This window comes from Athene noctua, chromosome 8, assembly GCF_965140245.1.
Source record: "Athene noctua chromosome 8, bAthNoc1.hap1.1, whole genome shotgun sequence".
NCBI classification, from domain to species: domain Eukaryota; kingdom Metazoa; phylum Chordata; class Aves; order Strigiformes; family Strigidae; genus Athene; species Athene noctua.
In genome coordinates, this window is record NC_134044.1 from 18,142,830 (window position 1) to 18,208,862 (window position 66,033).

Genomic DNA, 66,033 nt, shown 5'->3' on the forward strand with positions numbered 1-66,033 from the left:
CTCAACTTTCCCAAGGGATCAGTCCATCTGAAATATGATGTGCCCACAGCCATGCTGGGCTACGGGACTTGTGAGCACTCCTGGCTTAAGCTCAGCCAGCTGAGTGGCCTAGGAGCACTCACATGGACCGTCCCCTGTGCCCAGCACCAAGACATGGCAATGGGTAGCCATGGACAGCTACTGGGACTGATTGCATGCTGGTCAGTGACAGGATTTGGACTAAAAAATAGTACCCTTTTTCCAGAGGGCTTTTAGCCTGATCCAGATAATTTCCTGGTGCTGGTTTAGTGGAAATACCCACACACACCTGTACTGGTATGAAGGAGGGGCAACAATAGCAGGCAGGAGATGCAAAGTGCCCCTGGAGTGGGTCTGCAGACAGATACTTGACAAGGTGGAGCAGCACCCCATACCACTGTTTTCACAGCTTTCCCAGCAAGGTCCAGGCCAAGCCCCAAGGAAGACAGGGTAGATGTTAAGGCTAGAGCATCCTTTACATAGCTCTGGGATGTTATTTTGTCAGCACATTTGGACAGCAAAGAAAAAATCCATTCAGGAAGCTAAGGAGCAAATTCACCTCTAGGATTACCGAGGTAGTAGGTACTAGTGCAAATCAGAGGGTCTTCCCCAAGAAGTACAGTGCTATTGATTCGAGGGGGAGCGAGGGATGCCCATAGGGCTGTCTTCAAACTGGGGTCCCCGCTGGCAGCTGCTCTTGCACACACACTGCAGAGATCCTGGATTAAGAAGCACTGGGAAACAGCCGGAGGAGGAAGGAGCTGCATTTAACAGTCAGATCTTTGTAGCGGGGCTCCACTCCGGGCTGCCCAAATCCCCCAGCGCAGTCTCAATGCTGCTCTCACAAAGTGCTCCTCTGAGAGCGAGGAGGACGGCACAATGCATCAATCACCCCGGGCATTCATCCCACCTGGGCCTCTCAGCGCGATGTGGGGAGCAGCGCTTTCAATCAGGCAACATTAAAAATAAGAGAGATTCACTTTTCCATTGGCATCAGCAAAAAAGGAAGAAGAAGAAGACGCCAATTGAGCCCAAGGGGCTTAATAGAGTCTTTCACTCGGTTTTCTATGGGCTCCCAAAACTATGGGAGAAAATTGAAATCTGTTTCTTTCTGTCTCCTTTTCTTTCTTTTTTTTTTTTTAATAATTCCTGGTATGCAAGGTCTTGAGCCGAGGCTGGTATTGTGGGTGATGAATCCTGAGTCAGGCGGCGGGGAGGTTTGTGTCCTATCAGCGTGTGCTTGCCGTGGTTTGGGATAATGTGCCTGCCGGCTTGTCAGGTGCTGATGGGGAGCAGGAGGGGTGGGGGGGCTGAATGCATTTTTGATTGCTATAATTGCCACAGATTGGATGCTTGAGAGGAGCTAATTAACAAGGAGGCTATGGGCGGATTATACTTGCAGAACAGAATCCCATGCAGATCCTTTCCCTTTGTGTCACATGTATGAGATCATTGGTAGGTGATTATGGCTGTGAATACGGTGCTAATTTACTTTGCACGTCTGACGAAAATCCTGTACATAATAAACCGCGGAGGCAACTGAAAGTGGCCCAGTTCAGAGGGGAAGGACAGTCATGCTGCTAAAGCACTGAACCCAGAACTAAGCTCCCAAGGCCTCCTACTTTCCCTGAGTAAGGCTGAGTGACAGCTCTTCCCCCTGCCTCAGTTTCCCACCCTACCAAAGGAACAAGGCAAGCTCGTAGCCATGGATATTTTCAGGGTGCCATGCGCTCTGTCAGGGAAGATGCTGCAAAGGAAAGAACAGGAATATCATCATGCCACGGGATCAGACAGCACAGCAAAAATAGCAACCAGAAAGCTGTGCTCTTGAAAAAAATACACATATTTGTGAGCACTCTTATTCTCAGAAGAAAGGAGTGTAAACAGCAGCCCCAGCTGTTCCTGCAGCTTCAGGATTACAGAGAATTAACAGGCAGGATTTGCTCTGCCATCCTGGTCCTACTTTGTCTCACCAACATATCTCCTACATTCTCACAGGCTTACCTCCAGATCCTTGGCTCCTGAGCAGGAGAGGAGCAAAGGCTTCTCCTTAAATGTAGCCCTTATCCTGCTGGAGATGCTTGGGCTGGGGTCTAACCCAGGCACTGATTTCAGGGCAAGACTACAACTTGTTTTTCCCTCTGACTGCTGTGCACCTCTGGTGACTCAAAATGAGGAGCTATCCCATAGGTGCTGTGCTATATACAGCTGGAAGATCACCCACCAGTCAGGGAAAGAATTACCAGTCACAGAGGCTGAGCATCCATCCATCCATCCATCCATCCATCCATCCATCCATCCACCCACCAATCCTTCCCTCCACCCCTGAGGGTTTTAGGAACAGGTTAGACTATGCAATACCTGTGTCTCAATTTGGAGAGCTAGACAAGGGTTTGCCCAGGGTCCTTTCACTGCCGTCTGTGCCAGTGGGAGTTAGGCTGGGCAAGTCTGGAGGGCTTTGGCTTTTCCAAGCACAGCAAAAGTTTCCCAGCGGAAATGGTTTTCTGGGAGTTTTCTGGGATTAAGAACTGGTAGACTCTTTCAAAAAGTTGCAGTATTCCTCACAAATAAATCACATCTTTCCATTCAGAAATGGAAGTGACATTTACAGGTTTGGTCAGACCTTTTATAGAACTGGGTAATTTTCACTCAAAATGTTTTCTGCACTGTTCAACAGAATTTTTCTTGGGGGGCTGGGTGGAGGGGGTGTTTCATTAAAGTCAGCATTTCCAGAGGAAAAGAAACAAAACCATTTTCCAAGGTTTTTTTTCTTTAACTAAGTCAGCATTTTGAACTCCAAATTATATACAGGAGTTGATATGTGGAAGGAAAAGGTCTATTTTACCACAGTCATTTTTTTATGAAGGTTACTGTTTCAATAATAATGGCTCCCCGTTGATACCAAAATGAAAATATCATTAGAGGATCCCTAATAAGAATACACTGTTTCATAATACTTCCTCAATTTTATTCCATTTTATGCTTATTTATTATGCTCTGTGTGATGGTTCCTAGAAAACAAAGCTCCACAGCCAGCCTTGTCCTGCAACGAAACTCACCTAAACTTTCAGTTTAAATTAATCAAGCCCAAAGAGAGAAAGAGATCTGTCTGCACATTTAAAAACAGGACTCGTTTCAACAACATGAAAAGGTTTTCTTCTAGAAAAAACAAAAGGTGTAAAAATGGATTTCCACTTCTTTAGTGACCAAATTTAAGGAGAACAATGGATTGTTCTGCTGAGGGAACAGGTTGTTGCCAATTAGCAATCTGGGCTGCTGGAGTCCAGGGAGATAACTAGAGAGGAAATATTTCATTTATTGAAAGGCAGGATTGACTATCTGCGAATGCTTTTAGACAAGATAAAGATTGAACCTGGCCTCTGCACAACTCTCCTCTCTTCCTACAGGGATGAGGGCAGAGCATCTGTGGACTGTCACTGCAGAAAGGAAAAGTATCCTAAGACATAAAACAATAAAGAGAAAGGAAAAGGCAGTCAAGATAATCCCTGTTCTTAGAAAGAACCAGGGCTTAAGTTTTGAATAAAACACAGACAACTGATGGGGCCAGGGCTCAGTGTGTTGCGAGGGAACAGACCTACCTATCACTGGGCACCTGGATCCTTCATGAAGGGAGGATGGCTGTAGCCAGCACCCTGGTCCCAACCAACTCCAGCTCATTGCCACAGAAACCATTTCTGACCCTTTGGTCCAGGTGCCAGTTTTGATGCTGGCCATTTTATGATAATGTCCCAACCTCAATTTTTACTTTGGACCATTTTAAACAATGTCCTCCTCATGGTGAAGTTTATCTTTTTGAATAAACCCTCTATTCTTTTTGCTCTCTCCTTGGCAAAATGTTTTCCATCCCTCCACATCAAACTCCAGAAATTTCTCTTTGGAAAGTTGGAGACTGGACAGGGTGGAAGGTGGGGATCAAACCCAAAAATGTGGAGTCACCTCCAAACACATTGTGATGGTAAGCTTGGGAGTGGGGAGGGGAAGAGAGAAAGAGGACAAGTAAGAAGATGTCATAAGGAGGTTGGCCTTTTTTAGTCATTCACATTGAAACATTGGCGTGATTTGCCCTAATTTCTAAGCAAAATATGTATCTCTGGTGCTGAGGAGAGACAGGTTGTCACAGATGTGGAACAAGTGGAGCAGATACTGGCAGTGCACATTGCTAAAGGAGCTGCATTAGCATATTGGCATTTGGGCTGGTGCCTTATCTCAGGCTGACTTCTGAATTAAAAGTAATTCCAGGTACTCTCCTTCTGGAGCAGTTTGTTACTTGATTATTAGGATTGATTTTTGTCCTGTTGAGCTCTGTCTTGCCCTGCCAAGCATCCAGAGAGGCCAGGTCCTGCCCTGTGGAGAGGAGAGGGCGGTCATGAAGGCACAGCCTTGTCTCCTGAAAGCACCCATGGGGAAGGAGGTGCGGGGCTGGCTGATAAGGGACAGGAGGGGAGCAGAAGAAAGGCCCGATGACGAACCTGGCCCAGACAATGAATCGCTATCCGGGCACGCAGGCTGGCAGCCTTTGGAGTGCACAGCCCAGATAACGAAGTGCCACATGCATGCACAGTGCACCCACCTCCCATGCAGTGTTAGGATGCTGCTGTCCCCGCCGTCGCTTCCCAGCATCCCCATTCACAACCATGGCTGCTGGGGGATGCCAAAATGCCACTCCAGCTCCTGGTTGCACTCTCCAGGTCCCCTGTGATGTGCAGATAGCATTCCTTCCTCCCCATGCCAGCTCTGGGACCCTGCTTCTACAAAGAGCTCTTGTCCTTCTCATCTTTAAAAAAATAAGAGTCCCTTTAAATACGATAAGGCATTTATTGGACAATGGGTAAAATGAACAGGTTTCTTTATGACTGCAATGATCATTAATGAAACTTTAGGGTCCCTGTAGGGACCATGGAGCAGAGTAAATGACCTCTTGCTAGTCATTGTCTCCTGGTTTCTAGGACTCTGCACCAGAAATGATCCAACTTCATTTAAGGAAAATCAGATTAAAAACAGATTAAAGTAAAAGCACCTCATGCCCCTGTTTTGATTTAACTGTGATGAAAAACAGACCATGAAGTAACTTTATAATGGGAGGAAGCTCATTTAAATATTCCCCTCCCAATAGAAAGAGATTTAAGAATTAAATGAATGAGGAGATTTTCCTTTTAATGAGATTAGCCTTTTATAATTGCTCATTATGGGCCACTCAAGAGATTTGGAGGAAAAAAAGTTATACAACATACCTGGGAAACACTGCATTAGAAACCAGCAAACCCTGCCCCTTCAACATCAGTTCCAAAAAGTGAAATTCAGACTAGTTTCTACTTACAAATCACTCATCTAAAGTGGCTGCAACTCCTCCAGATCCTCTCTGCAATTACATGACTTTGTAAAGAAAGCGAAACAGAGACTTGAGATTTGCAAACCTTAATACATTTGCTAAAAATTCTCCCCTTTCCCCATGGAAACACAGATTTTATTTTGAGAGCCAGCTGTCTGGCAAGGCCATGTGATTTCATTTCATGTTTCCAAATTTCAGCCCTACCAAAAATAAAGACTGGACAGAGCTGTCCCTCCTGGTTTTGAAATGCCAGCTCAATTCAGAAGCATTATGGTGAGATTAGACTAGAAGTTTTGTGTCTGAACTTGAAGCATTTGGCTCCAAAGTCCCAGCTTTGGCATGTATAATAATACCACAGTAAGGGCACATACACATGTATTGTTCCATCCCTCTCTGACTGTGATTTATATTTATTGTCAGGCTCTTTGGGATGAGCTGAAACTAATATACAGAGCAGGCTTTTCTTACAAAGTGGGATTGAGCAGTTGCCTTCCCCATTCCAGTTGATGGGAGCAGTGAATAAATGAGATCAATAGCACTCTTTGTTAGCAAGCGGTTTGTCGTGTGCTGGGATTGCAACGATCGCCTTGTTCCTTTTCTTTACCTCTTCACCTGCAGCGGTTGCTATGAGCCAGCATTCAGCAGCCGGCAGTACCGGTATGCCAGCATCTTTCAGCCCTGTGCTGCAGGATGGATCTTGAACCTTTCACACTGAGATCCCTAGATCCCTATCCCAGACATTCTCTTGGGGTACACAAAAGCTACCAAATTCAGGGAGAGAGCCCGCTCCCTGAATATCTGGCTGCCTTGGAATTGAGCATGCCACCTATATGAGCTGTCCTGTCTTCCCTGCAGTCAGAGGGGAGAGAGGCGTTTCCAGAGGATGCTCTGCTTGGCTACAGGAAGGGGCTGTGAGGCAGGTGGAACAGTGACTGTGCTGAGACCACTTTCTCCCATCAACACCTGCAGGACCAGTTCAGATCAGACTCCGCACAGTCAGGGGCTGAGGTCAAGAGAGCTGGACCCAGATCAGGATTCACTGGGTTTTGCTAAGGCACAGCTCAGTGCAGCTATGCTGAATACTGGCAAGCCCTGCTAGCTGTGACACTGGGGGTCAGGCTGGGTGACCACAGCCATGCCCCGGGCAGCTGGCGCTCACAGGGAATGACCAAAACAGCTCATCAGGGCCATTCGACGCGAGGCAGCGGTCAACATGTCAGCAGCTGCTTACCTGGCTGCTAGAACTGCTCAGCCCTTTTCTGTCAAACCATTTGGCTATGAAGACAATTTTTTCTTCCAGTTTGATTTTGTTGTCTGAAGTCAAGTCCATTTCTACAGATGTTAGGATTGGTTTACATTGATTTATACTTCCTTTCTGTATTTGCAAAGGCAAACAAACACTGTTTTCCAAGCATCTCCACTACCCACTGACTACATTCCCATGTAAATCTGTGCTGGAATCAGAACCAGGGCAAGAAGTGAAAAGTGCCATTAATTAATCCAACATTTCATCCCCATCCACCCACCATCTGATGCTGTATACACCCCCCTGAGCTCACCAGGGTTTGGGAGATGCTCTTAGTCCTGCATCAGATAAGAGGAACTCAGCTTAACCGTTCTCAGCCTTGAATGCATACAAATAGGCTTTATGTTAATATTTGCAAATAGCTTCTCAGAGGAGAACGCTTCTTGTCTTCTGGGGTTCTCTGGGAGCTGGAAGAGGACAGACGCAGCCATCAGCTGTTAGCACAGCCCTGGAAAGAGGGCAGAGGCAGATTCACAAACATTCAGTTTAATTCACCAGGCTGATGGGGAAGCCAGCAGCTCTGTGAGGTCCTGACACCCCAGAGCACCCAGAGAGCACCCTGTGGGTGGTCTTCTGAGTGGAGCTGGGCAACATTTTTTTCAGTGAATCGAGAGGGATGTTTTTGCTGAAAACCAGATTTTCAGGAGGGCTGGAGCTGTTTGAGAATTCAGGTCAAATACAGCAAGTAGTCTTGGTGGAGACGAAAGGAGGGCGTTTTGAGAGAGAATGTCAAAACATTTTCTCTCTTTTTTTCCCCCTGTTACAAAGTTTGTTTTTTTTTTTCATCAAAAATTGCCCTGATTTTCTGAAGACACTAAAACAAAACACAGACAAACAAACCCATCTGCACAGGATTGAGCAGAAGACTGGGACTGACTGGAAACCACATTTTCCTATCGTTGTTTTCACTTGGGGAGCACAGGGGACTTGAGGAGAGGGGGCTGCTCTCATAAAGAGGAAAAAACCCCCCTTTTTAGCTCACCCAAATCATTCTCCACAGCCAGACACTGACATTACCACTCTGTTAGAAGATAGGATAGAGTAGCTGGAACAATGTCCTATTAAAGATTCCTATTACTAGGACTCCGGGGTGTTTGTACAAGCAAATTTTGGAGTCGTCAGTTCATTAGTTTTTCAGGAAAAGAGAAGAAATTGACACGTTTATTGCTGGGGTGGCAGTGCCCTACTCCCCACCATCCCTGCTGAGCCGGCTGCCTGGGGAGTGATGCCTCCGCTGTCCCCATTCCCTCAGCATGGCAAGAGAGAGGCTTTCATTCCTCCCTTGCTGTCCCCTCAGCACCATCTACCCCTGCTAGAGACTTGGAAATTAAAATAATAAACAAAGCAAGCAACACTGTGTGCGGAGGCTAATGTACCATAATGCTCTGAAACACAGGCAGCCACTGTCTCACGCTGAGCAGAGAGAATGTGTTTGAAAAATGTATCTTCTTCTGACAGCAGTTATTTCAACATTATCTTTCTTTTTTTTACTTCAAATAAGGCTTTTACTTTCCCCCAGCTCATAATCTCCTTACAGAGAAGAGCAGAGGGCTGTGGGGAAAGGCAGAACAATTATACTTTTTAACACAGTCAAGGTTGGTGGGATTTAAATCATGGGAAAACAAACAGAATTTAACTGCCTGGCTGAAGTCACATTCATGTCGTGGGTATTTATGGCAAACATCACTAACAACAGATTAGATGTTGCTGAGAGCTTGGGTGCCAGCTGGGGAGCAGGGACTGACTCTGCCCCTGTGATCTTTAAAGCAAGGATCGGGGGGTGTGCATGTGCACACACCTCCCTGCGTGTGCCCAAGTTGCTGCATGGTTGTGCTTGGTCCATGTATTTGGTGACTATCTCTAAAAGACATTTGAGGGACTACAGGGGAGCCCCCCCTTTAGCAACCACCCCATGAGTCAGGTGAGCACACAGCATCCCTCGACGTGATTCTGTATGCACACTCAGTCTGACATGGGTCAAGACCCAGCTTACCCTTTCCCTGCAGTGTAGATTTGCTAAGGGACACCTGAGTGAACCCACTTCTGTAAAGCAGCAGCCTGGGCACCTTTCCATGCAGTTTGGACAGAGTGAGTATGGCTGGGACCAGGGACACAGCAGCCTCTAAATACCAGCTACTGGTATTCTACTTCCCTGAGCATCTCCCCTCAGCCAGCCGAGCAGAGTCCTAATGGGTCAGTTCCCTAGCAAAGCCATCTTATCTCCTCTCTGGGAAAATAAACTCCATACAGCCAGAACCACTGAGTTGTTTCAAAGGATAAAATCCACTTAGAAATCCCCCTTTTCCAATTCCCAAACAAACATGGACGCGTTAATAAAGTGAAGTGCTCTCACCCAGAACACCTCCGGCAGGGGAAAGGGTTTTAATGCACTGAGCAGGAGGGAAAATCGATTTGCAAGAAAAAGAGCTCTGGCTGGGTCCCCTGGGCCTGGGCTGGGGCACGGTTTAGAAACCTGTTTTAATCAAATTGCTCTTAAAAAGCAGAAAGGGAAAAGCTCTCTGAGAAGTCTGACCCTTGGGCACCTCAAAGATGAGGGCACAAACTGTGTGATATACTGACTCAGAGGAAAGAAAAGGGAGGTGGAAATAGACTGAGTCTCATTTTGGAGGTGGAAAGTAAAGGAGGGAAGAGGACAGATCATCTGCTGCCTGGTAGAGTTGGATTCAAACCCATCTCAAGGCATGATGGCTCCAAATGGGAGCTGTAAGTCATCCCCAGTGGAAGCAGCTTTCAGCAGGACCTCAGCATCCCCTTAGCCAGCTCCCTGCTGTGATCATACTCCGTGCTTGGGCTTATTTGTGTTGGAGTCTCTACAAGGAAGAACAAACATGAGAACTCACTGCACCTGAGGAACCAGACAAAATAATTAGCAACAACAACAGAGAAAATAAATTAAACATGCACCAAAAGAATGGGAAATCTCCATTCCCCACTGGACAACACTCTGCAATGGAGATGCTGGAGACAAAGGCTAATGTAAAACTACCTGTTGCAATGTGAATATTGAAATTCCAGAGGCACCAAGCACATCTGCACAGATGGGAAAATTATAGTTACCACACTTGGGTGGTATGACAAGCAATTTTTTTGCACCCCGAAAAACAACTCAATTGTGGGAGGAATGTGTCAACTGCAATTTTGAAACTTAATTAAATAAATCAACCAGATGGAAAGAAGAGATGAAGATGAGCCCACACAGTCTCGTGGGAACACAAAGGCCACATGAAACCAGCTGCCAGGAAGCCAAAATCTTGTCTGGAAGGCTTCGGAGCCACCCTTGGGGTGATGACAACAGATTCTCCAAGTGAGGAAGTGTCTTTGAACTTTCTCCAGACTCTGGGGCTGAGGTTTCAGGAATGCATGGCCACTGAGCTACAAAAAGGCAACTTCTTGCTCAGCTCAGCAGCAATCTCAGGGGACTCTGGATGGAGTCCTTCTCCTCCTGACCTGCTAGGATGCTGCTGTCTCTTAAGGGGAGCAAAATCTGAAAACCTAGGAGGCTGTAGGATGAGAAGAGAGCAGCAGCAAGAGTCAGAGCCATGCAGAAAGGCTGCAAAGATGAGGAGACACTGCCAGCACTCATCCAAGTCCAAGCAGACTGAGTAAATCTAGAGCAAAAGTCGGAGACAGGCTTGGCAAACCCTGCACCGCACCCTTGTCATGTAAAGGAGGCATAAAATGTATGGCAGGTAAACAGCGGAAGCCCAAGACAGCACATCCTTTAGCCAAGGATATGTAATGCTGCCTGCCTAAAATAACCCCCAAAGGCCCACAGCACCCAACTCTCCAGAAAAGAGATTTTACAGCAGGAAATTGATTTCCAGAGACTCCCTCATTAATTTTCACAGCACCCACAGTGTGGTTTTAGAACAAGCAGAATTATTAATGTTCAAAGTTACCCGAGCACTGTTAGGAACACAAGGCCCTCAGAGTCAAAGGGGGGCTGACAAATTGGGGAAGAAAAAGCCAGAACTGAGTGGGTGCACCCTTCAGGGCTCAGACGGGCTTGTCCTCAGAGGCAGGCAGAGGGAGAAAAGCAGAAACCTTGGAGAAAAGGTCTTGTGCCCTCTCAATGGCTCTGCTGTTCAGAAGGGAAAAAAATGGCATAGACATTTAGCTTTTATAAATGGAAAAAACTGTCTAATCGCACTAGTTTTGGGCTTCCCTGCTTCTGAGCCACCCCAGGCTTCCAAGGAGTGGGGCAGCAGGCAATTAGGAAGGGCTAAATATTCACAAGGGATAGAGCTTGCCACTGGCTGGCAACACTGCTCTTGCCCTTGAAATCACATCTGAGCTTTGGTGACATCTCAGCTAATTAATGAGAAAACCAGCTCAACTCTCCCAAATTGAAGTATTAGTTCTGGTCAGGCAGAAACCAGTATCCCCAAACCATCCTGATTTATCTCCTGGCTAACACAGGAGGGAGGATAGGAGCCTAATAGCTGCAAAGGCATCTCTGTCCATCTCTCCTCCATCTGTCTTTGCACAAACTGCCTCCATCCCAAGCACCTCGGTGCTTTGGGCTGCCCTACACCTGCAGCCCACTCCTGCCTGCCCCCCTAATGCCAGCCACTTCCTTGCGTCTCCAAACACAAGATCCAGCCCTGGCGAGCTGGAGGATTTTGCTGTGCCAGGGGATATTCGTTGGCTGGCACCGTACCGCCTGTGATCTTGCCCCATTGGAGCAAGAGAAAATAAGTACCATTTGTTAATATGCCAATCGTTCTTTACAGTGGCTGATTAAAAAATAATTACCCGCAGCCATTATTGAGCACTCTTGCAAATGAGCTGTGGGAAGCTGTGACCATGCGCTTAGCACACAGTGTGTCTTGCTTGTTTCAATATTATTTTAATTAAGTATCTGGGTAAAAGGCCTTTCTAATGTAACTTTCTTTTCATAAGCAGAGAGCAGGGCTCTGTGCCCGGCTGAGCAGTGCCAGACTGCCAGTATAACTCGGCATTGCTCCAGGCTGTTTCCAGTGTGGTGGCACAGCAGGACCCACTGCCTATCTGAAATCAAGAGGACTAATCTTAGGCAGACCCATGAAGGGAAGAGAACTCATCTGCACCTGGGGGACACGGCCGCAGCAGATAGCTGGAAGGCATCACTGACCTCAGACCAACCAGCTGGGGCCACCAGCTGGGCTGGGATGTGGGCAGGGTGGAGGCAGTGGCCAAGGACATCCCTTATGCCTGGGGGACTTCGGGCTGGCTCCCCTGCAGGTACAGGGGACCAGCACTGCCGAGCCAGGCTGGCCCTCCCGGCCGGGCAAGATGAGAGGACTTCAGAATTGCTCTGGGAGAGCTTCATTCCACCTCAGGACCACAGACCCCCAGCACAGCTTCACTTGTCACGGACTTTTGTTCTCTCCACAAAACACTTTGCAAAAGAAAAAACAGAAGAGGTAGATGAAAACCCACGTGTGCCTGTTGCCTGTCCACCTCCTGCAGCTGCCTTTGTGCATGACTCAAAGCAGCCACATCAGGCAATTCCACCTCCTTAGCTACATGTTTTTCACCTTTCTGCATCCCAGCCAGGTTTGTATTTAGAAGAGCAGCCACCATCCTTTATTTTGGGGAGGTGTTTGTCCTTCCACATGTGCTTACATTCTCTCAAGTAACATTTAAGCTTCAGCATTGGTTTCAATTATCTCTTGTTTGCAAGCAAATTAACTCGGCAAACACATTTCAGATCCTCAGACAGTATAAAACTAACATTGCACTGGAGAAATCAAATTACCACACAGGATCAAGCAGCACAAAACGGGCCCAGAGTTTACAACTCTTATCAGTGAAAATTCCCTCTCTAGTTATTTCTGTCAGGATAAAAAGAAGCCCCTGAGCAGACAGACCCTGAAGTCCCTTTCAGACCTGGCAACAGGGAATTGCAGTCAGGCTGGGGGTTGATGCTGAGCCCTGGCCCAGGTCCCTGCCACAGGCTCTGTTTTGGGGAGGAACAAGATTATTGGACACAAGAAAAAAATTTTTCAGAGTGAGAGCCACTAGAATAATCTTCCCAAGGAAGTGGTGGATTCCCCAACACCAGACACTTGTAAGATTGAGCTGGACATGGTGCTGGGCCATCTTGTCTAGACCGTGCTTTTGCCAAGAAAGGTTGGACCAGATGATCCTTAAATTCCCCTCCAACCCAGTATTCTATGATTCTGTGAAGATGGCAAGAGAGGTGCAGCCATAACCAGCCATCATCACACAAAGATCTTGCAGCAGGGTGAATGAATGATCTCCGACAGTTTCTTTGACAGAGTCAAACTAGTCATGCTCTGCTCCTGAAGAAGCACAGAAATGGCAAAGCTTTTTGATCAAATGGACACTTACATTTCCCCAGACAGTTGAGAAATACACTTATTCCAACAGATGCTTCAGAAACCTGAAACCCTGAGCTCCAAACTTTGAATAGACAAAAATAAATAAAAATCAGAGGGGTTTTCCCTTGCTTCAACAAAAACATATGTTCTCACCAGACTTTTTCTGACAGAAAAAAAATAACACATTTCCCAAACAGCTCTAGTTACTGCAGACAACTTCATTTCCCATCTCAGACACTACAGTGGCAGGAACATAGAAAGCAGAATTGATTGGATCAGATTAGGTTAGCTAGGGAGTCTGGTGATGAAAAGCTGCTGCCACTTTCTCTGTGCCCATTCAGGGCCATTAGCACCCTCCTCCTCTTCACCCGGGGATGCTGCCTCACTGTTGAATTCTCCTCTAGGTAGCCGCACCACGTCTTTCAATTTCTTCCTGCAGCCTTGGTTTTTCAAGCACATTTTGCCCCCGTGTGTACTTCCCCCACCAGAGGTGGGGCTCCAGAAAAAGAGAAGGGAATTGCTGTATACATAGCTTGGCAACACACTTTGGGATCCCTTGGGATAAAGCTTACTGGATCGGTGCACTTTACTATTATGAGGATGCTGATGACTATCTTAATCTCCCCTGAAAGCCAGGCTAGCAACCTCCAAAGCCTTTTTTTGTTTGTTTTTTAATGCAATAACACTTCCTTGTAGCTTCCCCCAGGTAATTGCTGTTTCCAGTGTGTAACTTCACACTAGGTCACCCAGATAACCTGGTAAGAGCTATTTGCCAGCACCTCCTGTCTTCAACATAAAAACTACTATATCTTATTTGCCACCACATTAAGCTGACTGAGAGGGGAGCGGGGTTGTAGATGCAGTGCAGTTTGCTGTAACAGCCTCTTTTTTTTTTTTTTTTTCCTTTCCTTGATAATTTCATGGTCCGTTAGTTTCCTGCAGCTGCTCCCAGCAAACACACACACACCTCACCATGGTGTATGAGCTTCCCTCTTGCTAGCACAGGCACTGGGCTGACTACACATGTAGAGGTCACGGTTGCTCTGGGGGTGCGGGAAGAGCGGCTCACCCCTGTCCAGGGCAGTGCAGAGCAGGATCCCCAGGAATGCTGATGTTCACTGCAGTTGGTACGTGCTAAATGCAGTCACACAAGTGCTGAGCTGAACCAGTGGGTGAGGACTGGTGCAGATTGCCAATGCCCTGGCACAGGGAGAGTTGCATGACACCCATCTGGCAGAAGCACTGCATAGAAAATACAGCTGGGAGAGCACGGCAGAAGGGGTTTCCCGACCAGCCAGCCCAGCAGTTAGAGAGGGAGCCGGAGCAACCCATCAGACTCCCCAGGCAGAGCAACTTCTGGACTGCCCCAGCTCTCAGCAGCTCACCCAGAGCAATCAACAGGTCGGTCACAGTGCTCGCAGCATCCTGCCCTTGCAGAGAGCAGATGAAGCCTCGTATGAGATCCCTTCACTGGGATGGAAGATGCAATCTGCCCTTATTTTTAAATCACCTGGAGGAAAAAAAAAATCTACATATGAGGATTTTGCAGCTGTATTATAGTGGTCAGTTCTGAAACTAGCACAACTGGGGAGCCACTTCCCAGCAGCAGAGTCTGTGCCCAGAAGATGCAACGCTGAATTTGCAGGAGAGACTGTCCTGTCCCTCACAGAGAGGCTGGGGAGAGCGGGATGGGCAGCCCCTCTGGATGTGCACGATGTGGGTGGAGGGGACTGATAAGACTCATGTCTCTCTAAAATGACAGCTTTTACTTGGAGTTTGCTTTCTCTCTGACAATTGAACTTTGAAAAAAAGAGCCAAAGCAGAATGTGAATACTGTCTGGAAAGAAAAAAAACCCAACCAACCACCCCAACAAAAACCCAGCAAAACAATGGGAGGGGGGGAAATTTGGTGGAGCTAAAACACAAAGAAATGTTATTCATAGGCATTATTGATTAAGTTTTCCTCACCAACACATACGTAAATACTTATCTCTCAAATGAATAAGAGGCTTTGTAAATGCCGGAGGGAAGAAGGGAAAAGATTATTGAAAACATGAGGGTCAGAGAAGCATCCGGCTGCAACGGATGCATTGAGAAGATAAACTAAGACATCTTTGTCAACACATCGGTCTGCCAAAGACCAAGTGTGATAGAAGGCAGCGATTTTCAGGCACTAGAAGCAATGCTTGGGCTTTGATAACAATGAAATAGACATTATGGAGCTGATCCTCACCTGGGCTAATTCAGTGCCAGAGCCCTGATCACAGGGCAGCTACACTGATTTACATCATCCAAGGATCGTGCTCACTCTGGACAAAGCAGCCCATTAGCAAAAGGGCAGAGGTGGAGATTTATGACAACCTCTCTAGGGCAGGGAGAAAAGGAGAGAGTGGCAATTAGCGGGATCAAAGGAGAAACAGAGGAGAAATGGAGGGCTCTGACCAATGAGCACCACCAAAGCTGCCTGAACCCCTGGGTACTACCCCATCCCTACCGCTGCCTTGCCCGCTGTCATGAGGTGGAACACGTGGGTCCATGCCTGCGAACAGCTCCTGCTGGGGCTGGCCGGGGCTGGGACATGGAAGAAAGGTGCCGGATCTAATGAGACTTAATCTGGCCCATGAGCCAGACCCAGTGTCTGATGTAGCACCATGCAAAGCAGGTTGGGCAGGCAGAGCTGGGACCCACACACACCCTACAGAAAGGAAGCAGACAGGAAGATTTGGTGCTGAGCATTCGGTGATACCAGCTCAGAAGCACTTGAGCCATCTGAAGGCTGTGAGGGACCATCAGGATAATCTGCTCTGGCATCCAGCATCCCCATGGAATCAGATTGTGCATCCTGCCTGTAATTCATGGCTTCATCACCATGATTTTTTCTCAGGCAGCAGGACTGTCTCAGGGATGTATTCAACCAACTCAGCACAGCTTAGGTCTTACCTTTCTACATCTCTACATCTGCCACCATGCGGGGAACAGATGTTGGGCATCATACAGGCAGGATTTCCATTGAATAGGACATTGCAGCTGGTGTGCTGACAGTGGATGCCCAGTGAGGAGTTAAGAAGAGGCCAAGCTCCCCCCAGCACATGCCAGCATGGGCACTGGACTTGCAGAGCTGTGCAGTCGAGGGTGCATGTGTGCCAAGAGACACTACAGTTCTCCCAAAGCAGCTCTGCTGCTTCAGGCCAGTTACCAGCCATCAGGTCTGCCCAGTTGTATCCAGAATCAGGTCCCTCCAAGTGCTCTCAGCAGGTGTGTGGATTTTGCAGCTATTCCCCACACACGCAGGGTTTGCTCCTTCATGTGGCAGCAGCCAGAGGCAGGTACTGGGCTCTGCCTGTTAACATCCCCCTTGCCCTGAGCTGCAGAGCTGGCTTGCCATCAGCCAGGACAGCCATTCCCAGCTCCTCGGGCTTCTGTTTCTCTGTCTATGGGCAGCGACACTCATCTACATCCCTGAGGGCCCAGGTTTGCTGTGACACCTGCTCAATCCACCCACAGAAGAAATGGAAAAAAATACTTCAGGGCTTTTCCTACCAGTCTTTAGTGCCTAAAACACAGAGCAAAGCTGCTGTCAGCCCTAAGGAGCGAAGGCTCAGGAGCTGGAGCAGGGCAGCCTCTAGTGGCTGCAAGCCAGTAAATACCAGTCCTCAAACCCGTATTTAGGGGATGTTTGTTCTGCAAAAAGCAGCCAGCTTGAATAAGCCACAGCTTGTGCTGCTACATTGCCCCTTAACCCATAAATATTAGTCCTTGGACTCCCCCTCTCTGGTTTACAATCTTTGCCTCCCTGCTGCCACAGCCATCTCTTGCACCTGCTTCCATTCACTCCTCTAAAAGCCTCTGACCTCATGGGCTTCTGCTCTGTCTGTGCAGCCACAGGTACCAAGAGACACGTGTCCCAGACCTCATGGATGTGCCACACAACACATCCTCAGCGCTCGTTAGCATCGCTGGAAATAGCTCCAGCCCCAGCACAGATTTGGCCACGCAGCTGATTGCAGATCTGCAGCACAGTCTCTAATCACTGGAGCTGACTGTTCACAGTGGATTCACCCAAATTCATTAATACCCCATCTGGAGAAGCAACAGACATTTCTGCTGCAGGGTGCTCTGGCCCTAGGGGATGCACAGCGGCTTCCATTGCACAGGGAAGAAGGCTCCCCAAGCCTGTCATGGGAATGGATGGTCAGGAACTGAAAGACTACCCCTACTCCCAACACTGCACCTATGGCCAGAACCACCAAGGCCTCCTTTGTTGTCCTGACCCCCCTGTCAACAAACCTTTGTCTTCTAGGTCAAAGGCTCATGTTCTGCAACTATCCCACAGCTTCGTCACAAGTCTTCAGCTTCCACTCCCACAGGACATAAGAGTAGAACAAGCCAAGTGAGACAAAAATCCTCCTGGCTGCCTCCAAGAGCCGTTTAGCTTCACCTCAGTGCATCCCCTAACTCATCCCAGTTTTACTGGTGATTCAGAACTCTCCAGCTAATGGTTGAGCATCAGGGTGGGGATGAGAAGAAAGGCAGCCAGGGACCAGGCTGTTTATGGGACATTATCAGAGGACAGACACCTAGACAGACAGACATATAAATCAATTAGATAGTGGATAAAGCAGAAGAGGAACTGTACACATCAGTGAGGGATGGGCACTTGCCACAAGTTGGACAGAATGTTTTCCTGCCCCATGTTTCAGGGCGATGACAGGTAACAGTACAGCATCAGCACAACGGGCTGGCTAACCACTGGCTGCCGATTCATCAATTATACAAGCAATTTAAACACCATTTATGTCAATAATTCAGGCAATGGCTTTACTTTTAGAACAGCTTAAAATGAAAAAAGGGTGGGGAGAGAAATCAATCAAAGACATCTCTCCACAGCAAGGAGCCCCATACTTCATCTTAAGTTGCACACACCCAAGGACCCAGCACCCATCTTCCTGCCGTGTTCCTACTGCAGCTGCTGGGAAACCCACATCCACCATCAACCTGCCCCGCTACATTTTTGTTGGAGAGCTCAGGGTGTGGCATACGATTCAGGTACAGGACAAAGGGTACATCCAAAAGTAGAAGCAATGAAATGCCTGAAGGACTGGAAACAGGGCAGATAAATCCCACTCATGAATGCAAGAAAGTTTTCCTCCCCACCTTTGGCTTTGACCATTTCACTAGGAGATGCAGTCTCCTAGCTAAGCAGCACTGACCCACAGGCAGCCATGCAGAGCATTGGAGACTCCCCTGCTGCTCTGGACATCACATGAAAAGAAAGTCCTGAGCTGCAGCAGGACCAGGCAGTGTAACTCCCACTCAGTATTTAGGTTATGGGATTAACAGTTCCCAGTCTACACATTTGTCATTCCCTAACTGCAGAAAAGACCCTTATCTTGCAGGAGAAAGCACAGGGTCCCCTAGTTAGGAACAGAAGTCAGTCAAGTTCAGGTTTGAAATACTGCGAAGAGAACAAAGGTGATTATCAGCTGAAACTGAATTTTTACGGGGCTGAGAGCATCCTCTGTTAGAGGCTTAGAGTCTAGACAGGCTGGACTGCATCTGTGTAATATGAATCACTTGGTCAAAGCCAGCCAGGAAACATGGACATATCAGAGAAATTTTTTATTCTCCCTGCTGAATATCACCTTGTTCCTTTTGACTGTTTGTCCTTTTTGTCTAGACAAAATAGAAGCTGGAATTGTGCCAAAAACCTTGTGGGATTATTTCTTAAAACCCCAGATCCTTTTTCTTGCTACTCTATAACTGTTCTTTCCTGAAATCATTTATGATTTCAAAAGGTATGATGCTTCAGAGTGACAGATTACAGCTGCCCTCCTCAGAACATATATCATAGGCAAGATAAGGCAGGACAATGGTCAAACAAGCTGCTGAACAAGCCAACGGAGTTATATGGGAGAAGAGGAGGACAGGGACAAGATAACCTCTGCATTCACCAAGACATTTGTCCTTTCTTCACTGAAGCAGACCTTCTCTGACCAGCAGCATCCACACCAAACAATCTGAATCCCGCTCTATTGGGATGGTGTGGATGAGAAAGGCAGCTAAGTGGAGGGAGAGGCCGTTCTCAGCCAGACCTCGGCGTTCTGCCACCAGGAACACCTGACATTGCCTGTGCTGACTCTTCGACACCAAGGCAATGGCAAAATTAATGGCTGTGCTTCTGAAAGGGATTTAAACATTAATAATGAAGAGGGGACACAGCTCCACAAGGCACATTAGCAGTCATGCAGGATTTCATTCACCTCAAATGATTACGAAATGGCATGTGTAACGCAAGGGTCCTCTTGTAATAGGGACCCATCTACTGGGAGTGGGATGGAGATGTGAGAGAGCCTGGACTAATCTTACTTTAGCTGTACCCAACTGATCCTGTCTCCTCTTCACTCCCTTTTCCCAAAGCCACAGTTGGTCCAGGTATTCGGTTTCTCAAGAGCATGGAAAGATTTTGCGCTGGATCCACATCTCCCCTGATGTTCCACAGATTACCGGATCTATCCACAGAATTTGCTCTCCTTCCAAGGCTGTGTGCTCAGCTGTTTTCAAAGTACAGAAAAATTTGTCTTGATCAAAACAGGAAAGGGGCCAATGCAGTTTTGTTTCAATCAGAGAGGCTGTCAAAGCTGTTCAGAGGAGGAGCAGGAGCTGCATCCAGCTCACCTCGTTCATCTGACAACAGCATCAGGGCAGAATAAAATCAGAAAGCTGGTGGTCATAGGGACTGTCAGCTCCCACAATGTCCTCCCCTGCCATCAGTACCAACTCCTTTCCCCACTCAGTGAGACAAATCACCCATGCACCCCATTCCCCACTTCCCAGTAGGCTCAACTTGCAGAAATGCTGTAGACAAATGAGCTTCCCAAGAGGCCGATTCTGTCATGATCAACTCTGATATCCAACACCTAAATGTCTCCAGACATCGAGACACAGCATACTTGGCTCGTGTTCATTATCTGTACTGCACTGTGGGCAGAGCCATTCAAAGACAAGATCTCCTGGACTGAATCAGATGAAGTGTGCCCTCTGAGTTCTCCTTACTTACTTTCTCATTGATAAACTTCTGGAGTCGGTCTCAGGACATGATTTTCAAGCTGTTTCTCATGATTATGAAGCATAAAAGATCCTTTTCTTCACTAAAAGCTTAGAGTTGCAAGAATCCATCTGAATCCAGAATCCAAAGCTTTATAACAAATGCCCATTCTTGCAAACATCACAATAAAATTATGTGAGCCAGCGATACTTGAAATAACACCCAATTTGTCTTCCTATTTCCCCTGTATGATTATGTCTTTCATTTCACTAGGGTAGAGAACCTTGAAAACAAATGAGTCAGTTTGATTTTTGTTTCATGGAGAAGTTCATTTCCTGGCTCCTTTGCTTTCTTGCAACATTTGGCTGACAGTCTGCATGTTTTCCAAAAAATTTAAAGACTTTTGAAACTTTGGGCTTTGTGGGCTGAGAGGCCAAGTTCCCAGCACCTTCCTGCTGCCCTCCAATTTTGCAGTGGCATCCCAGTGCCTGTGGTATCTGGAGCACAGGAGTGTTTTCCTGGCCTTCCAGTAGGCTCCCAGCTTTCCTTCTCACTGAACTCAACACATCATATGACTGACAGCCTTAAAGTTTGGCAAGATTTACGCAGTACATTTAAAATGTAAATAGCAAATAAAACACCCTCAGCATCACACAAGCCTGTGCTGTGGTGGTGGGAGCAGAGGCTTGTGAGCCCTTCCTCCTGACGTGTCACCCTGAGCGCTGCCAGGACACAACCACAGAGCAGCATTTACCCCCTGGAAATTAAGGGTGACAGACCTTTCACCCCATCCTGAGCAACAGCCCTGCGTCCTTGATGTCAAGCTCCCTGACTTGTTTTTCAAGGTGGCTCCACCAGGTGATGGAGCGGCCCAAGGAATGTTGAGCCTTTCCTTTCTCCAGACCTTTGGCTGTTTTCCTTCATCCCTCAGGTCTGTCCTGCAGACAGGAGCTCACCACCTTTGCCAGAGGTTAATTGCATCTCAGAGGGCATCCCCAAGACTTGTACTCAGCACCACTCTCCATATCTGTGGGACCAGCTCTGCATCACTCCAGCCAAGGAGGCACTTGAAAATCTGCCTCCTCTCTTACCTCTCCCAAACCCTCAGCACTTCATCTCACCCATGCAGCAGCTACCACACTCTCACACACAGCCTTCTCCAGTCTTGTGAGACGATATGGCCAATTTAGCAGTGTAATGAATGTACATACATAAAAGTTCTGATTCAAACACTTTCATTAGATTTAGTCACTGGCTCCCAATATAAAATGATGGTGACACCAATTCCTCAGCCCGAGTGACTAATTGTGACACAGAGGCAATTAGGCTTGGTTAAATGATCCATGTCCCTTCAAAATAATGGTCTGTCAAACTGCATTCGCTCAAAATAATCCGGGATTGACTTGACAATCAAAATATCTGTTTCTTCAGTGTTAATAAAAACCCAGAGCTCCTTGTTTCTCCGTGGTGCAGCTGCAAAATGAAAGGGCTGCCTCACCGCATGTGGGGGAGGGTGGGCCACCCCGAGGGAGGTGGGAACAGGCTAGATGCTGTTAGAGGCAACAGCTATCACAAACTACTTGCTAGAGGCAGAATACGGCCAAAATAGAGCTGGATAGACTGCTCTGGCCTTTGCAAATCACCCTCCGAAGTCTCCAGCTCAGGCAATAGACAGAACATAGGAAGGCAGGAGAGGAAAGGGTCTCTGGTCACCTGCACCCGGCTGTTACTGAAGGTCTCATCAGAGGCCCCAAGCCACCAACAGGAGCTTTGCTGGTTGCAACCTGAGGGCAATGCTCCATCTTGGGGAGCTTCCCTCTGAAGAAGCCCTGCAAACGGGCATCTGTGGCCTATGAGGTGATCCTGCAAAACCCACAGCCCCATGGGTCCTGGGAAGCTAATGGGCCACCTCGTGGAAACACCTTGCAGAGAACACAGCACTCACAGGGACTGCATGACACTGTCCTCCTTGGGCACAGGGACACTCCGGAGATGGGACCTGAGCTTCTCCAGGGTTCAGACAGCAGATCCCAGAGCACCCTGCACTTCCCGATCCAATATCCTAAACCAGAGATAATAAGGACCAACCCTCAAGTCTGTTACAGTTATCTGCCTCCACAGGGAGCTCCTGCCATTTAAGCACAGTGGGTTAATTGGAAAAACCCACACAGACCTCCCTAAGGAGCAAGCCTCAGGAATGAGCTCCCCCCAGCCCTGCTGCCCCATCCCACCCCATGATCTGCAACCCCCAGAGTGTTCGTTAGCTCTCGCTGCACACCCACTACACTGGAGGGCACCAACTCCATGGGACCCCAGCAAGGATGCCTTGGCAGCTCAGCTAATTTCTACATCACCCCCAAATTGTGCTGATGCAATTTCCATCCACTCTGCACAGCTCACTGCACCCATCTCTGAAAAGGGAATTATCAAGCAATTACCCACATTAATGGAAGCAGATAACTCTGTCCTGCTTGCTTTGCTGCCATCCCTCCACCCCTGACAGCCACTGGCAGGAAGGTGCCATCTAAGCACAGCTTTTGACCTGCCTGCATCTGCATCCCACTTGTTCACACCCATTCCTCCACAGGCAATAGAGCCCATGAAGATGTCTTTTTAGGGACTTTCCTGCATGGATTCTTGCATGTCTGATGCTGATGAGTTCACCTCTTGGAGACACCAATTTAGGTCTTTCTCCTCCCCCTTTCATTGACCTGAAGAGGAGCTTAACATCTTTGACACTCTGCCCCATGACAGCTTTGGCTGAAATGGGGCAATTGGCTCAAGGTGCCTGGTGCTGGGGTAAGAGACAGGCAGCCAAGCTCCTCATCTCATTCCTGGGACATGAAGCTTGAAAATGAGAGATTTCACATCCAGAGCAAATTACCACCTGAGAAACAAGAAGTGTCACTGCTTCATCCCAAAACACTGGTCCATCCCACACAATTTTCTCCTCTGTGCAACTGCTTAAATCAGAGTGGACTAAGAGCAAAGGTCCAGGGGGAGACTAAGCCTCATGTCTGCATGTTAGATGAGCCTTTGCCAGCAGCAGAAGATGGAAGAGGGATCCGTGAAGTCTATGTGATGTTGTGCATGTGACAGAAGGGAGTCAGAGCTGATGACACTGTAGGCCTCTAACCGCTGTGCTCCACAGTGAACTCGGCAGCACAGTCAGTAACAGACAGAAATAGCAATTTACTACTGGGAGAGATTTTTCACCAAACTCATTTCATCTGTGACTGTCAGGGCTGATCCACAAAAAGACAACTGTAAAATATGTTCAAAGAAATACAGGAATAGAAACAGTCCTCCACTGGAAAAATTAAAAATCACTGACCTTTTAAGGGATAGCGGTTTATTCGTGTCAGCAGTTATAGCATGTTATAATCTCTTTAGCACCAGCATCCCCTCCCTCCATGTTGCAAGGAGATTAATTACTTGTATCCCTCATTTTCCAATGGAAAAAACTGGCTTATTGCTTCTGCTCTAGCTAAGCCTCTCTGCTCCACAGGTACCAGTGGCTTTAGCTCTTAGGCTAAATGGATCAACATGCTCACTTAAACTCTGGATGGTTGCTTTCAATTTATTCCTAACTTCAAAGCTTCCTTCCAACACCCAGTGACCCAGCCAAGCTGCCTAGCCCTGGGGCTTCTACATGCCCCCAGGCTCCACCATGGAGAAGAACCACAGCTCTAGGCGTGGCTGGAGGCGGGCAGGAAGGCGTTAAGTCTGGAGATGCACTAGCTCTCCCCCTCCTGCAGTGGGGACTTCATTCTTTATTTATGGGCCAGCCTCCTCCGGATAAGAGACATTTAAATTTTTCAGCAAGGTCTATGTCCCATCACCCAGGGTAGTTTAATTTTTCACTCATTTCATCATGCACAGGCATTCAGCAGGAGGATAGTAATTACAGCAGGAAAAGGATGAAAAAAGGAGTCAGTTCTGCAATGATTATTCCCCATGTAAAATAGAATTATGTATATTTTACAGGATGAAAATGATCAGCCTGTTTCACTACTCAGTCCTACATGAATGTGACAGAACAGACACAAAAGGAGCATTTCATTAAGGTGTTGTCTCAGCCAAAGGACATTGCTGCTGAAAGCAACCACTAAATGTGAGAAAGCCCAATGTAACACCCAGCTGGTTTTGAGCACAATGTGACCAATAACATCTGATTGCTCATCAACAGGCAGCTCAAGAACAGAAAGTTGTTTGGCACAGGAGTCTCCAGAGTTGTAACATGGGATGTTTCCATGTAGGGTGCTAACATCTAACTCTTAAGGGCTCTGATTTTCAAAGACTTGTGAAAACCCAGCTCTGAGACAGCAGGAGAGTCATTACTGTCCACAGGAAGTCCCCAGGCTTGCTGCCTCCTGTCACCAACCACAGCAAGAGCAGGACCCACCGCTGCTCCAGCTGCCAAGAGACATTGATAGGGGAGAGCTCATCTCCTCACCAGACCAGGTTTGATCATCAGGCATTCTCAGTCAGATTTGTTTTATGTGTCAGAGAAGGTTCAGGCTCCCAGCAGAAGCTCCTGGGCAATTTGCACAGCTCAATATAATAATTTGCTCATGGATAATGTTAGGGGAGGGAGAAGCAATGCTGTCTGAGCGCTAAAAAGGAGAGCTGGTCATTGTCTTGCCGTTAAGGCATTACTCTGATCATTTTGCCAGATTTGATTTAAATGGCCAATTACTGCTACGGTAGAAGAGACACTCTGAGCTGCACGAGGGCAGGAAAACCATGTCCAGTCAAAAGGGAGGGCAGGCAGCACATGTGGTCTAATTCCTTCTCATTGCTGGGAGAACTGAGGCATGGAGAGACAGTGACTTATTTACTGTCACACAGGGAGGCTGCTGCAAGGGTAGAAATGGAAATCCCCTTTCACAGCCCCCGACCTGGGAAACCCAACTGCTTTTCCTTCCTTTCCAAGCCACCTTTCTACTCCCATCCTCTGGAGCTGCACATCTGCCTCCTTCTCGCCCCTCCAGGCAACTGCCCCACGTTGGAGCGCTGCAAATGGTCACCAAGTTTTGTGGACTCTGGCTCGTTAAGAGCACAGCAGGGAGGTGGCACAGCCCGAAGGAGTCCTGCACACAAGCTCCCACTCCCAGACCACCACAGCAGAGACAAAGTGGATGCCTCAGGAACCTTGCTTGGCAGTTCTGGAAGGGGAAGCAAAAAGTTTGTTTGTTTTTCTTCCATGCATTGGAAGCTCTCTAATTGCAATAGACTGTTTCCTGGAGAAGGGTGTAATTAAAAGTGAATGGCTCCAATTCTTTTATCATCATGAATATTAAAGAAAGATAAACACTACATCAATATTCATTTAAGCAGAAACAGAAAGTGAGAGGCAGGACTTGATCCCAGCTGACATTTCAGCATTTTATAAATGAAATTACACAGCCAGGGGAAAAAAACAGACAAAAACCCACAAAACAATAATGACCTTGGCATAAAGAAGCTGGGACAGGCTGGAATTGGCAGCCACCCCATGCCATGTCCTTCCTCATCACCCTGTCCCCAAAGTTAGTTGCTTCAGAGGAAGATACAGGATATTCCCAGGTTGACAGTTCCAGCACTGAGTGGCCCAGGAGCTGGGATTCATCTCACCTTTGCTCACAGCGCTGATGCACAAGTGTTTGGTAGAGTCATTCCACAGATGCCTAGTTCAAACTGGATGCTCTAATTGACTACACCAATAGCCCATCATGCTCCAGTGCTGCTGTGGGGATGACTCAAAACCTGCTGAGTGAGCCAACCCCATCATCTCACAGTACCTTAGTATGTTCAACATTTCTTAGAAATGGATCTAAGTCAATTTTCTGCCAACTTCTCCTTCTCTATCCCTGGTTTCACCTTCTGCTTCTCTTTTCCGGCACTGGAGACATGCAATGCTCACCACTAGCAGCTGCTGCAAGCAATAGAGCTGGACAGTCCTTCAGGCTCTTGTTAAGGCTGACAGAGTCCCATCAGTGACCTGTTTGTGCAGGTTTGGTAACTATATCACTGTTCATAGCATGGTAACACACAGCATCTTCACTCACCTACAGTGGCTATAGATACAGCTCATCCCTTACACATTGCACCCTCCAGCCTTCAGCCATCATAGACTAGCTTTCCCCAGGGACCCCAGACTGGGAGCTGAGCAAAGGTTTGTATGTCCCAGCTCAGCACCCCATAAATACCATTAAGAAGAAAACTGACATGGCTGGCTTGCAAAAAAATCCTCCACAGCAAGACAAGCCTACATCCTTCTCCTGGAGGAGGTCACAGGTGTCCCCACCTCCACCAGGCTTTCCCAAGAACCAGGCACACCACACCTCACTAAGACCACATCCCTCTGCTTTCTGAGCAGCTACTCACACTCTTGTGTGTCCTAAAATTGGTGCTAAGGGAAAAAGCAGAGGATCAGGGAGAAAGGAAAGCTTTCCTCCACAGCTCAGTGTAACAACACAAGCCCCAGCTGCTCTGTAGCTATTTATGCAATTTTCAGGCTCCCTCTAACAGGTCCCCAGGCAAATCCAGTGCACCTGAGTCAGACCAGTGAGCAGCGTTAACCTTCGATTTCCAGCCACCCTCAGCACTATGCTCTGAGCAGTCTTGAGCCCTGCCTTGAGGCTGCGGAGCTTTATCTGAGGTGTAAAACTGATGTTTAAATTTCTTCTATCTGTAAGTAAGGGCACAGGTGTGTCTGGGTCACTGCCTGGTGGTGTCCCACACAGACTGGCTTCAGACTTCTCCCTTCACTGGCCTGCCCACGTTTAATTTCTGCACTCATAATGGGCTCCTGGTACCTGTACTCTGCCCCAGAAATGGCCTCATCCTGACAGTGTGTGAAATCACCTGTGTGCGAATTGTTTTGCAATGCTAGAAGTATCAATTTTTGTGCTCAAAGACACCCCTAAAGAGCTCACTCACTCATGAATAATGCAGAAATTGCTCTCCACAAATGCAGCCCAGGGCACCATCCCTCTCTGCCCGCTGCTGCCCTCAGGACTAACAATCTTCTGCTCCTCTCAAACTACAGCTCATCGTCAGATGAGGTTTTGAGTCTTGGAGGGGTTGTTTGGGGCATGAGTAAGAACCAAAACGTGACTTGAATGACATTGTAAATGTGGTTGTGTGTAAAAGCACAAGCCACAGCAGATTTTGAAGATAACTAATAGCCTATTGCTAGGTCTCATAAATGCAGGTGGGTTGTTAAAATCCACCCAGCACTCCTGTCTCCAGCTACGTGATCTATAAACTGTGTTCCCCCTCCAGCCTACAGAACGCGTTATGCATTGCCTGCCATTCACGGGGTTTCTGCACACCTCCTAACGACAGCTGGGCGATGATTAACAGGTTGTTAATGAGAGCAGAGCTGGTGTTTGTCGATAATACTCCACAGCAAGACCCACGCAGCCCACATGAAGAATGACTGCTCCAGGGCTGGTTTGGAGTTATGCACAGCAGCAAGCAAACAGCCTGCAGTCCCCTCCCCACATCCCTCCTTTATGAGTCCTCTCCTACTCCCCTGTCTGTGCATTGCCACAAGCTTCCAGTCTTCAGATTGTTGCTCCAAGGGATAGTCAGTGGAATGGTTAAATGTCCAGACCTTCCTTGGGTGAGGGTGCTCGGAGGGCTGGGACAGCTGGCCCTTCATCTGGCCACATTAAAGGTAGCAGCTCTGGGAATTATATTTATCAGTCAGTGAAGCAGTGACTTCAACATTTGTACTGCCACTATGATTAATGGCTAGGCCCTTCCAATGCCGAAGCATCTCACATGCCTTGACAGTCATTCTCACCGTGAGATAGTGACACTGAGGGGAACTGAGGTAGGGGACATTGGGCCCCCACCATGGATGCCACACTGTGTGTGAGGTGCAGCTTCTCAGTCAAGGCACACATCCAGCTGTGGCTGTGGGGCCCTGGGGGTCTCTTCATCAATAACAGGGTGTGCACTAGCATCAACAGTCAAAGGACTTGTCTGAGACACCTTCCTCTTGCAACATCCCACATACATCTGTATGACCTTCTGGCCTTAGCAGCTCTACAGCAACTCAGCTGTCACATACCACCTCAGAAGTGGCCACATGTCAGAAGCAAGAGGGACAATTCCTGGAGCAACTGAAAGGCACTGCAAATGTGTTTTCCATGCTGGCGGCAGTAGGAGATGTTTCCACTCCTGGCCAGGAGCAAATGTGTCACTTGGCACTGGTGCCTGTATAGGAGGAGCTGCCTCATCACTGAACCAGTCCAGCACCAAGGGTTTGGCATCAGTCTTGGCCTCATCAAGTCCAGAAGTACTGGATGTCACAGTGGCATTTCTCCATACACCAGACCTTCCTTGGGTCCTTTTCTTTCCAGGCCGTGTTGCTTGAGGAAGCCAACATCATAAGGACACCACCACCAGCCTTGAAAATGCTTTCTACCAAGGACACAGACAGGGACCTGAAGCATAAATGCACGTTGGTCATGGCACACGTGGGCAGTGTCCCTAGTGCCAGTGACACACAGCAAATTACCTATTCATCCCAGCTCCACCAAGGACATAATGGCAGCACTAAGAGCCATCGCTCATGGTGAATTGCTTCCTGGTCATCATCATACCTGGTGCCACCATAATCTAGATGCAAGCAAGCAGGCGGATCCAACGCATCCCCTGCAGGGATGGGATTGTTCATCACTGCAAGACCTGCAGGCTTCCATGTCCATTACAGAGTTGCCACCACCAGGTCTAGAAATGATTGCAGCAACCCAGTAGAGAGGGCTTCCCTTTGGGGGAGCTTTGAAGGGTCTACTGGCCCTAAGAGAAAATGGACATCTGTCTTCTCTGGTGGCAGGAAGCTTTGGGCTCCCCAAGCCATTGGTGTTCAAGCTTCCCAAGAAGAGAAAGTGGTTGCATTCAGGGCAGAGAGTTACACACCCAGAACAGGGGCTGCAGGCCCAAATGTTGGGAGCTACAAGCTACGGGGAATTGCAGTGAACCCTGGGCATGTGAGTAGGGGCTGGTGCTATCAGGGCTGGTAATGACTCACATCATGGTTCAACACCCGCCAGCTTCAGCCAAGCCAAGCTTTCAGAAACGAAAAAAGAGCAGGAAACAATGCTCTGAGATTTTTCTGGGGTTTGGTTTTGGTTGTTGGTTTTGTTTTTTGGGTTTTTTTTTTCCCAGGGAAGCAAGGTCCTGAAAACAAACTGTTGATTGAGCACAGTCAGCTCACGTTATCTGTGCTCAGGAGCACAGCACAGCATGCAGTCCCCTCCAATGCCACGGATTTGCTATCATCCCCTGCCACCTGCATAATCACTTCAGTCATGCCACGCTCTGCCCCCACTGCAATTTCACAGCCGCTCTGTCAGGGGAAATCACAGAGATCTGGACTTGTCTGAAAGCATTGCAACTGCACACTGCCTTTTAAAAGGACACTGGTTTGTATGGAGAGGGATTGGCCAGGTGGGACCCTTATAGGGTCCAGAGCTCCCCGTGACTCGCTTGCCACTGGGAAAAGGGCTTGGACAAGCAAAGGGTGCTGGATCTGGGCACTTGCAGATGGAAAACAGAGCCCTTCCCTTGCCAAGAGCTCCCCTGGACTAGGGAGAGCGTGGGGCATCAGGTTGTGAGGCAGGACCATAGGATTCGAAGGCTGTCCCCCAGCTTTCCTCTGCACAGCTCAAAAAAAGTTTCAGAGGTCTTTTTCTCTCAAAGGTGTGCAAAGGATGCTCTACTGCCTGCCTCTGTGGGTATTAAATGCCTAAACCCTTCACAAGTCTTATGTGTGTCCTTCAACAGTGGCGTAGGCACAGCCAAGCCTGTATCCTGTCATGGTGGATGATATCTCAGCACCCCAAATCTCACACTCTCAACAGCATTTAGGGGCTTCTATTCCAGTGAAATGCAGAGAGAACCAATGCCAAAACACTCATCAAAGTCAGGGCCAACACACGTGTTTAAATACCAGCACAAAGCCACAGGTCTGGGAGCTGTCGGGAGCCAGGGATGCAGTGGCTGGGACCCAGCAGTAGGAGAAGGGTATATTTGACTGGGCCAATATATGACACAACATCCTAATTTCCTGGTTTTGTTTCAGTGTTACATGCATTTTTTTATTCTCTGTACCCTTTTAGGCTCCCTCAAGCATCTCCCAGTCTCAGTACAGGAGGGAATGCCAAGTTGCTGAAAGAATTCAGATCATCTCATATCAGTCCTGAACATGCTCTGATAGTCAGGGTGCATCCCATGACCTGTGTCTCAGAGTGTGCATGTAGGGGAAGAGGATGGGGCTGAAAAGGGGAAAAGGAGGGCTCAATATTTCCGTCCACAGCATTATGGATCTGGTTTTCTCTTGCAGCCAAATGAAGCATCAATTTATTGCAAATAGCCACCGGGCTGTGCTGATAGTGCACTAGATTTTATTTTTTTTCAGATACCTTCTAGTCGATGCATGTGCTACCTCAGTTGCCTCTGCAAAGGGCCGAGGCATGAGCCTCGCCGCAGGGCAGGCACCAGAGGAGATCCAGCATGGCCCAGGGGCAGGGAGGGAGAGCTGGGTGCAACCCGTCTATCCCAAAAAGCCATCCCACCTCTAAAACTTCTCCTTATCCAGCCCACCAGGGCAGAATCACCCGTGGGAACTGCCTGCAAGGAGCAGTTTTGAAAGCCCCCCGGAGCCCAGCGCTTCCCGATCTGCCCCGGCGTTCCCGGGGCCCCCCGTGTCTCACCGCACTCGGGCCGCTGTCCCCAAGCAGAGATTCAAGTGCCATCTAGTGGCATGCGGGGCCCCGTGGGACACACGGACGTCCCCACGTCCGGGCTGCAGCAAGCCTTCCCCTGCTCACCGCCTCTGAGCACGCTGCCTCCCAGCTGCAATCCCCTCTTCTCCTCAGAGCCTCCCTCTGCCTCCTCTTCCCACCTCTGTGTATCCTCCCTTCCCCATCTCCATGTCCCTCCTTTTCCCCCATTGTCATATATCCGCCTTTTTCCATGCCCGTACATCTTTACTCCCCATCCCTCCAGGTCTGGGCCATCTCTGCCTGGGACCATCGCAGCAGACTCCAAGGGAAGGGGACAGCAAAGCCTCTGAAGGACTTGTCTCATCCCAAGCTCACAAAGCAGGGAGATGGATTTGCAGTGGGGCTGGTGGCCCTGTTCAGACCCCAGTGTGTCCCTGTCGTCACCTCCGTGCCCTGTCCCCCAGTGACATCCCCACGGTGGGTCCTGCTGCCTCCCTAGCACTGGGGCTGCAGACACCCTGCAGCAAGGTGCTGTGGGCCCCACTGGCAGCTCCCCAAGGGTGGCTTTGGTGGGACCTCGTCAGCGGTAAGAGCCACGAGGGGGCTCCAGGAACCCATCTGAGCCAGAGGAGACATGCCAGGAGCAGAGCTCGCATCTCCTGGGCGGTGGGGTCTCCTCCAGTATCCAGGGTGGGGGAGAGCAGGAGAGATGTCAGAGCTCTGTCGAGGAGCAGGATCTGGAAGAACTTTGTCCCTGTCACATGCATCATGACAAGAAGCAGTGCACATGTCACAATGTGCCCAGTACAGGGCCTGAGAGAGTCTGTGGCATGGGCTGTGCTGGTCTGACCCAGGGGGCACAAGCTCTTGCAGAACACTGGTCTTAAGCATATGATCATTTACACCAGCTGTGGATTCATCCCACAGTCTTATTCCTGCAGGTCCACATTTATCCCTCACAGATGTTTTATCCCTAACTTCACTGAGTGTGAATTTGACACCAGCATTAAAAAAATGCTTTAGATAATATGGCTGAGCTCACTCCCTGGTGAGCATCACAGACATACAGAAGTAACTCCAGGATGATCTTTTCAAGTATGGGAGTTATTGGTGAGAAAGCAGGTCCAAGTCTGTCTGCTGGTTTGTCAGAGTCTAATTCCACTGTCCCATCAACACTGGGGGAAGAAAACACTCCTCATTAAAGACTCAGCATGCCTACTTCTGTTACTGCGTGGTGAGGCCTCAGGTAACATTTTTGCAAGTCCCCCAGTAAGGTGGGGACAAGACTCAACACCCCTGGCATCACTGAGGTAGCTATGTGTTAACTAGATGTTTTAGGCAAAGGGTAGGTAACAGCGTACATGAGACAAGGTGACCTTTGCCTGGCACCCTGCCTGGCCAGCACCAGATCCTCCTCTCAGTGGCCTTTGTTTGCCTTTACTCTCAGTGGACACTTCACACAGCCATGTGAGTGGCCAGGCCTGGCCATGGCAGACTCTACTTTTGGACAGGTGGGGATAACACCAGAGAAGGTAATGCAGCTGGGGTGGAGAATCTGCAGCACTCCCTTTGCAGGACCCTGTCCATCTCCCCACCAGTAGAATCTGCAGCACTGGGTGCAGAGTCCTTTGGGCTGATCTGCTGTAACCGAGGGAGTCAGTGCAATTACCCAAGCCAGCTAATTAGGGCTCTGATAGGACTGATTTGGAGACCTGAGCAACTCAGTAGAGGACTGGGGTACTGCAGGTATTGGGGCTGGGGTTTGGAGTAGGAGAGAATAACTGAGGCTGCAGATAGCTTTAGACACTTGGGGACAGCAGAAATGAGGTTGTGGCCATTCAGCCGCTGCCTCTCAGCCTTATTTAGGAGCCCACACTGTCTTGGGTCAGATTTGCCCAGAAAAACCCTGATCCCTGAACTGGTTCGTGTGAGCCTGCAGGGAGCTATGATTCTGCACACCAAGGGGTTTGGGAGGCTGGTGAATAGAGCAAGGAAACCCCCAGGATATGGCAGTCTGGCAAGGAAATCAGCTCAGAGGGTTGCTGATGGGATCTACAGTGATGTGCTTCTTGGGCATCTTCTCCTGCCCTCCAGAGCCTACAGAGTCAGCATGGATGCTTTAAGTCCATGCTACACCCAGCAACATGGGCCAAAAACATGTGGAGCTTCTCTTGCCACTTCACATATCCCAGTCCATCCTCACAGTGTAAACATCGTCTTTGACCCTCAGTGATCTGACTTGAAAGAGGCATCAGGAGGCAAAGAAAATGTCACTTCAGAATTAAAGTTGCCCCTGAATTGGAGGACCTGTTCCAAAAAGCTATAGAAGGCTGTCATGATGGAAAAATGAGTGTATGAAGGACCCACCCTGTAGAACAGCAGGGAAAAAATAGATCACAATGAATTCAGGGCTCAGACAAGACCACACTTGCCTGCAAAAATAAAGCCTTGCATTTGACACATTGCTTACATATTAATTAGTTTGATCAGCTTGCCTGGGTGTGTTAACATGAGTGAGAGCTCATGTCTGTGCAGCGATGAGCTGTTAAAACTTCCCAAACAGAGCTACAAATAATGGCAGACTGAGATCTTTACTTTGCCCAGAGCCTTTCTGCTATTTTTCTAGTGCTTTTCCACTCATATTTTTCTATTTTACTTGACTGAGTCTCCTAGGTACCATTTCTTCCCCAGCACAGAACCAGAGACCCACAGGAGCAAGAGAAGCAGCTTCTGCATGAGAAGCCAAAGGAACCATCACCCCCCAGAGCACAAAGACAAGATACAGAAAAAGAGGAAAGCTATTTTCTTCACTCTATTCCCTTCCCTCCCAGCTTCTCCGGGATGGTTGGAAGGGCAGCAGCCCCCTCAGAGGCTGGAGTTAACATCGCCCCTTTAACGGCAGCGCCGCAGCCTGACATCAGCGAGCTGGGGAGTCCGGGGAGGGCTGGGAGCTGCTGCTCCAGGAGTGGTGCCAACACATCCCTGTTTCCCTGCCTCTTCCCCGCTCTTGTTTGTGTGTGCCTTTTAACACGCCGCATATGTATCCGTGCCTGCCAGTGGATGTCTGCAGGGTTTACGTTAACCAGCTCAAGCTGAAGTTGGTAAACAGCTATTTAAAGTTTTGCTTTTCATGTCTCCAAGGGTGTCATTTCTGGATGAGGGAGTCACTTGCATCCCTTGCCTTCCTACGGGCTATTCCCTTGTTTGCAGCCCAGATAGATCTTCTTCCCACTTTGCTATGCAGACAAGAGGGGTTTGGGTTGGTTTGTGCCTGGCACGGGGAGGGAAAATTAATCTCCTGTGGCTTAGTGGGGAGTGTTCATGTTTTTACCTGTTTTCTTGACAGGAGGGAGTCAGGCTCAAAACCTGTAACTTCAGTGTTTAAAGTTCTTACTCCCGAGCAGAGTCCACATCTAAAGCTGCTCTTTTGCCCTGGGACCAAATGTTGAACCCAGGAATTCCTCAGTTCTGCAGGAGGCTGCAAACTAGATCTTGATTTTATTCGCACTGTCACAACTCAAAAGTTTCTTGGAAACCAGATTCCCGTCTCAGACACTGCATGGCACTGAGCGAAGAAGCCGAAAGCAAGTCCGGAGCACCGATCCCAGCTGCAGCACCACTACTGAAGTTATTTATCCCCCCACAGGTTTTGGGTTTTTTTTCACACGTTCTTGCCTTCTGTTTTTGCTGGAGCCTCCGACTCTATTGAGAGGCAAATTTTAGCCATCTGGCAAAGCAGGATGGAGGAGGGGGGGTGGGGTGGGGGGGTGTTGAAGGGGAAAAAAAAAAGAAAACACAATGTGCATGGGCACACACACACACACAAAACTCTGGAGATTAGGGAAGACAAAAACTCCGCTGAATGCCGCGGCTTTTGCTGGAGCGCACGGGCAGCCCCGCGGCGGGAGAGGCGGGAGCGGCGGCGGCGGGGAGGACGGTTCCAATGCGGGCAGGTCTGCCTGCGTGCCTGTGGGGATGTGGGGAACGGTTGCAGGCAGGGGAAGGCGTGACCTGCATGGAAAATGCCAGACAGCTCCAGACGCACACACACATAGGCGCACACACGCTCACAAATCTCCGGACAGAGATAAGGCGGACAGCGGAGCATTTGGAAGGAGGCAAAGCAGTCCCCCGCAAACCAACCAGCAATCCTCCACGCCAAACCCACCGGCAAACCCTCCCGGCAGCAAAATGAGGTGAGTAACTCCCCGACGGGCTGAGCCCCGGCTCCCACAGGCTGTGGTCTTGGGGCACGGCCGGGCAGGGGGGCCATCCATCCCACCGAGGAAGGTTTCCCTCTGATGACCGTGTCTTCGTTTCCCCATCCGCCAGTGAATGAGGCGTTGCTCATGCCTCAGCTTCGTGCTGCAGCCCAGCTTTCCTGCCGGCATCCCGGCGGAGCCGGCGGGAGCCTCGGGCGACGGGTGCGCAGCCCGGCCGGCCCGCTCTGCCGTGGGGCAGCGCCCAGAGGTGCGGGCGAGGCTGGACGTGCTGCACAGCCTTCAGGTTTCTGTGCACGCCACGGTCGTTTATCACTTCTATGTGAGGTTAAGACTTTTCTGGCATGGGAAAGAAGTTTGATGTCGTTTTGCCTCCTCTGTTTAACGGGAAAGCAGAGAGTTGCAGTGGCAAACGGCCCGTTCAAGTCGAGGAGTTGATGCCCATTTACACCAGCTGAGCATCCAGCCCCGTGCATGTATTCTGAGCAGAGGAGAAACAGATTTTCCCTTCACACATTTTTGTGGTTTCAGACAAACTGTCAGAAAAAGGCATGTTCAACCTCACTCAGCTTGAAAGAAAAATTGATCCAAATTTCTCAACTCCCATTAACTTTGCTTTGTAATGAAGAGCTGGGAGAAGTGATGGCACTACACAAATGAGACCCAGAAACCTACTGTCCTGGTTTTGAAAGAACACAGACAGGTTGAAAATAATCCACTCATATAGCTTTAGATTCCTCACCAGCATGCCTAAATCAAGCCCTGATTTTGAAGTCGGGTGTATGTGAATAGTTCCAGCACCTGTAATACACACCTACAAGCCTTTGCCAGGCCTTAGTACTATTTTAGAAAGTGCAAATTTTTGCCTCTAACGGCTCTAACTTCCTGAATGTTTCTTTTCCTTTGTGCACTTCAATGGACCTGAAAAGCTTGAGCTCTGCTCCTCTTTCAGGGTCCCATGAAATGGCACAGGCTTTTGTGTTTGCACCTCCAGCAGAGGCAGCGTTCTCCCCTTGCTCGGAGAAATACTCAGTTTATGCTCATTTTCACGCTCAAATGGAGCTCGAGGCTGGTGTGAGGTCAGCTGGACTGCCACTGATTTACCTGTCCTCTCTGCCCTTCTCTAGGACACACAAGTTGGTAACAAGTTGGAACAAACTCTTCAGGCTGAGTTTTTAAAAGCTGGGTTTGGTAAGAAGAGAAGAGAAACAGATAATAGTGGAGAGTAACATGCTGGGTTACACTACTGGGGCCCCAGTCCATCCTTGCCCATCTGCAAAGATGTGTGCTGCTTATTGAGAGTCAATGATCACAATTTGGCAGGATGAGGCTAAGCAATAATAATAATGATGATACTTAGCAGTTATTGCCATGATGCTTTCATTAAACCGATTTAGAAAGAGCCATTATTTTATTAAGCACCCTTATGTTTATTCTTCTGTTAAATGAAGATTTGCCCATCGGAGCCCCATTAGTTAAAGGACGGGTTGCCAGCAGCTGCTGCTCCCAGAAGCATGAGAAACACCAGGCTCCTGATGGTACCCGGAGCTGACTGGGAGCTGTGGAGGTGCCTTTTGCATCGTGTGTAGTGCCTGCATCACCTACCTTTCAAAGGGGCTTTCCCCTCCTGGGAGCCCCGTCCAGCTCCCACCCTCACCTCCACCTCCCTGTGGCTTTGTGTGCTGCTCCTGGTGACACAGTGCTGCACCTCCTCTCCCGGCTGTTTCGAATGTGTGACCTTACACAGCCTACTTGGGAAAGAAGACTGAGCCCTCAACAGGTTTTGTCATTGCCAGAGTTTCATTTCATCTCCTCACATGTGTTTTCCAGGTGCCTCCTGACCTGGTCCTTTTGTGCCTTGCTGCTCTGTGTAGCGGATGCCATCGAGCTGACAGACATGTTTGGGGAGATCCAGTCTCCCAACTTCCCAGATTCCTATCCCAGTGACTCGGAAGTGACATGGAACATCTCTGTGCCTGATGGATTTAAAATCAAGCTGTACTTCATGCATTTTGACTTGGAGTCATCCTACCTCTGTGAATACGACTATGTAAAGGTGAGCTGTGTTATCACAGGGCAGATGGTGGGGTAGACAGCAGACCTGTTTGGCCAGCTGTGAGAAAGTGGTGCTGGAAAAGCTGGGAACAAGCTGGTTTTCCCCATTTATTGAGCACAGGAGTTGTCAGTCCAGTGGACAACAGGGAGAGCACAGGTAAGCTGACATCCATTGGACTAACAGTGAGTGGGACACCAGATTCAGAGCTTACCCACAGAACCAGATTTCTGAAAGTGTTTGGGCACCTGATTCTCATTGTACCCAAGGGGATTTACACACCTATGGGCTGATGAAACCCCTGTGGCTAAACCCCCAGCCTGTGCCACTCTAATGCCAACCACATGCAAGGAGGACCCCTAAGTTAGGCACCCTTTGCCAAGCCATGGCCATGGGTGCACCTTGGACCTTGCAGCCAGCCTGGATCCCTGGCTGTGGCCTGCAGGCTTTTGGGACACCCTGTCCCACCCCCAAGGAAACAAAAGGGAAACGTTAGACCTGAGCTTGAGGCTGCAATTTGGGGTCTGCAAAGCGGAGCCTCCCACAAGCTGCAGGGCACAGACCCAAAGGGTCCCTTGGGTTCAATGAAAACTCATTTCATTGTTGAGATACAAATTTTGGGGCTGCTACTGGCAAATACCTGGAGCACAAATAAGCTATGGAAGTTCCCAAGGGAGCTGTCATGGCCAGAAACACAAAAGATTTCAATTTGCTTCACTGCTGGTCAGTAACCCATCAGAAACTGTGGTGAGCCACACATTGCAGTGCCACAGAGCATCTTTGCCTCTTGCACCACAGGTGTCTCCAAGCAGGACTCTCTACATCCAGGGCAAGTTGGGTTCTCCATATCTTTGAACTTGGTCAGGTTTGTTGCTTTCTAGCAGACAAGAAGAAGCAAGCAGGTGCTTTCTAGGTTTGCCTGTCTGAACATGCCTTACCCCATTGCCCAGCACAAGCCTCACCCTGCCCCTCCACACAAAGGCAGGTAGAGGTTGCACCCAGGTCTGGAACCGCAGAACTCAGCCCTGGTGCTAGCTGCCAAATAATTGAAATTATTATTTTATTCTCACCCTAAGAAAACAAATCAAACCTTTGTGTTTTTTTTTTTTTTCTCTAGAATCTGTTGTTCACTGCTTTAATTTCCCCTTTGTGCTGGCACTCATTCTGCTACTAACAGCCCTCATTGAGGTTTGATTAGTTCTTTCTGCTTCTCCTGGATCTTCTCCAAGCACAAGGGCCAGGGACATATATAGAGATATATTGCTTTAAAAACCCAATAAGCTCAAGGAGCAGATTTCTTGGAAACTTTCCCCATTCCAAGCTTTACCCCTCCTCCCACCCTTCACCCCCTGCTCATTTTTCCTTTTTCATAAGGCTCCCTGTTATTTGGCCATGGTGCCAACTTGGCACCATAGCTCTCCCTGCCCCTGGATTTCCATAAGAAGGCGGTATTTTTCACAGGGATTTAGATCTCAGCTGTATAAATTTGCTCGGGGCTGTAACTCAGCTTGCAGAGCCTCCACCACAGAATTACATCTAAAAAGTCCTGAAAATTGATGGATTACAGAAGATCCATAGGCTACTCTGCTGGGTAGGGGTGCTATCTTGGTACTGCTAAACCACCAGCTTAGAAAACATTAAGGAGAGCAGCAAATAACTCCATGGCTATTTTCCTCCTTGGGTCTGTGTGTCCAGCCTCTGTCTGCATCAGCACATGACATAAAAAGAGCATCAGCCTGCTCTTTGACAGAGGCCAACAGTGCATGGCTATAGAATATAGTTATAGACCCAGGATATACATAGGTGCTTCTCTGTAATACTCCGCCAGTCCCAGTGAAGATGCTGAGAAAGCCACAGGTGGTATCTGCATTCGATGGAGCATAGTGGATTCCCCATCCATGAACCTGTACCATTGCTTTCTGAACTCATGGGTGACTTTAATCTCTGCAGCATCCTGTGGCAGAGAGATACACAGGTTAAATATATAATTATATGCCTCTGTGTGTGTATAAAGAAACACCTTCTTTGTTCTGACCATGGGTCTGACTGGGCTCTCCATCAGAGTCTTCATCATCCTGACTGATATAAAAAGGAGGTCTAAATGGGGGCTGAGCAGCCTTGATGCAAGGTGGGGACCCAGCTCAGGACAGGCAGAAAGTCGCCGTGCCCTGGCCTTTGCTTTCCTCAAGCTCTTGAGCAGTGTAGAAAGTCATCCTGAGTGGTAAGTTCAGGGCGAGCCAAGCTGTAAACCCACGCAGATCTCTGCCTTCGGGGTGGTCTTCAGAAGGGAGCAGTTTCCAGAGCTCTGAAACAATGGCTAATTAAAACAATAGCTGTTTATTTATATATATATATATATATACACAAATATATGCGTGCATATGTGTATATATAGAAAAAGAACATGGCTCCTAAAGAAATGCCCGCAGGCCAGGAGGCTTGTTTGTGCAAAGGGGAATGGCAGAGCGTGGGAGTGGTACTTCAGTAAGGAAGTGAGCCAGAAGGAAAGGGAGGAACAACCCCCCCCAAAATACCCACCCAAAGGAGCCCCATGCAGGTAGGAAACACCAGCCACACGCTGCCTCGGGAAGCTGAGCTCTGGGCCCCGGTGTGCTGGAGACAGCCTCTCCCTGGGTTTTGGATGGCCACCCTCAGCCACCTGCCAGGTCCAAGGGGATGGGGAAGGAGCAGCCATCCATGCTGGGCTTTCGGCTCCTGCCCTCTGCCGTGTTCCTCGGCAGGCTCTGCTCATCTCATTGCTGATTTGGGGGTTCCTCATTGGTGGGGAGTCTCACCGTGGTTTACCCAACTCCTTTCTTGGGTCACCCAGCACTGAGCACCTTAGCACATGTCTCCAGCCCTGGCCTGGGGCACCCCAAAAGCCACAGCCATGGCCAGGAAATCAGGTCAAGTGACCTGACTAGTGTCCTGGGGAGCATACAGAGGCAGGGACATGGGAGATGAAATCCCAGGTGAGGGCCCAGGATGGGACATGAAATCCTGACTTCTGAGGGGCCTTCATGACTAAATCCCCAAGCTTATTAGGGAGATCTGAAGCTAGGTTCCTGTCCATGAGGTTTTGCACATTGCTCAGTCAAGTTCTGGAATGAAATCTGCCCCTGAGGGCTTGGCAGACAGCTTGGGACCAGCGGCTTGATTGAAGATATGGTCTGTGGTGAGAGGATTTCCCCCCTGTCAGCCCATGGCAAGTCCTTGCTGGCTCACAGTCCTCATGGAGTTACCTCTCTTCACCCCAATCCCTACCACTGAGTCCTGATTCAGGATGGCACATGCTTGAGACCTGCCAGGTTTCAGCACATACCACAGAGTTTTCCCTTCCTTCAAACCCAGGGGCCGTCTGTGATGGATCTCTCCGACTGTGCATGGGGGCTGGAGGGCAGAGGGACATTTTATGGGTCCAGTGAGTCCCATGTCCCCTGGCACAACCCAAGTCTCCCTTGGATGCACATCTTAGTGTTGAGTTCAGACTTCTGCCCATGAGTAGCACTTGGGAGGCATTTCTGCAGCTGCTATTCACACCCGTGTCCCCGGAAAGGATCTGTGCCATTGGGTGCCCACCAAAACAGGACTCCTACTGACCCCATGTGTGGGTGCCCAGGAACTGGGCAGGCATCTCAGGCAAAAAACAGTGCCTGCAAATAAATTTGCTGGAGAGTGGCCAGGGCCCAACTGAGCGCAGGAGGCAGTTTTTGCCAGCCCTGATGAGGGGAAAACAGGGGTATGGGCCAAGCTGGGGAGACAGAGCCGCAGGCAGAGCATCAGCTAGTGGCACCACCCTGGGAAGCAGCACTCATGGAGGGGGATTATGAAAGATTTGTGATGTGACGGAGCCGCATGCCCCCACAGTTTGGCATGGTGTTTAGGGTGCATAGCAGACTGGCTTTACACGCGGTGTCCTAGGCTTGCAGTGTGCCATCCCCTGCCGTGGTGACTCGCATGGAGCAGGGCTGCATGCTGCACCATGCCGAGCGCTCGGTGGCACAGTGCCCAGGGACACCCTCGGTGCTCGATGCAGCTCTGTCAGGGGTCATGCAGGGCCAGGGAAGGAGCTCGATGTTGCATTTAAGGCAGCACATGCCCAGCCTGGGGCTGTGAGAAGGGTGCATGGGACCCATTTACATCTCCTGCTCAAAGGAGAGGGAAAAAGCACAACTGGAGGGTCAGGAGAATAGCATTGTCTTTTGGTGCTGTCGGCTGGCCTCAGCCAGGGGGTAGTCTGTGCCCCCGGGGGTGTGGCATCCTAAGAGGAGCACTTCAAATCCCGGGAGGCAGCTGGGAGGAGAGGAGGGCCCAGGGCTTTGCTGCTCATCTTTCCCATCCTGTTGGCTCTGAGCAGAGGAGTATGGTGGCACTGGCCACTCCCTGCACCACTGGGGATCACAGTCACCCGCTGTGCAGGGGAAGGAGGAGGATCAGGCATGGGAGCATGCCAGCAGCTCCATCAGCATCCAAGCATCCTGCCTAGGCTCTCGTTGCACCCCCAGCCCCCCCAGGGAACAACTGGCCCAGAAATAGGGCATGTGGGTTCAGCAACCCACAGGAGGGGACGGTCGCCAGACACCAAGCCAAATCCACAACAGGGGAAACCATTCATCCTCCCCTTTCCCCCACAGCACGGCGGCCATATATGCTCCTGTAGAAATACAAGTGCATGTTTGCACCCAAAAGGACCCGTAACATATATTGGAGAGAAGATGCATGCATGGTGGGGAGAGGATCTCTAGGAGACCTAGATGGAGGTTCCTGCTGGGGCTGTCTCACCCCTGCCTCATTTGCAACAGTCAGCAGCAGCAGCAGCATCAGTCATTTTGCAAAAAAAAACCCCTGTTCATCTGGGTGTTGCCTTCTTGTGTGCACTCTGACTGCAAGGCGGCTCGGCAGGAGCTGTTTCATGCCCTTCCCGGTCTCTGAGCATCTCCTCCCCATGTCATGTTCCCAGTGTCTTCAGCCCAGCACTGCGATTTCTCTGCCTAATGAGCCATTTATATATATTACAAGTGGTATGTTTGGCCTTCATCAGTCCAATTAGTGCATTCCTGGAGGGCTGGAGAGGGGGGGATGGCGGCTGCGTTTCCGTATTGCCGGCTGCCTGCTTCTCTCCAGCGGCAGACACTGAAACGCCGGGCCAAATTTCCCTTGGTGTTTGTGGTATTTTGTTAACCCGCCTGCTGCAGGAGGCATCTCCAGAGCATCGCTCCTCCAGCATCCCCAGCAGCCCATGTCCTGGGGCAGCATTTCTTTGCTGCCAAGCCAGAGCACCCCAGCTCCTGCCTCCTTACCCAAAGGGGGAAATCAATATGGGGCAGAGGGATGCCACACAGCTTAGGTCACCCCTTCTCTTAGCCACAGCCCAAGCCAAAATGCAGGAGGACAGAGCCATAGCTGGGGAGGGACAACCATCTGCCTCCATCCAGATGGGCAGAAATCTTAACGAGAGAATGAAGAGGCAAGAAGAAACAGGGAAGACGGCGGGAGGCAGTGGCAAGGGTAAATTTAAGGCACGAGAGTGTCGCTATATTTTATTTTTCAAAGGAGGATTCTTTCAGCGTATTTTTATAGGGAATTTCTCTGCAGCAATTGATATTTCCCTCAGGGACACATCTTCTCTAGTGAAAACGTCGACATCGTGACCCGAGAGGGAGAAACTCCAAACAAACAACCAGGATTTAATTACCAGCCTGCTCGCTGGATGTAAATGATCTATGAAAAAGTATACAGTCCTCAGCAGAAGCAGCAAATATTAACCAGGGATGATGACCTCTCTGTTTAGTTTACTGCTGGAGGGCTGTCTCTGCTCCCTGTGGCTCGGGGCATGGGACCCGTCAGAGATAAGGGGCTGTGGATACCTTCAGCGAGGAGAGCACAGCTCTCCCGGGCCTCATCCTGCTGCTCCGGGGCTGTACCCAGGGATGCTGGGTGTTGGGGCTGGCCGCATGGCAGGAGCATCCTCGGGCCAAGATACGAGGCACTGGGGAGGTTTTTCCGCACTTCAGTGATGATGTGCTGCGGGTCCTGCACCAGCCGGGGCTGGAGGAGAGAGATGGGAGCTCACACAGTGGCTTGCGTGTCCCTGCAGAGGTGACAGCCACCAGACCCACATGGAGGAGCTCAAAATTGATCCTTCCCACAGCTTTCCTTAAGAAAAAGAAGTTTCTGCAGAAAACACTGCATGTCACGCCCTCACGCACCCAAGACTCTGTGTTGCAGCCGAAATGCCGTTTTCCTTCACTTTTGGTGATGGTGCTCCCGTTTTTCAGTCTGAAACACTATTTAATTTCAAAACAATCTTTCTTTCAGATTTAAAAGAGATTCTAAACCACCACAGTATATTTCAAAGGGATTGAAACCAGATGGATCCCAAATTACTTGTTTTCCTTTTTTTTTTTTTTTACAGAACGCTGTTCCACAAAAAAAATAAAATTCAATTGGGTTTTTGTCCCAATGCGGGGTGCGTGTTTTTTCTCCAAATTCTCAAAATTTATCATCGGAAAGTCTCTCTCTTTTCTGGCCAGCTCCAGCTTGTATGAGAGGATGGAAAATATCTGGAGGCAATGTCAAGGCATGCTGAGTTGCCATTTCCATGTTGGCTTTCCCTGGTGTGAGCGAGTTTCCGCCTGCTTGTTCAGCCCTGGGAAATTTCCCTTTCAGCCCCAGAACCTTCCCAGCCAGCGCATCCCGAGGGTCTCCAGAAGAGGGGGATGCAGCCAGAGGAGGGTCTCACCTCACTGAGGCCACGGAAGATGGGGACAGCATTGCAACACCTCCGGGACCCCATGGTCCCCGAGCAGGCGACTGTTTTCCCCAGGCATGGGCTGGGGGGCTGCACACTCATCACAGCCTCAATAGCGTTGGCTTGGCATGAGCAGTGGGAGCTGGCATGGTGGTATTCATCACATTCCTCAGCCAAGGGGTTATTCATATTCAAATCTCCTGGGGGAAAGCATGCAGGGTGCTGGGAAGGAGCTGGGAGAGGTTGTGGTCAAGACAGGCCTGGGCTGGGGGTGGGATTTGCAGGAGATGGGGTCAATGATGAAATGGTACTGGGGAAAACAGTGAGGAAAAAGGAAGGGGGGGGGGTGGGCAGGGAAAACCACAGAGGTTTTTGCAGGTATCACTGCTTGAAGGCACGAGCATGGCTGTGCTTTAAAGGGATGCACAGAGGCTAGCAAGCATGCCGACATGACAACAGGGCACACTGGCAGGTTCGTTCCCTCCTGTAGCCCTCTGAGCATGTGGCTCTGAGTCCAAACAGTGACTGGTACTGCAGGTCTGGAACCAGACAGGGACCCTGGGTGGCAAATACAGGACTGAATTTGTCCAAGACAGTCCAGGGGACAGAAACACCATCCAAATTATAGCTGCTGCTTTGAGCTGATGCAAAACTAATGGGCAGGGATTCCTCTGGGGTCCCAGTGCCTCCCAGCAGCACAGCCCTCATGCTGATGCTGCCACCCAGATCAGTGTTTGTGCTGAGGGAGGAGGCAAGGGGAGTATTTCAGATGCTGACAGCTCTGTGTGGGAACAGCATGGCTTGGGGCTGATTTTCACATCTTTTCTTCTGCACTACCTGCCCACATCCTCATCTCACCTCCCAAAAAGGCTCCTTCCCTGCATCCTCCCCATATATTCCCCAGCTCCTCCCTACATCCTGGATGCTACCTGCTCTCTCAGCATCTACTTCAGAGGGTTACCACAGGCAGGAGTGGGCAGACCTGAGCCCCTGTGTTCATTTTGCTGAAAACTTTTTATTGCTTTACTGCAGTAACAGTATCTCAGAGAGACAGAGCAGTGGGAATCAGACCTGTCATGCTCTGAGCATCCCCAGGGTCATGCTTGGCTGAAGAAGGTGAAGCAAATGCAGCAGGAATGGCTGGAAATTGATTTTTAGGGCCAAGGCTGTACAGGACTGAGCATGATGGGGCATCCAGGGGTGCAGAGCTGCATCCTTAGGCTGTGGCCATGAAAGGCTGCCAGAGAGGCAGCCTGCCCCATGGAGACACTGCTGAGCCCTGGCAGAGGACAGGCTGGGCAAGCACAGGCAGAGACCTGAACTCTTGGGTGCAGAACATGACTCCAAGCCCAGCCTGACCTCCCTCAGGAAAGCACCATGGGCTCTCTGGGCTCACAGACACCTACAGCCCCATGCAGAGAAAATTCAGAGGTGACCAGCACTGGGGAGCACCCCAGGGACCTGTCAAGCTCCTGCCCAGGAGCCCAGTCCCAAGCCCTACTGAGCACTCACCCATTCTTTCTGCTAACAGATTGAAGCTGAGGACCAGGAGCTGGCAACCTTCTGTGGCAGGGAGACAACAGACACAGAGCAGGCTCCTGGCCAGCAAGTGATCCTGTCCCCGGGACCCTACATGGGGCTCACATTCAGGTCTGACTTCTCCAATGAGGAACGCTTCACTGGTTTCGACGCCCATTACACTGCCGTGGGTAAGCAGCAGTTAAACCTGCAGGACCAGCTTGCAGCATAACAGATTTGCTAGGATCACATCCCAGATCAGCCCTGGGGACCCTAACAAGAGAAGTCCTTGTGTGGAGCCCTTGGGCCATACAGGACTTGCTGGGTGCTCGTGTGACCCACCATGTGGGACAAGTAATTTCTCAGTGCTGTGACAAATGTCCCCACGAGGAGTGATGCATGGGGGCCTGCAGGGTGACCTCCTTTCCTTGTTATCTCCATCCTAGATGTGGATGAGTGCCTGGAGAAAAGTGACGAGGAGCTGGCATGTGACCACTACTGCCACAACTACATCGGCGGGTACTACTGCTCCTGCAGGTTTGGCTACATCCTCCACTCTGACAACAGGACCTGCAAAGGTACCGCCCAGGCACAGCTCAGACATGGGAATGGTCACATAGAGGGGTCCTTGAGCAGGCAACAGACCTCCCAAACACAGGCAAAACTGCCCTCTCTTGCTGCCAGCAGGGATGAGGTACCTCTTGCCCTACAAACCAATAGCCTGGGACTGGAGAGCACCCAAGGCTTGCAGTCCTTTTTGTGAGGGAAGATGTGGTTTCTCCCATGGACTATGCTCCTCAGCTAACCCCTGTAGACCTCCTCAAATTCGAGGAATGAAAAGGTTTAGTCTCTGCTCTGAATCTGCATAATGTAGATTATCTGGGATTAGCTCTCAGTCCAGGACCCTCTATGCCACAGGCATATTTGAAGGTTGGCTGTGTGAGGTTCTCCTTGTGTGGACCCATATTTGGAGTCTATGGACCACCCAGCAGATCCCACTCTACAGGGAGGTCTCCTGAGAGTGGTCAGGGCTGGGATGTGGCTGGCAGGGTCCTGAGAGAGCCTTGACTGTGTTTCAGTGGAGTGCAGCGACAACCTCTACACCCAGAGGAGTGGGGTGGTTGCCAGTGCCGACTTCCCCAGCCCCTATCCCAAGAGCTCGGACTGCCTGTACCGCATCGAGCTGGAGGAGGGTTTCTTCATCACCCTGAGCTTTGAGGACAGCTTTGACGTGGAAGACCACCCCGAGGTGACCTGTCCTTATGACTACATCAAGGTGAGCTGGGTTCTGCACACTCTTCCTGTCCCACTCTCCTGTTGTTTTCCTGGTGTCCTGGTGATGGGACCAAAATTGGCCCAGTCTGAAAGGTGGTGATGAAGTCAGAAGGAGGCCTGTGCTCAACTGACCCCATGTCTCTTACCATGTCTGATTCTGACCCTCTCAGCCGATAGTGACCCTCTTTCAGTTCACATCACCCCAACACATGGTGCTTAAGCCCCACTGACCCCACTGCAGCCCCATCCATTAGCCTCAGGGTGAGGTGATCCTCAAAGATCCCCCTCAAACCATCCATTCTTCTTTGCCTTGGCAGATCAAAGCTGCCCATAGGGAATTCGGCCCCTTCTGTGGAGAGAAGTCCCCAGGACGCATTGAAACCCAAACCAACAGTGTGCAGATCCTCTTCCACAGTGACAACTCAGGAGAGAACAGGGGCTGGAAGCTGTCGTACACAGCTATTGGTAACTCCTGCTGCTTTCCTCTATTTGCTGGGCTTGGGAAATGGGAAGGGGTTTATAAACCCTGTAGGTGGAGACCATGAGGTTGGTGGTCCATGATCCTGTCTCCAGAAAGGGTCTGTTCCAGAAATCACCAGAAAAGAGGACTAAAATAACACAGAGCCCTCCCTTCAAAGGGTACTTTTATTCCCTACACCAGATGGGCCCTGAAACAAGCCCACATTGCAAAGCAAAGACATTTTGGGAAGGATAATTGCACAAGCTACTGTTATTAGCTCCCAGCTTTGTAGTGCCCAAACCCAGGGTATTACAGACTGGAGAAAAGACCTGGAGCTTCCACTTCTTCTAGGAGAAGAGCCTGGCTGAGCCATGCCTGTGTAGGCTAATAGCAAGAGCAAGGCAGGGATGCTCAGATTCTGCTACATGGTGCTGGATGGCAGAGCTGAAACTCTAAATTTCCTCCATTTATTCAGCTGAGTTTTGTTTTGCTTTTTTGCTTTTTATTCAAAGGAAACCCATGCCCACTGGTGCAACCACCGATCAATGGGAAAATCGAGCCTTCCCAAGCCAAGTACACCTTCAAAGACCAGGTTGTCATCAGCTGCAACACCGGATACAAAGTACTGAAGGTATGTGATGACAGTGTGGAGCTGGGCATCTGGGTGGGAAAGGGGGGATCCTTCCTCCCGGAGCCATTGCATCCCTGGGAGAGTGACCATAGCACACACACCATCCTTACCCACTTCCCAGGGGCAAGGAAAAAGCCTCCTCTGAGAGACACCAGCCTTCCTTTCCAAAGATGCAAAGGAAGAGAGGAGATGGCACTTTCCTGAGTCACCATCTCAGCATCCCTCCAAATCTGGCCAACTCACAGGAGGCCAGGCTTGGCACCTCTGCCAGAGAAAAAGTCAGCAAAAGACGTGAGGGAGCTGCCAAGGCTCTGCCTGCTCCCCACCTCGGTGGGTGCTGTCTCAGCTTCCCAGGCAGCCCTCAGAGGCCAGCATCCACAGACCAGGAGGTCCTCTGGGACTTTGGGACAGCTTCGTAAGTCAGGGGGAATGGGATTTTGGCAGGCCCTTTCTGGGAAACAGCTGAGAACCACAGGGAGCACGCGTGACTCATGGGGTGGTTGTCTTCCCTCCAAACCAGTAGCCCGCTTTGACTTCCGACACGGAGCTGGGCATTTCTCTGATCTCCTCCCAGACTCATACTTCATGCAGAGCTGCCTCCTTACCCATCCCAGCACCTATAACAGAAATAAATTACTCTTGTTCTTTTGCATTCAGCATGCCACTGAGTTGCTGGCAAGAAAACTCTTCTTCAAGTTTTTCATTATGATTTTATTGCAATTTTCAGCTAGAAAAGTCATCTTCCAGGGGGGTCTGGATATATCTTGAGTAAATCGCAAAAAAATTGACTTTTTATGGAGAGATTAATTTCCTTGCCTTGTACATTGATGGTGGGTTTTTTTGCTGTCATCTTCTGTGCAGGATAACCTGGAAAGTGACTCCTTCCAGATCGAGTGTCTAAAGGATGGGACATGGAGTAACAAGATCCCTATCTGCAAAAGTAAGGACACCCTTCCCCACCCTGCCAATGTCTTTTTCCTGCTGAAATCATTTCATGCTAAAGGGAGCTGCCCTGCCAGAGTGGAATTCCTTACTCAGAGACACAAACCCAGCCAGAGAGGCTACGTAACTCTGCAAAGCTCCTTTGGCTTATTCTTGGATAACATAATGGGGCTTGCTCCAAATGCCATAAGCAGGAGGTTGATGCTTTTATTTAGATTACTCATATAACTTGATTTGCAAGCCACTTTGCTGTCTCCCTGTTAAAGAAAAAGCCTGGCTCTTGAAAGCTGGCTCTGTTGGATGAATCTGGGACAATTTGGGATAATCTAGTTCCTGGTCCAAATTTCCTTCCCAATGGAGGCTACTAAGACCTAGGGCATTAGAGAGGTCCCACATACTAGCCTAAACTGGGCACTGCTCAGCTAAGTGAAGAGGGAAAGAAAAGTTGCCCAAATATTTACAAACCTTAAAACAAGAGAAAAGGGGAGAAGAAAGGAAATTACATTTGAAAGGGCAGGTGACTATTTGCATCATCTCTTCTTTTATCTAACCCAGCTCCTCTCTCAGCTTAGGCTTGGGAGATGTACCAGATAACACCTTTCCCCTTTTCCCCAAGCTTCCTCAGCTCCTGGGGAGGCTCTCACTGCTGCTCAGTCTGCTGCAAAGCAGCAAACATGCCCAGAAAAGGTCCCAAGACCTTCCAGGAAAGGCAAGACAAGATACTCTCAAAGGGTGTTGGGATTCAGGCTCTCCTCATCTTGGCAGATCCTTTTTCTTTTAATGATATTGTGGATCTTAACATAGAAGAGTATTTAAGGAGTTTTAATGCACATTTTCTCACTCAAAATGGAAATTTGGAGGGTCTCAGACCTGATCCATATCTGAAAGGGCTCCTTAAAAAGTGTGGGGTCAGTGATGCCTCTGTCCTACCAAAGGAATTCCCCACTCCTACAATTCTCACTACCAGTCTCCTATTGATTTTATCCAGCTTGAACAGTGATCAGATAAAAATTGACATCGTGTAGAAAAAAAAGAGCAAAAAATCTACATAAATATTTTTAACCCCAAAAAGTATTATTTTTGTGAGAAAATTGAAATGATTACCTGCATTATTCCAGCCAGGCTGGAACTGATCCCTTCTTGTGTGATATGACTCACTACACTAAATTTCTAAGACTTTTTCTGGAAAGCCAAGAAGCCCCTAAATGGGCAATTCAGGCCTCCAAACTGCAATGCCTCCCATCTCCCTGGGATGTCTGGAGAGGCAGGGCACAAGCAAAACCGTTTTAGAAAGCAATGCAGAAAATAGAAAACTTCTTAGCCAAGGTGGATAAAATCCAGCTCCGTGGCCTGGCGAGTCTAAACACAAACCCATGACGGCTTCTCCCAGCCACTGTCCCCAGGTTGCCCCAGCCAAGCAGAGCACGCGGGTCCCCAGCACGGCCATGCCTCCGCCGGCATCCGCGGCACCCTGGCACGGCTCGCTGGGTGCTCATTAACGATTTCTGGTGTTTTGGGGGCTGGGTTTCCTGCATGCCTCTCTCTGCTCATCTACTAATTGGGCTTTCTCTCTCTGCTCTCCTCCTTCCCCTCTGCTTTCGGTGCAGCTGCAGATAGAGCCGACAACCAGACAGAGGGAAGAGCCGGCTCGGAGCAAGTGGCCGCGTGAGGCTGGCGCCGGCCGCGCCGCCCCGACGGGCAGCCTGTCTCGATGCCCCTCTCTGATCTGTCCGGTACCCAGGGCAGGTCGCCTTTGCCCCTGGCCCAGCTGCCAAATCCATTTCTATGGCTTGTCTAACTGGCATGGCACTCTTAACCCCCCCGCGCCTGGTGCTTTCTTAAATCCGTCTCGAGAAGGGGGAAGGAAATTTGGAGACAAGCCCCCCTTTCCTGCTGCCACACAACCCCATGGGAAGGTGCCTGCCCAGCCCCGGCACTGCTGCCCGGGGACCATGAGATGCTGCCAGCTCCCGGCACGTCCTCCGCATCCCTCCCTCTCCACTCGGATGCCTCAGCCTGGCTCGGCTTCCGCTTCAAGCCAGCAGTTGCGCAAGGAGCGCGGCATGGCCGCCTGTTTGTTTGTTTGTTTATTTGGATTCAGCCTCCCACTGCCCTTCCTCCCTGGCCCGGCGTCACAAATAAGAAACACTCCTTCCTCTCCTCTCTCCGAGAGTCCTGGTGACTTTCAGACCCACTGGGCAAAGAGGCCTGGCGGATGGGTTGGCATCACCAGCCCTTTCCTGCAGGCACAAAGCCCTGGCACCAGCACAGAGGCATAAATGCTCCTCCGCCTCCCCTTTGCTCCCCACTGCTGGCCCAGCGGAGGTGAGGACAGGCTGGCCTCAGGTTGATTGCAGCTGAAGGAGGTCAGAGCCCAGTGTCTGGCCTCATTCACGTCCCCAAGAGCCCAGGTCATGCACCCTGGACTCCTCAAGGCATTGGAGGCTTCACTGAGAGGATGCTGAGATCGGAGAGGAGGGGAGCTCAGTCCACTTCTGGTCCTACAAAGATGGAGTTGCTAAATGGCCCCTTTCCCAAGGCAAAAGTCTGGGATGGCTCACAGCACAAACACCCTCCCCTCACCCTTTCACCAAGACCTGGGACACTGGTGGGACAACAACTCTGTGCAAGAGCCTGTTCTCTAGGCATGAAGCCTGCCCCAGGCCCGGGGGACACACAAGGAGGGGACAGGCTGTGAAGGCCAGTGGATGTAGCCATAAACAATCCCAAAGCAGATGTGCAAGCCAGGCTGGCCCCCCAACATCCATTCCCTCCTTCCTGCAAGCCCCAACATCCCCCAGCACCTTATAAAAGTCCCACAGTTGCTGGCACTGTGTACCCAAGCACCATGGGAAGAGAGCATGAAAGCTCAGGCCAGCTGGAGCCCCCAGGGCTGGTAAGGGGGGTCTATGTCTCCTCCTCTGCCCCTTTGCAAGGCAGAGGTATCCAGAGCCTCCATCCAACCTGTCTGCACCCACACTCCTCTCTCACCCATCACCTGTTGTCCTTAGCAGGGAGGTGGAGGGACCCTGGTGAAAAGTGAGCTGCAGCATTTTGTCATAAACGAGGCTTTTGTCACCCAAGCAGAGAGTTAACCCTGAGCATCAGTACATGTCCCTGGTGCCAGCTATTGCTTCTAGTGAATTCTCTCTTTGTTAGCCTTGATCACTGCATGAGGAGTTAGGACTCCTGTCCTTGCACCCTTCCCATCCTGGAGCACATGAAGACCCACATTACTCACATCAGCTTCAATCCAGAGGACCTGCTTTCTGCAAAGTCACCCATCCCCTACTCAACCCCTGATCTTAAATGTGGCGGAACCCAGATCCACAGCACTGCATTTCCCAGCAGGATCAGACCCCGGTTCCTGCCCTCCCCTGGGGCAGGTTTCCCCAGAAAAGGGCAGGGGGAGGCTGCACAGCACCATCTAAGTGTGCTGTGAACTGCCCACGCAGCAGGGAGATGCAGCTCTCACAGGTTGACTCGACCTTGATGGAGGAACGGCCTGGCAGCCTGGCGTCCTGCCTGGGGTGGGTGGCACAAGCCCAATTCAGGGAACAAGCTGGGGAGGAGAGGCTGGGCAGGGCACTGTGAGGGATATGGGGGAGAATGGGGACCATGGACAGGCCATGGGAAAGGACAGTGGCGCCCTGGAAGTCCTTCTCCTGCCAGCAGACCCTGAGCCCACACCAGGGATGGGTGAAGCAGAGCCAAACCTGCCCATGTCCTGGGAGATGGAGCAGGTGGGATCTCACCCACCTCTGCTGGCCTTCCCCCTGCCTGCAGACCAGCCAAGCCATGCTCTCAGTGTCCCCCATCTCCTGTCATCGCAGGACAGCCAGGACCTAGGGTTGCTCAGCCTGATTTGTAAATGCTTATCAGCACTGCTTGGTGAGCAAGACCCAGAGCAAGAGGGATGGGACCATGCACTCAGCAAAGCCTTATGCATGGAGGAGCACCCCAATGCATGGCATAGGTTAGTGAATCACTGCCCACTCCTAAGGGATGCAAAGACATACTCTGGGACCATCTCTCAGTGGATCTCACCTGCCAGAGCAGGTTTCTTCCTCTCTCAAAGGTATAACAAAGAGATCTCACACTGAATGAAGTGCACAGGAGGGGCTACCAGGAATGGGGTCCCACCAGCATGAGTGGTATTGGCTGTACAGCCCACGGGTGAGCCATGCTGCTTGTGTTGAGTAGCGTTGCCTGCATGCCTTGTTTTTTGCAGGATGGCCATCATGGGATTTCATGGGGACAAGCTTCCCTGCCTGGGGACAGCCTCCTGCTGCCATCTCAGCCCCTGTCAGACTGTGCCCCCTGCAGTGCCCTAGAGAAAGGGGATACAGGACAATACAGGCCCTCGTTCTGCCCCATAGGAGCACTGTCACATGCCAAAGCCCGGGACTACCTGCCCGCTGGCAGGCTGGACAGCCTAAGAACCAGCACAGGGCTCAACCCCCTTCTGTGTTGGCTTTCAGTTGCTGACTGCAAAGCGCCGCTGGAGCTGGAGCACGGCTTTGTCACCTTCTCCTCCAGGAACAACCTGACCACCTATCGAGCAGCCATCCAGTACCACTGCCAGCACCCCTACTACCACATGGTCCCCAACAGCACCGGTGAGCAGTGGGGCCTGGCCACGTCCCCATGGCACAGTGCGGGTGGGTGCGTGGCCATGTGCGTGTGCATTTGCAAGTGGGGGGAGCTTGGGGTGACTGCTCCAGCATGATCTGCAAGCAGCAGGCTGTGGATATAGCCTGCACACATCATACCCTGCATCTGCACTACCTTGATTGTCAGACTGGCTGCATCCTGCTCCACAACAAGGTAGGATGGATTTAGCACTGCCTGGTGCTTTGCCTGAGTGTTTCACAGCCTCGGCAGAGCAGTGTGGTTGTTGTTCTGCACTCTGCCTTCGTACCCTGCCATCTTCTCTCCGTAGCACATGAAATTTTCCCTGTGTCTGTGAAAAGAGCTGCTGCTGGAGAGAACACTAGGTCCAGCAGCCTCAGAAAGGGCTCCTCAAGGATCCCCATCCCAGCACCCAAATGTCCAGCATAGCCAAAGCTGAACAGATAGCAGGGGGATCATGGCAGTATGAGTTTCCCCCTTATTCCCCTGGTCCACAACCACAGAGACACCACAAGGTGCTTTGCCAAGCACCATAGGTCTCTGCACCCTTCAGACCCGGCTCTGGGCAGCAGAAGAGTGTGCACACACCCCAAGCCCTTCTTCCTCCTCCTCCGACAGTGAGCAAAGCCGAAGGATTTCCTCACATTCCTGTCTCCCTGCTCATATCCCCCTGCACACCCTCTGGCCCCATGCATCTGGTCACAGCATCCCGCATGCATTAGTGGAACAGTCACTGGCAACATGAATGGGGCGGCAGCTGCCAGCCGAGGCTGAGGGGACAGCACAGCTCTCCAGACAACTCAAGGCAATGAAACTGAGGATGGTGGCATGCCCCCTGTATGGGGGCAGGGCTTCCAGGGCCCCCCAGGGAATGCACCACAGAGAGTGTAAAAGAGGTCACCTCCTGCTCTGAAAAAGGGTTCAAAAGGTTCTGACAGCTGGGCAACATCTCCTTGCTGCAAAAGACACCCCCTCATGCCAGGGCCACAGCCCAGCTAATGCTTTGCTCTCTTCCAGCCACGTACACCTGCGATGCATCGGGGGTATGGAGGAGTGAGGAGCTGGGGACCAAGCTGCCGTCCTGCCGACCAGGTATGAGTGCTGAGGCAGCTGGTTCCCACAGCAAGGGGTGCAGAACAGGAATGTGCAGGAAGAGGAATGCCTCTATGCCTGATCTGACCTGATGCTTCCCTAGGCAGGGACCCTGCTCCCTGATGACAATGCCATATGCCTTGGGTATATGTTACCAACTGCTGCAGTGTATGGGTGATGGGGCCAGAGGCCTCCTGCTATCCCTGCTGGTCCAGATGGTCAGGTGCAGTGGTGGCACTGATGAGGGCATGTCCCCCTCGCAGAATAGAGCAGCAGTGGAGTCAGAGCCATCCCTGCTGTCAGGGCTTTCTGCTCCAGCAGACAAGGAAACCAACAGCCCACTGGCCACGTTCAGCCCCCAGCATCACCAGAGATGGCTCCAGCCAAGGGCAGAGCATTACCTGCCCCGCGCCGCTGGCTGTCAGCTCCCATTAGCAGCGTGTCCACATGCAAGAACTATTAGCACCTCTCCAAGCCTTGCAGAAAAACCCAGACACTTCACAGGGAAGGAAAAGTCCCAAGCCTTTGAGCAGTGGCAGAAATGTTTGCAGCCAGCAAGTTTCCAGGCCAGGCGCCGACTCAGGATTAAACAGAAATCCCTGGGATGTTGGCTGGCCATAGCCAAGCATGGGGCCAGGTCTGGCTGCCAGGCAGCGGGGCTGGAGGCAGCCCCGGGTGCAGGTTGTGGTCGGATGTGCAGGGATGGGTCTCCGGAGAGGTGCAGGGATACAGCTGCCGTGAAGCAACTGCGGCTGCAATCACCCCGGGATTTGGATGCTGGCTCAGCCCCCAGGGAGGGTATCTGCTTTCTGGACATGCTGAGCAACTGCAAGGCCAGAGGAGGGACTCCTTGAGGTTCCCTGCATCCCACGGAGCTCCAAGACCAGGGCTGTGGCTGTTCATGTTGTGGTAGCTGCTCCCTGCATCTCTCCTTGATGTTTCAGCCTGAACTAATTTGAGCTGGGAGCATATGGGGACATCTTTTGGGGCCATAGCTGCTTTCATGGGCCATTTCCAGACCTCCTGATTAGTGACAGAAGTCAGAGAGACTTCAGGAAAATGGAAAATCCCAGAGAGAGGGTGACGCTCCTGAGATCAGGATCTGCAGGCAGCAGCTGGCCAGCTGCTCTTCAGATTTTCCCCTGTGTCTCACGCCACCTCCCCATCAATAGAAACTCCTCTTCCAGGCCACTCCGCGCCTGCCTCTGTCATTAGTGGGAGCATTTGCAGCCCGGTCAGCGTTTTTAATATGTAATTTAATAGAATAAATATTTGGCTGGATGTGCTTCCTCTAAAACCATCTCCCTGGGACAGCCGTCAGCTTCGGTGCAGCAGACCAGCTGCGCTGGACTGGGATGCAGGAATTATTTGCCTGAGCACGTTTTCCATTTCTTGCAGCACTGGGAAAGGCAAGGGAGCAGAGCACACACAGAGACACTCACCATGGTTGCTCCCTGCCGGAGTCACAGTTTTCCCAGCAGCAGACCCCAGCCACAACAAATCCACCCTAGCAGCTCCTGGTGCTCCTGCCCTGGTTGCAAGGCTGACTCTCAGTCCCAATCCCATCACGGTAGGGAGTCAGACCCTCTTTCTGTGAGGCTTTGCATCCTCCCCTCACAGCACAGGGAGCATCAGGGCAGAGTCCTGGCACTTTGCACAGCAGATGTGGGTTCCCCTGGCAGACTTGGAGGGATGAGACCAGCACCTGAGCTGCTGCAATTCGGGACTTCTCCAGCTGTAGAAGGGCAAGCCCAAATCAGCTCCCGCAACCTCCCAGTGACATCAGCACCCCCAAGCCACCTGGGAGTCCCTCTCCACAGTGGTGTCACAGGCAGGAAACAGCCCCACCAGCACCAACCATGTTTCAAGGCTTAAACTCTCCAGGGGCAAGATTGTCCCTGCCCACCCTGTCCAACCCTCTCAGAGCCACTTTCATCGTGCTGAGTCCCTCCTCTTCCTCATGCTGTGTCACAGTGCCTGGATAAAGCCCCTGGAGGCAAACCAGGCTGCACATCAGGGCTCTTCAGACATTAATTCTGGGTCTGTTGAGGAGCTGCGAAAAGGGATGTTGGTTTGGCTGCCAAAATTGTGGTGAGGACTTGAGATGCAGGAGTAAAGCCCACGCACGGGGCCACAGTCACAGCTCGTCCAGGAGGGCAAATGCCATGGCTGTGAGACCACAGACCTCGTGACAGGTCTCAGAGCGAAGGGTGAGGCTGGGCTGATGTCAGGCTTCAGTCCTCCCACTAGTGTTCCCCTGGGTTTCTTGGCACACTGAGCAGGAGCTGGACAAGTGGCTGAATGGTCTGAGAAGGGCTGAGCAAGCTCATGGGTCATGGTGAGGCTGCAGGATTACTCACTGGGCCTTTCTGATTCTGAAGTGGTGTGGATGCAGCCAAATAACTCCAGAAACTGAACTGCAAAGTGAGGAATTGCAAAGTGCAGGCTGGCCCTCAAGCCATCTCCTTGTCCCACTTACCAGCTCAACTGTACAACAACCCTTTAAGTCACAGCCCTGTTTTACTGCAATCCAGGCTTGACAGAAATTATGGCATCTGCCAGGTCTTCAAGATAGCAGAAGGATCCTTCCACTTGCCCCTCCCTGAGGAATCTGGTAGCACAATAGTACCCATCTGGAGCACATATCACATAGATGTAAACCAAGATTAAAGTCTGATACTACTAAAAGCACTTGAAGTCCCACCCTGGCTCATGTGTTTTGCTGAATCCATGCCTGACTTCAGTGTCAGGAGATCTGGTAGAGCTTTGGGGTAGCTAGCCCTGGATGAAAGCCTCCATGGCCCTATAGTGTGCTATACACAATTCCACCTGTCCATATTCATGCCCAGTGGGCAACAGCTCACTCTTTACATCAGATTACCTTGTTATTTGCAGGGTAAATCCTCCAGCTTCTCTAGAGTAGAGGTCCAGCACAAGGCACCATGGCACAAGCCTACCCTTTTCATCAAGGGCTCTCCACCTCAATGAAAGTGCCACATGTGCTGCAGCTCTGTTCTGACAGGTACCAAGAGCTTGACCCTTCCCAAGCTCAGTGGAGACTCTTTGAGCCTGAGACCCTCCTGGGCTGATAGCCAGAAGTGTGCCTAGAGAGTCCATGGTCTCATTGCCAAGAGCATTCACATCCTCCTTTCACAGCATATAGCAAGGTAAGAAAGGAGAAGGCAGCTGAGAGCCTTTTTTTGAGCAAATTTTTGGGACTAACTGGGCCTTGACTGCCCATGACCAAACCCATGATGGACTCCTGCAGAACCAGGACAGCAGGACCAGGCAGCTTCTGGCTCTGAAGATGACTCCTTCCTTGGTCCAGCATGGGGTCTAGTGGCTCAACTTGGTTTGAGTCCTGTCTCATTGCCAGCAGAAGAATGGCCTGTTCTGGACAAGCTGCCATAACCGTGGGAGTCACACAGCTACACTCCAGGTGATGAAAGGGGAGTTTGGACTCTGTCCCAGAGTACAGGTATTTAGGCCGCAAAGGTGCAATGATGGATGGTGCTGAGCAATGTGCATTCATCACTGCAGGTAGATTATGCCAGAAGCCTAGCAGTACCTCCTGGGACAGCTGTTTGAAATCCTCTCTTGGGACTCCTAGTGTGCCATGTGGGAACAAGTGCCAAGACTGAGGTTCCCATGGGAACCTGGGGAAAGGGACCCAAAATCCTGGAAACCAACAGGTTCTACTGACCCATAGATAAGACAGTTCTCTAATCTATGTCTCATTGTCCACAGCCATGGAAAGCATGGGACATCCATAGGGCTTGGTATGGCTATTTTTAACTCTTGGAGAGCTGGACCCAATTGTCCTGGGCCTGTGAGTCAAGAAACATGCTCTGTGTTCCAAAAGTATTTCTCAGTCACCAGAGAGAGGGAAGGAGCCCAAAGTCATGTAGCAGACTGGTGAGTGAGGCAGCACTAGCACTGAGGTCTCCTGGTTTCATGTTTAACTCTCAGGCTTAGCAAAACATAGGGTGGCTCATGCTTCACAGAAGAAACTGGACAACCCATTCAGGCTTCAGACTGGTCTCTTTGTCCATGACTAGCTTCATAAAGGCTGAACAAGGTCACCCCACCATGCTCATGGAAGAGCAATAGACTACCCCTTTTCCAGAAGGGCAAACCACTGCCACCAGAAATGGTTCCACCAGGCAAGGAAGACACAAAAGGAAGTGGGGCTGCCTTTAGGAAGCAAAACCCTTCAGAAGGACAGATGTGTTCCTTTCCCAGACATACCTCCAAAGACCTGTTAGCATAGGGGATGGGGTGTAATGTGCAGTCTGCTCCAAGCTCTGAAGCACACTCTGCCAGGAGAAGGTAAACATGTCAGGGAGGATGGGCTTTATCCACTGAGAAAAGAAAAAGAGTTGCCCTCTATGGAAAAAAAAAGACACAGATGAGTTTTTTGTTTGAAGATAACCAGCCATGTGGCATAATCTACAGGGATGACCCATTTCATTTGATCCCTAAGTAAGTCCTGAGAGTAACTGTCGGTCCTTTTTGTCACCAGTGTGTGGCCGGCCAGCTCGTCCTCTGCCTGGGATCATCAAGCGCATCATTGGCGGGCGAAATGCAGAGCCTGGTTTCTTCCCCTGGCAGGCCCTGATTGTGGTGGAGGACATGTCCCGGGTGCCCAATGACAAATGGTTTGGCAGTGGGGCCCTGCTCTCAGACTCCTGGGTGCTGACGGCTGCCCATGTGCTCCGCTCCCAGCGGCGAGACAAGACTGTCATCCCTGTCTCCAAGGAGCATGTCACTGTCTACCTGGCCCTTCATGATGTGAGGAACAAGATGGAGGCTGTCAACCGGACAGTGGAGAAGATCATCCTCCACGAGGAGTTTGACATCCAGAACTATAACCACGACATCGCTCTGGTCAAGCTGAAGGAGAAGGTGACCATGGGCAACTATGTCATGCCTGTCTGCCTGCCCCAGTTTGAGCACGAGCTGGAGGGGCCTCACCCCAACACTCTGGGGCTGGTGGCTGGCTGGGGTATCTCCAACCCCAACATCACAGTGGATGAGATCATCAGCTCGGGCATGAGGACACTGTCTGACATCCTGCAGTACGTCAAACTGCCAGTGGTGCTGCACGCAGAGTGCAAGACCAGCTATGAGTCACGGTCGGGGAACTACAGCGTGACCGAGAATATGTTCTGCGCTGGCTACTACGAAGGTGGGAAGGACACTTGCTTGGGAGACAGCGGGGGAGCCTTCGTCATCCAGGACCCGGGAACCCGGAGGTGGGTGGCCCAAGGGCTGGTCTCATGGGGTGGCCCAGAGGAGTGCGGCAGCAAGCAGGTATACGGTGTGTACACCAAAGTCTCCAACTATGTGGACTGGGTGGAGAAGAAAACAGGCTCCTCAGAGAGGTGGACATTTCTGGACCCAGAGCTGGAGAGATGAGTGACTAAGCAGCCTGCTGCTGCACCTCCCTTTCTTGTTGTTGTTGTTGTCTAATGCGCTCCAGATTCTGGTCTTTCGCAAGCAGTAGCCACGATGCTCAGCGCACACCAGACCTTTGCCAGTCTTACATGTCATTTGTTTTGCTTGTTCCTGCATCCCTTCACTTGAGCTCTTAGAAAATGCTTGCTAGGGAGATGGGGGAAGGGAGTGAAAAGCAAGATCTCAGCCAGCATCCTCAACTTGCGCTGCCCATCTCTGAACCTCACCCACACTCCCAAGGATCCTTGCTACCAAAGCTTTGGGCTGTACACAGAGAATTGCTCCCACCCCCAGAGCCCTCCGGCCAGATCTTCCCATCAGACAACGCAACTGCAGGAGCTACAGAGGCTACAGACAGTGCAGGAAACCCAGCTGGGCAGACCTGGACCTTACAGGCCCCCTACACTGTGGAACACCTCTCCTGCGCAAGGAGTAGTGAGAGAGCCATGGGGATTTGCTATTATTTTTATTTGCAAGCAAATGTCCCTGCCTAATAGCATCTCAGGTGATGTCCATCTGACCCTGGGGATGTGAGGATGCATCCACCTTAGCCCTAAACTTCAGCCATGGCTGGAAAGCTAATGGCTGCCAAGATAGCATGAAGCCAGATGGGCTACCCTTACCCCACCATGTGGAACGGGTGCCCCACAGACGACACAACGACAGGGAGCGAGGTTTGGACTCAGTGTCACACTCACCTCCAGCCACCAAAACTTCTTCAACCCTCCTTCACCTCAAGCCCTCTCCAGTACTCCCCCTACACTAACTCCTGGAATGGTTTCCAGCCACAGCAGACCTCCCAAGGGAAGTTTTCCAGCACATGAGCTAACATCACATCTGTTGTACCTAAGAAATACTTATTTTCATCAGAATCATTTCAGATAAAATGCCCTTCCTTGGGGTTTCACCTCATCTTTAGGGGCCTGGGTAGTCCTGCATGGCAGTACATTCATTCTTGCAAGAAGCTAGTCTCTTTTAAACTACTTTTAAGGCCATTGATTTGGCTGATTTACATGTTTTGATGGTGTTCAGTGTTTGTTCATGGCTCTTCTGGCCTACTACAGGTGTCCAAGTCATTCTAGACTGACCCCAACTCACCTAACACACCAGAATTATTCATATTTCCCCAGACTTCCTCCATGGCCCATGCAGACAAGGAAGCTCTTACCAAGGAACAAGGTCAGGTGAGCTTACCTTCCTTCAGTGGGGACATCATCTCCTTCACTTGCCAGCAAAGCCCTCCTATAGCTGTAAGTGACATGCAAAAATTGCCTGTTGTCCTCTCTGCATGCCTCTAGCCTCCTTTGGGCCTGTTCTCCACCTCCTCCTTTGGTTTTGCCAGGCAAGGAGGGAGTCAACAGTGAATGAGCCACTCTGCCATATTGCTATCGTCCAAAAAGCCATTTGTAGAGCATGTAGAGGAGAAGACCTAAGGAAGGTTGAACTTGCAGACACACTGAGAACTGTACTCTTGGCTATGTGATGTAACTGCAAGGTTTTTTATATATATATATATATATATATATATATATATATATTTCTTTTTGATACTACATTCTGTAAAATATCCAATGTCATGTAGGGATGGTTCTGTGTAATCTTCCTCTTGAGAACAAAATAAAGCTTTGATATGTACTGAGTTTGTGCCCTGAGGCTTTTATTCCAGGAGAGGCATAGTCAAGGCTGGTTGCTAGTCCCTGCCACGTGTGCCTACACTCCCAGGGGGACTCTCACACTGTCCCTCACCCTGACGACTGCTCAGCCATGGCCCCCGCAGCTTCATGGGCTGAGACAGACCCCAACCAGCCATGAATACAAATTGCAAAAAACAGTAACAGATGAGATCCTGCCCTTCAATTATTTATAGCCTTAGCACATCACTGAAGACGGGGGCGGTAGCAGGAGGAGAATGCAGCAACCTGTATGCTGAGATGAGCAATTCAATCTGGGGTCAACTGACATGCGGCAAAAATAACAGGTATGTGAGTTTTGCTTTAAAAGGGGTGAAAAATCAGCCTACCCCCGCTAGCTGTTGGACTGAGAGAGTGTGTCTTCACAGCAGAGGCTCTGCAGCAAGCACAGATGGGAACTGAGGCAGGGACACAGCTCTGCCAGGCATCTCTTCACCACATCACAGGCCATGAAAATCCAACCTTTGGAGAGAGTTTAAAATCATGGGCACCATTTTCTACCATGTGCCTGGACCCAGGGCTGAGAGCTGGGTTATTGATCCTTATTTTCATATGGCACAGAACTGAAATAACAGCATCAAGCTCCTCTGGGGTGACAGGAGGGGGGAGGGCTCTGGGTCTGGCTCACTCCCTCATTGGTCTGCTAACATGTCCAGAGACATCAGAGGGATGAAGGAGAGGAGAGAGAAAAAGCAAAATTAAGGCATGGTCCCCTGAGCATTAAACCATCTGAGCTTAGACAGCTCTGGGGTAAGTTAAAAAATATTGCTGCTCTATAATAGACCAATTATAAATACAGACTCTCCTCTGCCTCCCATCAATAGCTCTGCTGGGAAATCCCCAACACAGCCCAGCCCTTGGTCCCTGCTCACCCAGCTGCCGTGCTGCTGAGGGGCAACCCCTAGTGCCCTGCAGCCACTGTGGCTGGCTGAGGGAGGGCTGGGAATGGGCAGCAGACAAGAAAAGCGAGAGAAACAACAACGGCCTTTGCATTTGCTGGCACCTCACGACCTGCTGGGGTGGTGAGAGCTTCTCTCCAAGGAGACAGGCATGGAGAGAGCAATTTATCAGTCTGGCTGTGGTGAAAGGCCAGCTAAACGTCCCTGGGTGGGGTTTCCCTGTCCCTTGCTGCGTTTGAGCGCCAGGCATGACCTGAGAGTTGGCTGCAGCAGAGATCAACCTCAGATGGACCAGGGGGCACAGCCAGGACTTGCCCAGGACCACGGGGAAAGAGACCATCCCTCAGCCACGTTCCCCAGGATGAGCTTGCTGTCACCACACCAGCTGGAGAGCTGGTGACTATTCACTATCCCTAGGGGCCATGCTGAGCTGTGGGGGCTTGCTCTGGGCTCCAAAAGTGCCAAGAGCCATGAAAAGCAGCACTTTAAGGGCAGTTTGCTAAGAAACAAGTGGGAGATGGGTACAACTGCATGACGGAGAGGGGTATCCTGGAAGGACCCCAAAAACAAGGATGAGAAGCCCGTGTATGCATGGGTGTCTCTGAGTAATGGGGAGGGTATGAAGGGTCTGCATGATGGAGAGGGCATGCACGCACAGCATGAGGAGACAGACCAGCAAGCAGACAGTGGAAGGGCGCAGACCAGGGAAAGAGCAGTGTATGCATGCAAAGCCGTGCATGGGGGACCCTGGGATGTGTGCAGAAGACATTGCAGGGGAGCAAAGGATGGCTCTGCCCTTGTAAAACTGGAGAGAAACCCAAGCAAGAAAATAAGGACACCCACAGGGATGTGGTCTCCACTAGAGCTGCCTTCCCAGGCGGAGGCGAGGGAGTTCCCCCTCAGCAGATGGGTGGCTGGGGAGGCTGCAGACAGCCAGACGTGATGACTGGGGCTGGGAAAACCTCAGCATGGAAAGAAGAGGGCTATGGGCAATGGCAGCAAGAAACTTGGCCATGTCTCTGCTTCATGACATAATGCCGGCGGGGAGAGGGCGGGCTGCTCCCAGAGCAGGGAGAGCCATGCAGGGGGGAAGGGAGTTGGTCCAGGCTGCGGGCTCAGCCTCCTCCTCCCCAGCAGAGCCACTCAGCCCCCGCCTCCCCAAGCAAGGAGAGACCTCCTCCAGAAAGATGGGTCCATTCAGATATGAGACCCTTTGTGTCCCAAGCACTCCCTCAGCCACTGTTTCCCTGCAAAAAAAAATTCTCGGGACATCACTGATACTCACTCCAAGGGGCACAGGTCATGCTGGCTCTCCTTCCTGGGGAAGTCCCTGCTGGTGGCACCATGCTGGTCCCCAGCCCTGCTGCTGTGGCACCACTGTCCCCCAGACAGAGTTGGGGACCAGAAGGTGTTTGAGGCCATGCACTTTGCACCATGTGTGCTTCTCCAGTGCTCTCAGACTGGAAAATCACAGCAAGAGACCAGTCCATCCACAGACCAGAACCCTACCCACATAGGATATGGTTTGGGGGGACCACACTACAGGGAAACAGCTGGTCACAGGGATGGAGGGGATGGCATTCCCCATCTCGGGAACGCTGGCCCATCCCAGTCCTGGTGGGTCACTGGTCCCAGTGCTTCCCAGTGCAGTGCCGGAGATCTTGCAGCTCCATCTGCTGGCACCAAGGGCTGCAGAGGCTGTAGAGGAGGGAAGGCGCTGGGAAAAGGGGAGAGTTGGTGGGATAAACAGGACAGAGCACTTAAGAAAGAAAATCCACATGTGCCCTGGATCACAGAGGATTTGCTTGTTGTTTTGATTTTTTTTTAACCAATAGCCTGCAGTTTGCATATATGAAAATACAGGAGAATCTTAAGCCAGCAATAAAAGCAAACCCACACTGAGCAGTGTAAAAGACTCTGCAGGACACAGCAGGGAAGATAACACCTTGGAAGCTACGTAGACAGGTCTTGATGCTGTGCAAGCTTCACTGGTGACACTGGGGTTGGTTATTGCCTTTCCTTCAGCCCATCTTTTTTCCATTATTTCAGTCATTAAATCTTTTCTATCATGTCCATATTCAGAATAAAATCATTTGCAAAGTGAGGAGGAGACAGATGCAGCTGTCTCGGCGACTCTGCAGGTCCAGCCTTCATGGGACTTATTTAACAGACAGCCCACAAAAAAACATTTCAGTACCTGGAGTAGTTTGGGTGTTGTTCACTCTTGCTACTCGTGGTGAGCAACAGGTCCCCCAATGTCTGTGGTTTTGCTTCTCAAGCACCCAGGCAGCATATGAACCCCAGAGAAGAGTGAGCCATGCAGCTCAGTGAGGGGAGGGGGTGTGTGTGAAACCCCAAACACACTCCAGCAGCAGGCATCCCAGTGCGGTCAGGTGCCTGGGGCCACCAGAGCAGAGCAAGCCAGGAAGCTGATGGAGTTAAAAGTCATTCACCAGCCAAGCACCCCTGGCCAGCCTCTGTGAGAGGCTCCCAAAACACACCTTGACCTCTGGGTACCAGGGAGGGATTCAGGATGCCACTGCTCAGCCCCAGGCTATTCCTTACCCAGCACAGAAACCCTGTCTGGCTGCAGATAGAGGGGCTGACCTGATTCCACCCCCATCCCAAAATAGTCCCCACAGGGTTAGGGTTACCACAAAGGGAATAGAACAGTTGTCTTGGTGCCCTAGTGTGAGCCAAATGTCAGCCCTGCTGTACCCTGAACTCTACCCCTGGCTGACAGTACTGCAGGAGCCAAGTTCCCCAGGGCTCAGGTAGGGTTGTGAGCCATTTTACAGATGAGGAAATGGAGGCACAGCACAGTTGCCAATATTGCCTAGTGCTGCCTGAGATGTGATGGTCTCTAAGGCTGGGCCAGGCATGGGAGATGATGGAAGGTTCCCATTACCACACTGATCTTACAGCTCATGAGAGAGTGTGAGACCCTGCCAGACCCAAAGTTTTGTCCCTTAAACCCCAAGCAAGCAGGCAGAGGGAGATGAGCACAGGCAGACTGCTTCCTGTGGAGACAGAAGGGGTGTGCCTCCGAAACAGGGGTCTGGTGCAATTCACAGATAGAAGAGGTAATTCCTGTCGCTCTGCATGTAGAGGCAGCGTTTCCCTCTGCCCTCTGAACCCATCCCTTGCCAGAGGCCAGGACTGGCTGTCCCCATCATCCACAAGCCATGCTTCTCCACCACCTGTGTCCAGCCCCAGTACAGCACTTCAGGAATGAGACCCTGATCCATCTTCAGGTCCCACTCATCCTCTGGCTTCACCTCATCTATTGGTTCATAAAATATCTTGCTCCAGGTGTCCAACCTCAGCAGGTCCTTCTCTCCTAGAGGCTGGGCTTACTGTTCAGGCATGGGGCAGCGACTGCCCAGGGGGGCCCATATGCCACCGCTGCCTGCCCTGGGCAGGAATCCTGGGCTGGGATGGCTACGTTGGCTTCAGGCAGGGAACTAAAGCCTGAGAACAAGATATGAAACCACAAGTTTTGCCCACAGTGCCCAAATGGTTCTTCCCCAGCTTGTGTGTGCCTTTTTCCATCTGCTGTGTGCAGCAAGGGGCAATGGCTCCCTGGCCCTGCCCAGTTACTGCCCACAGGGCATCACCCACC

At 50.5% G+C, this 66,033-nt stretch overlaps 1 protein-coding gene across 1 annotated transcript; it reads left to right on the top strand.

The window, feature by feature from the left end:
• The first annotated feature begins 34,748 nt into the window (after positions 1–34,748).
• MASP1 (MBL associated serine protease 1) lies at positions 34,749–59,782 on the top strand. The gene is made up of 11 exons (XM_074912148.1): positions 34,749–34,986; positions 36,841–37,066; positions 45,346–45,523; positions 45,779–45,910; positions 46,412–46,608; positions 46,925–47,072; positions 47,580–47,698; positions 48,560–48,638; positions 53,122–53,259; positions 54,290–54,364; positions 58,887–59,782. Exons 1-11 carry the CDS (start codon positions 34,766–34,768, stop codon positions 59,780–59,782), a joined length of 2,409 nt encoding a protein of 802 aa, XP_074768249.1. The 5' UTR covers positions 34,749–34,765.
• The last annotated feature ends 6,251 nt before the right edge of the window (positions 59,783–66,033 follow it).

Bases quoted from the DNA above. Each gene is read 5' to 3' on its own strand.
- MASP1 (XM_074912148.1), top strand. From the start codon at position 34,766: ATGTGGGGAACGGTTGCAGGCAGGGGAAGGCGTGACCTGCATGGAAAA. The intron at 34,987-36,840 runs GTGAGTAACTCC...TGTGTTTTCCAG, and splicing joins CCTCCCGGCAGCAAAATGAG to GTGCCTCCTGACCTGGTCCT. The intron at 53,260-54,289 runs GTGAGCAGTGGG...GCTCTCTTCCAG, and splicing joins CATGGTCCCCAACAGCACCG to CCACGTACACCTGCGATGCA.